Source organism: Perca fluviatilis, chromosome 18 (genome assembly GCF_010015445.1).
Source record: "Perca fluviatilis chromosome 18, GENO_Pfluv_1.0, whole genome shotgun sequence".
NCBI lineage: Eukaryota > Metazoa > Chordata > Actinopteri > Perciformes > Percidae > Perca > Perca fluviatilis.
In genome coordinates, this window is record NC_053129.1 from 5,915,152 (window position 1) to 5,976,099 (window position 60,948).

A 60,948-nucleotide genomic window follows, 5' to 3' on the forward strand; every position below is an offset into this window, starting at 1 on the left:
TAAGTTTCATATTACACAAATTTTCTAAAGATATTGTGTGTCATTTGACTGTCATATATATTACTTACAAGTTTCAGATAAAAGATACAAACATTTAGTAAAATTTATCTATGTCTTTTCCATATGGGCAATCTTCGCTTTCTCGTCTTTGCTCCACCGTTGGACACTTGTAAGGGGCATGATCCCACAGGCATTGCTCAGGAGGGTGACACATTTATTGTCATACCATTTGACTGCGAGTACTCCTTCAGCAGACTTATAATCAAGAGCTCCACGTCCTCTCTCCATCAGCTCTTTGTCTTCTATCAGGTGAGCTCCACCGATGCGGTTTGATCGGGCTGTGCCGATGCACTTGATGCCCAGATTTTGTGTGCAGGCTCAGGATCAGGTAAAAACTAGTGAAGTAATTGTCAAAGAAGACAACTGAAAGCCATGGCTGTGTTATGGTTTTGCATAATGTTACCACTTTGCTCCAGAGAAGTAGCTCCTGCTCTTCCTCACTTAGATCAACATTGAAGAATGTGGATAGAGCAGTAGGTCATGGATGATGCCAGATGAACTGGCACGACAGAACACTTTAAAGCCCCACTTGTCAGGTTTATTGGCAATGTATTGGCGGAGATTGCCAGCCCTTGTGCCTTTATAAGACACCACGACTTCATCAACACTGTGCTTGTAGGTGGATGGGATGAGGAGACGTTGCTTACGAAGCATCTCAAAAAGGGGTCGGATTTTGTAAAATCGGTCAGGGCTCCCATCACACTGTTGATTATCATTGAAGTGAATGTAGCGACGTAACTGCTTGAATCTCCTCTGCGGCATGATATCAGCAATCACGTTGAAGCGTGATGCAGGGTGCCAGTAGTCCTCCATGGCCGGGAAGTCGAAAACACCCATCAAAAGTAGCATAGCAAGGAAATCTTCAATCTCACCAGGGTTAGTCTTGATCGGATCCCCCAACTCCTGGGCAGAGTAGAGATTGGTTTGATGAGCAATATGTTGAATCATCTCATCAGTGAAGAGCCTTTTGAAGTACTGGAAGGGTGTCTTGACAGCATCAGGGGGTGCAAAACTTGAATCAGGAACTTGGTATTCCTCAATATCTACATGCTTCCAGATTCTCCTGGCTTCTTTATCTTTATTTTCAGCTATTTTCTTCTTCTTTGTGACTGGGGGTGACATAGGAGCCACATCCAGCTCTTCCATGGCTGTTTTTAGGGTGTTTTTCCCTTTTATCTTCCTCTTAGCAGATGTGCTTGTTGAGGGCATCTCCTCCTCATCCGATTCAGTGGAAAGATCCCTAATCATTTCTGCTTGTTTGGGCAGATAATCAGGATCCCCTATTATGTCATCATCATCATCACTCAGATCAGCCTCAGAGTCTTGAGGATCTTCTGGTACAAGGGCCAGAAAATTCCGTGGCCTTGAACCATAAAATTATTTAGCATCCATCTTTTGCTTCTAAAACACAGAAATACAAGGCGGGAATAAGGAAATAATGCACCATTACATATAAATGTCAGCATGTTACAAAAATCATACATATTAAACCATTTAAGTATAATAACACTATAACTGTAACATATTGATAACAATGCATGAACAGCAGTGTTTTTATTCCATGGAAAATAGTGTATTTTAATAAAATTAGCATAACTTCACCAAACTGTTACCATGCAGTTGAGCTGTCATTCCATGCCAAGGTTTACCATGGAGTGCTAACTCAACCGTATGGTCAAGCATGTTTTAAAAAAATGATTTGACCATTATAAGATGTTTCTGTTTTGCATCAATTTACATAATTCTGTTAAGTAACGTGATAGATGATATAAAATGTTGACAAAACTAACTCACCTTTGAAAGTACAGCCAAAAATAGTCCACATGTCAGAGGTGATTTTTCAAGTTTAAACTTGCTAGCAGCAGGATGAGTGAAAAGTGAAAAGTGACCTCTAGTGGATGTTTGAAGCATAGCATACCTCAACCAAGTTTTAGAGATGACCCAATCAGCTTGAGTTCAGTTCCACACATTTTTCATTAAGATATAGCAACTCAAAAAGTGATCTACCAAATGGCTGAACAGAACATTAAAGGGCCTCCTAACAAAATCCCCAAAACCATATAATTTTGTTTATGAAATAGTTTTTGTATCACATTTGATACATTGGGCGTTTTGGGCAACTTGCTGCTCACAACATTGTTAATTTTAGACACAAAAACTAATTTTGCCCATAACATTTTGAAAATATACAACATTTCAGGCAGTTTTTCTCTTTATTTTTTTCATATAAAACTTTTTACAGGCTTTTTATTTCACTTTGTGGTAGGCACAAAAACAAAGATGCACTTTACACTTCTCACAGTAGTGTAAAGTGAGAAGTGATTGCCGGTGCAGTGCTTGCATCTCTGTCGGGTTTCCCATATTGGAAAATTATCAGTGCCATTCCTTCTCACATCAAGAGGCACACTGCAGCTTGGCCTTTTTCAAGGTGATGTGGAGTCGCTTCTGGAGAGAATAGTCGTCTGCCACATTTTACTTTGGCCTTTCCTGCGCTTGTGAGAGAAGTGCCAACCAAAGCCTGAAACCTTCGCAGAGCCATTGGTTTTATAAGGGGCTCAAGCTTCTTCTGATTTCTTCTGTAGAGGTTCCACGCATTGATGAGTGCCACTGTAACAGTGTGCCACCAGATGACATGTATCATCTTCGGGATCTGACGCTGAACTTGTAAAGTGCAGACAGCATATCAAGGTTCTCTTAAGGTTACTTTTTTTTTTTACCTTCAGCTAACCTTCTCTGAACATTCCCTAAAGGTTCTGTAAAGGTTAGTTTTGTAGAACCGTGAAATAACCTCCAGGGAACGTTCCCTTAAGTTCTCTAAAGGTTTTTTTTTTTTTACCATCAGCTAACCTTCTCTGAACGTTCCCTTAAGTTCTCTAAAGGTTTTTTTTTTTTTTACCTTCAGCTAACCTTCTCTGAACATTCCCTAAAGGTTCTGTAAAGGTTAGTTTTGTAGAACCGTGAAATAACCTCCAGGGAACGTTCCCTTAAGTTCTCTAAAGGTTTTTTTTTTTTTACCTTCAACTAACCTTTAGCAAATGTTACCTTAAAGGAGAATTCCTTTAATCGCTATACATCTCTGAGTACTGTCGATAGAAAAAAAATAATAATAATCGGTGCTAGCAAACTGGAGTTGCTGCAGCTATGTCCAGAGCTCCCAGTTAGCTAAAATGCCAGTTGTCGGGGCAGTGTTTCCTCTATGTTGATTTTGTAGGGGCGGCCCACCATGGCAAAATTTCTGCCACCACAGTATCAGAAATAGGACTGTACAAAAAATGTTGGCGTGGTTGCCTTTCAAATTTTCCTGCCGACATAATGCAATTTAACAACAAGTAGAACTATTCATAGGTTATTGGGCCCGTCCAGTTTAACTCCACATACAGTTGTGTTGATGTTTATTGTCAAAAACGTTTGCTTTCTTCCGAGTCGACTATTAAAATAACAGCTCCACCAAAAACGTCACCACGGTGGGTCCATTCTAAGTGTAGACCTCTTGTAGATGTTCAGTGCCCTATAGTTCCTCAAAACATACAGTTCAATCACAACTGAAAATATGCCTCATTGTTGGACTTGCTGGGGTGGGTGGGGTTGTTCGGACAGACCTGCCCCCCACTGACAGACCTGCCCCCCACTGCTAAAAAATGGGCGGGCAAAGCAGAGAAAGGGGAGGTAACCTTGCTCATTATGACCTCATAAGGAGCAAGATTCCAGATCGGTCTATCTGAGCTTTCATTTTCTCAAAGGCAGAGCAAGATACCCAGGGCTCGGTTTACACCTATCACCATTTCTAGCTACTGGGGAACCATAGGCAGGCTGGGGGAATATTAATTAAAAAAAAACCTCATAAAGTGAAATTTTCATGCCATGGGACCTTTAAGAGTGTGATGTTTTAACCATCTAAACATGATAGATAGTTAAATATGGCATGTCTTTATACTCTGAAGAAGCAAAATCAACTGTGGGGAGGAAAGAGAAAAGCTGTAATACAGACTATCTGATGGTGACTGCTTCTCTGTGTGCTTCATTCTACTAAGACAACAAGAATAAAGAGACACTGACACAAGTGTTAGGTTTTTTTATTTCTTTTTTTTATTCATAAATGTCTGAAACAATGACAAGACAACATAACAAAGTAGGCCTACAACAAATTCTTAACATGGTTAACAAAACTTCAATTCATAGTAACTGTATATATATGAATTTCAACTGAACGGGCCATGCATGCTCAACAAAGCAATATAACATGCATGCTCAATAAAGCAATGTAACACTCACTACTTTACCATGCTTACCTTCCTTTCCTTTGTAGATATGGCTGATAAAAAATATACAGTTGTTGAATTCCTGGACAGCGCAAAGGCTGCTTTTCCCAGGGTTGAGAGGGAAAAAAAGGTACTTTTAATGTTAATGCCTGGATAAGAATTATGTGTTTTCTGTAATACATGTTTACTTTCGCAACTTTACAGGGAATATTTTCGTACTGGACCAACAAGGAGGTCACAAGAAAGGTGATAAAGGCTGTCCTGCCGGAAAAAGAGAGGTGGAGGAAATTCCCTCTTAAATAAATGTGGCTTAGGACAGGTAAAAAAAATATATTAAATATACATTAAAACAACTAATGGTAAACATCAGGCTGAAGAATTGCAAACCTGGTTATATGGAGGCAAAACATATTGTACTTAAAATATTACTAAACTGCATGAAAGATTTCCCCCATTTTGTCCCTTAAGATTCATACAGCAGGTGGCTGAGAAGGCGAAAGAGGCCACTTTCACCTCAAACATCGAAAGTGAGGCTGAAATAAGCAAAAAAAGAAACTCCAAAAGACCGACTCGCTACAATACAGAGTCCTGCGACAATAAGTCTCCATTGCTGCCCCTTCCCTCTAGAACTGTGACCAATCCGACCCAACCACCTCAAAATCACCCTTGAAGACCCACTTTATCAGATCTACTGTTGATAATGCTAACAAGCTAATTTTTCTTAACTTTGCAGATGAAATGTCCCAAAAAAAAGAACAGAGCCAGCCCCAACCACAGCCCTCCCAATTCCTCCAGAATGTAAGTACAATTCTAGGGAGGAAACTACCATTTATTTCTAAACGACTTCTATTAACTAAAAAAAAAATATTCTAACAACCGGAAGACAGTACAACTGTAGTCAACCATGAGAGTGACTCGGAGACTCCAATGTTCTGCTGTTTGGCTGTAGTCATACCTTTGCTGATGGAGTCTCCCTTTCTTTTAGATCACTAGATGAGCTCTTGCAAGACATGTTTTCAGGCTCAAAACAAGGTGGGCCAGGAAGTCCAGAGTCTCCAGGGTCTCCAGGGTCTCCAGGGTCTTTTGCATTCTTCACTAACACCCTTGTGCAAGTAAAATACACACATATTGAAATTACAAAAAAGAATATTAAGTGTTAAAACTGCATTTCACAAGCATGCATTTCTTGAAATTGCAGTGATCTCCTTTGGTGTGTCCTTCGAATGGTAAGCACAGTGTTGTGAAATAATTCTGGGGGAGAGCATGGAGAGCCCCACTTGGCGCCGTCTGTGTGTATGTGTGGTGTGTGTGCGCGCGCACACGTGTGTGTGTGTGTGTGTTAGTAAAGAGAGAGAATGGGTGAAAGAGATTTGTGTGAGGTGGACCTGGTCACCACAGACCCAAATCTTCGCAGCTGTTGCTACTGTCATATGCTGCACTCTTCATGTAGCACATTTTGTTTGGCACGTTGTACGGGTCACTTCTTATAACAAGGTAATACAATGTGTAATCAAGTGATGATTGATTAACAGTAATGTAAATGCTAAATGCCCTTATACCTACCTGTTGATACTACAACAATGCAAAGTATAGGCTCTTAACCTGGCAGTTTTGCACATATCATGTAAGACTCAATTTCTCCATTTCTTTGCACAAAACTCTCCAGAAAGTGCCATTTAGCGGTTTATTTTTCAATTAGTTTTTCCCAGGGGGGCATACCCCCGGATCCCCCTAGGGAGAGCCCCCCCCCACATAAAAAATCCCAATTTAACCCCTGCTGATAAAGCATTAAATAAAACTGTACTGTACTGTACGAAACGGGCCACATTGATTTTGAATAATGACGAGGTCCTAGACAGAGTTTACTATAACAGCTATTCTTTACTATTCTGTATAACAGAGAAGAAAAAGCCTTCAGATTGGGACAACTTAAGACACTTCAGTTTGTAATTCCAGAGTTATTAATAGGTGCAAAGAAAATAGTTTTTTAAACTTTTGACCTTTAAATGGTCTTTTCTATTCTGATTCTTTTTCAAAACTGCATAACAACATTTGCTGCCATAGAAATACAGAAGCATCCGTATCGATACACGTATCAGAAAGGAATTTGTCACAATATATTGATTTATTGATTGAAGTGAGGAGATGGGCATGCCTCATCAGTGTTTGACTTAGGCCTACCTGCCATTTGTTTAATTTAACTAACACTGATTTCAGTTGTGAGTTTTCACTGTTATTAAAGAGAAGTTTTAAGTTTTTAAGTTGTCTAAGTTTACCTATGTTTAGAAATTAGCCTAGTCACTTTATTCTTATATGTTACATAATTGACAGACAGCGTTCTATGTATGTCAACAGGCATCTATTGCCAAAGCCTTTTTGCCTGAAATGATTCACAAATATCATATATTGTGTATTTAAGTTGTACAAAATATGACTTATTCCAAGAGTTTAATAAGGTGACAATATCTAAATAAACCTTAAATGAGTAATTTTGTATTGAATTTGTCTTGCTTTCATATAGCATTACAGTTCATAACATTAAAACGTTCTGTTACTTCAGAAATCACTGGCACAATTTACCCCAATGTATTCCCCCAAAGGCACAACTTACCCCGCATCAGGGGCAAGTTGTGCCACGAGAACACTTTTTTTCCCAAAAGCTATATTTCTGAAAGAATTTATTTCAGATCCAAAGTTATTGTTCTCAGAGATGCGCCACACCCTGATATATATGTACATCCTTAAGTTGAAGGCATTACTGTCATGGCTTCACTTTAAAGTAACTTTGAGTAAAAACTGGCACAACTCACCCCACTTTCCCCTAATACTGAAATCATTAATATTTCTGTTTTACAGCAGGAAATTCACATACTACACCAGAGAGAATGGTGCTTAGTAAGTCCATTTTTAAAAAAATACATTAGAGGCTATAAATATATAAAAATCTAAGTATTACACAAAAACTGTTTTTAGGTTTTGATGATCATCCCCAGTTGTGGATGACTGTTCTATCACTGTTCCTTTTATCACCTTCCTGTCCCAACTATTGTATTAGTGTCACAAAACTGTGTATTATTATTGTCGTTATTATTACATTTTCATGTAATTTATGTCTCAACATTTGTAATATTAATTACAAATATGTCTTCTTTTCTCATTTGAAGCTGAGTGCAATACAACACAGGTGGCAAATGACAGTTAGTCTTAATACTGTGGTATACTCAGTCAGTTAGTCAATTACCCTTGCAGTGTGCCCCAGTGTTATTTAAATTCGTCTGGAATACCTTCTAGCCAATTTCCCAAAAAGGTGGTGTTCCTTTAATTGCATAGGCTTCATTAAGACAGCATTTACATAAGATGTACACAAGTTCTTTATTTCTTTATAAAATCGTGATGTTATTTTTTTAGACTTTCAGATGAAAGTTTTAATGAAATTGGACCAAATTGTTGAACAACAGCAACAAATTCTAAATTACCAAAAACAAATTATGCCACCTGTGCGTGAGTCAGAGGACATAATTGACCGTCCCTGCGAGACCCTGGAGGACCTGGAAACATTGAAATGGTGACCAATTCGATTTCATAAACACACACACACACACACACACACACACACACACACACACACACACACACACACACACACACACACACATACTGGACTATAGGGCTGGGAAATATAAAAGGTATATTGTATAAAAGGTATACATTTCTCCAAAGGTATGCAGTTTGACTATATACCCATAGCGCAATATACAGTAGTCATCTTCATCATTGTGCCCACAACTGGGCTGATGATGGTGTACAACACGGCGGTGGCAGCTAACAATGATCTCTCCATGTCTTTCAGACTATGTACCTGCGCTCACTTGGCGGAGCAAATCTAAATGCAGCCATCAGAAGAATGCTGCCTGGTGGGCAAAAATGACCTCTGGTCAAATTTTAGTTTTAAAGAGAGGCTGGGCAAGCGACCTTTCAGTAAGCTTTGGCTGTGTGAAGCAATGATTGGTAAGCTGTTATTGTAATAAATATTTTATTACCATGTACAATGTTAACACTTGGAGCTGTTTGACAACTCTAACCTCTATTATGTGTTTTAGGAGCATGCAGAATGAGGTGGAGGATGCCATTGGCCAGGCGCTGAAATTTGCGTCACACAGACAATTAAAGTGGTAAATGAGTCATTAATGATTTCACCATAACTGCTCTGTTAAAATTATTTTGATCAAGCACTAATAACAATCTTGCAATTTTTTTCTTTGTTTAAAATGGAAGAGGAAAGGAGGAGGTACAAAAACTGTAGTTTAAAATGAAATCTAATTTATGGATCTCATGTCCTGTCATTTACTTGATATAGTAGATAAGGTGTATGATAATTAGTACAAATTCCAGTGATATCTGTGTACAAATTCAAGTAATATTCACTGATTTCATGCAAATATCACCAGTTAACATGATCACCAGCTAAACTGGCACACTGTGGAAATTTCAAAAGGAGAAAATACTGGCATTAGCATTGTTGTCAGAAAAGATAAGCTAGGCATATTTCCTTAATATCTGATTACGCATTGGGGTCATTTTTTTATTTATTACAGTAAATATTAAATATCCATAATTACATTATGGACCTTTAAGAGAAATGTAAGTCATAGAGCTTTTATTGTGACGGGAAAAACGGATGTGGTGAAATGCTGTGAGGTGCCGATGACTGTGCTGTGGTTGAATAAAAAGATGACGTGCAGTGCCGTCTCGGTTCCGAAATCGAAGGCCGTTTTTATTTTATAGTCGATCCTGAGTCAAGGCAACATAGCCTACTAAACTATCTGTCATACTGTTTTGGATATGTTGATATTATTTAATACTGAATTGTTTTAAATAAAGTTTTGTTTTTTCTTTTTCTTTTTTGGGGGGGGTTGGGGTTCACTCGCGCAGAAGCTACCGTAATTGTAAGAATAGACGCCCTAAGAGAATCTGAAAGAGAGTTTTATAATACATCCATGTTTGCAATCCGTTCGTGGTCCGTTTGTGGTTCTTCTTGCGCGTGTGTAGTGCCGTTTCGTGCTCATAGATAAATGCGTGTGTGTCGTGCGGCAGTAGGTAGTACTGCGGCTGAGATGCGGAGGAGGAGTTTTGGATCACTTCCTTTCAGTTGACGTTCAGCTCTGGACCATCCATGCTTCCGACGTGCGGGCTCAATTTATAGGAAGAATACCGTTATCCGAAAGAATGTTTTTGAGACCGAAGACATATACCACATATGATCTTTCGATCGTTTATACTATATTGTAAGGAATGACAGAGTACCTGTGTTGTCATATTTTGGCCTTGTTTCTCTTCTTCTTTTGTCCTCCTCCGTTTCCAGCTGTTATATAAAGCCCACAGTCATACGGAATGTGGTACAGAAGTGATTTAGAAGATGGATACGAATCGAACAAAACGGGTGAGACGCTCATAAGATAACGGCTTGGGATGACAAGATGATGCTTAACGTGCGAACTATAGATCCGATGATTCTGTTTTTAAAGGCCAAGATAAGCAACGGTACAGCAGCTAGCAGAGACCTTTTTTCTATTATGCTGTGATACGTGCTACAAACTAGGCTACATTAACACATCGTATACATTGAGCAATGAGAAAGAAGTGTGTCATGGTTTATTGCTGTTTGATGCAGCCAGTTATGCCTAGCTGCAAGTAAACTGAACAAAGTAGCAGAGTAAGCAACAGCAACTGAGATTAGTGAAGGTATTAAACCTATTCGACCAAAACGAGTTAATGATCAGCCAGGTTGATGTGGTTGAAGTCAATACAAAATCATCAGTATTAATCATTATTTAAATAAGCTTGGCATATACAACAGTATAGAATATCTAGCCTATGTAAGATGAGAAAATCAAATTGATGACGTAAGTAAATCATTTCACTGGTAAATTTCACGTCATGTATCATACAAAACCCTCATCTGCAGCCTAAAGCTTAACTAATTTTTTAAGTTTTCACTACTGCCTTGAATCATTCATTTGGGGAAAATACATTTGTAAATCGATAAGTGATTGCAATAATGTAAGATTTCATACACCTAGTCTTCCTGGAGTTGGTCAGGGGGGATCCACCTGGGCCTGGCAATACTGTACATGATCCTGACAACAGGGGGAATACACAAGAAAATAATTACCTGCAGATAATGAAAAAGCAGTTTTATGCAGTCTTACATAGATCTGAAACGATTAGTGGATTAATTGATTAGTCAGTGGACAGAAAATGTATTTGTTTGAAAAAGTAGAAAGTTCACAGGTTCCATCTTCTCAAATGTATTTGCTAGGGATATTGGTCCTCTGTGGTATTCAACAACATATTTTTAGTTTTGAAAAACCAAAACAAGACTTTTGAATGTATCAACTTGGGCCATCAACTACTGTATGTCAGAAAATAAAATGTTTCTTGCCCTCTGTGAGTATAACTCAATCAAACATTGGCAAGTGGCCCACCTTATAACCCCAATCTTTTTATGGCAGTGTAAACTGTGTAACAGATAGCCCTTTAAAAAATGTTGTTTTAGGCTCCAGTGGCGGCGGTTCTCTAGGATGGGTCTCTGGCCACGAATCACCCTGGCACAGCAACCCCCCTGGCCCTGGGAACAGTATCTCTGGTGGGCGCCGACACAGCACAGTGTCTGACAGTGGTGACACTGGAATTGGCACTTACTGCTCTGACAGCGTGGAAGGTAGGATGTCCCGTCTATTTATTCTGCATTGTTTGTCTCTTTTTAAAAAGGTTTAACCAGCAGGGTTTTATTCACTTAAAGTGATGGTTCGGAGTAATTTCACCCTAGGGTCCTTTGCACCATGACCTCGAGCCAAACACCCCCCCAGAAGCTTTTTTCACCTGGGTCGAACATTGGGAGAGTTAACGTAGAGTAGCGTTATCAGCTGAATAGCTTAGCGCAGGGGCTAATGGATCCGAAGTGTCTCTTAACATTACCCCACTAATAATGCCCGAAATGATACCAAACGTCTACAGCAGTACAAATAGGTTATGCTCTCATAAAACGATGGATTGGAAAGTTTGTAAGTACACCAGAAGTTTATGTAAATAACACTTGCCTGCTGGCTTCTGCTCTCTGCTGCTGCTGCTGCTGCTGTGAGACGAGTGCTTAGGGACGTCTACAAATTACAACACCGAAAAGAGATGCAACAAAAATATTTATTAATTTAACTTATTTTTTAGAGTAAGTGCTGTAGAATAACTAGCAGGAGACAAGTTATAATTAAGGTAAGTTTGGAGACATTACCTTATTTAATCATTAAATTAATAAATATTTTTGTTGCATCTCTTTTCGGTGTTGTAATTTGTAGACGGCCCTAAGCACTCTTACTGCCCGGTAGTAACAGCAGCAGCAGCAGCAGCAGCAGTTACTGGCTCGAGGTCATGGTGCAAAGGACCCTAGGGTGAAATTACTACGAACCATCACTTTAAAGCGTAACTCTGACCATAATGCAACCTAGGGTCTTTCTGTGAATATACCCGAGTCAAACTTTCGCTTAAAAGCATAATTAGTACGGAAACGCCACTTTTAAGATTTACCGTATTCTCGTTTTTCAGTCAAGTGGCCTTTTGAATGGGAGTGCTAGGGGCACTACTATGATCACATCAAAATCACTATTTTTAAAACACTAAGAAGGCTCGACACCACATGAAACTTTGCTCGAAGTATCACCAGGGGCTCTACACATGAACTTGAGCATTGAGAACATTGTTTGTTACACAGAGTTTAACATTGCGTTTTTTTTAAACAGTATTTAAAACAAGGTCAAGGTCAAAACACTATATAGCAGCTGTGAATCAAATAAACGTATTATAAATAATGTTATGTCATTTTTTACTTTTACACTGAATGTTTGCTGCTTCAATCCAGATGGGTATTGGGTATGCGCGACTGAAAAAGGCACATGTTGAGGATGAGGACCAGCCTGAACCGGAGATATCCGTCTGAAACAGAGCTGAACAGTCCGACCAGTGTAATTAATTATGTTATTAATTTGTTTACAATATTTTCAGGCTTCAACCACTGAAAGACAGGGTCAGGGAGAGAAAGAGATTAGTTAGGCATTGAAGTAGGAGAGGAGGACAGCATCCAGACCCCAGTGACACGGGACTAATGAAATACAATATGTTCACGAATATGCTTGTGTTGATGATTCACATTGTTATTATGGTCTCTTTGGCATGTTATGTCTTACAGAAGACTCCAGTTCCAGTACCACGCCTTTGTCTTTCCAGCCACTGTACGAGCATCTCATGGGCCAGGATGATAGTGCCATCCCTGTTGTCCACGCCATGCTGTCCCCATCCTCCTCACCCTACACCAGTTTTAGAAAGCCAGCCACACCGAGCAGCACAGGTCGCTGGAGCAGGTCTTGCCAGCGGCTTACGTCAGACATGTCTCCCCTGGGTGCACCAAGCTGTCTGGATATGAAGGACCATCAGCCCATCCGGAGGTGGTCCTCTCTCACCAAGTTGTCATCTGGGGCTGATAAGAGCTCCACTCGGACATCAGTCGATCAGTACAACCCAGATTCACAAGGCTCCCTGGACAGAAGTCTGCTATATGGGTACAGAAAACAACCTCATGGTTCAAACTTGGACCTTTATCTGCCTATATCTTCCTCCTTGCTCTGCCATACCTTGCTGCAGCGCTCACCAGGTGCTGGCCCCTGCTACCGATACAACCACAGCAGTAGATCCAATGGTTTGGAAACAGACCTGTCCCTTTCCTCAGCTCTGTCATCATCCGTAAAACACAACAGTTTGGACATGAACTATAGTGCTTTACCAGAAGCAAAACTGGTTCGGGGAGGTGCACAGGTTTATGGCCTCAGCTTACCCAACCAAGCAAACTCACTGGGTCATCAGACTGATAGAGACTCCCCAATTCAGCCTGCAGTTCGCACCCAGATGTGGCTGACTGACCAGATGGAGTACAGGCCCAAAGTAGAGGGTGGAGGTCAACCTGGTCAAATCAGTGCTACTGGAACAGAGGGCTGTGGTGTAGATGGGCCGTTGTCATGTCAACAGGGACATCAGCAGGAACTAGGGCTTAACCAGGTAAGAGGAGTATAACAATAACGAAGTGAGAAAAGAAATGAGTAGGTAGAGGAAAAGAGAAAAAAGCGAGGGGATGAAGTAGTTATCCAAGGTTGGCAGAACGACGAAGAGGATTGATGGAGCAAGAAGGTACTGTATATCCTCAAAAAAAGGATATATGTTTAACATGCACAATTCACCTGACTTTTTAATAATTACTTAGTGCCATGTTAAGTTAAAGGTGCCCTGTGGAGTATTTTGTAAACAAACTGGAATATTGCAAAGACTGCGATCAGAATCAATTGATAGACTAATAAAGTAACTGGAATTTACTGATTCAAATGGATTTATATGGAGGACGTCTCAATAAATAAATAAATGAATAAATATACTGTATGCAGTAATATATGAATAAGTAAATTTAATTTGAAATAAATAAATAAATGCTTTACATTTATTTCTACATTTTTTTCCACCTACATTTATTTATTTCTGTCTCCATATGTTAATAAGGTACAGTGCCTTGCGAAAGTATTCGGCCCCCTTGAACTTTTCGACCTTTTGCCACATTTCAGGCCTCAAACATAAAGATATAAAACTGTAATTTTTTGTGAAGAATCAACAACAAGTGGGACACAATCATGAAGTGGAACGAAATTTATTGGATATTTCAAACCTTTTAAACAAATAAAAAACTGAAATATTGGGCGTGCAAAATTATTCAGCCCCCTTAAGTTAATACTTTGTAGCGCCACCTTTTTCTGCGATTACAGCTGTAAGTCGCTTGGGGTATGTCTCTATCAGTTTTGCACATCGAGAGACTGACATTTTTGCCCATTCCTCCTTGCAAAACAGCTCGAGCTCATTGAGGTTGGATGGAGAGCGTTTGTGAACAGCAGTTTTGGGTTCTTTCCACAGATTCTCGATTGGATTCAGGTCTGGACTTTGACTTGGCCATTCTAACACCTGGATATGTTTATTTGTGAACCATTCCATTGTAGATTTTGCTTTATGTTTTGGATCATTGTCTTGTTGGAAGACAAATCTCCGTCCCCCAGTCTCAGGTCTTTGCAGACTCCATCAGGTTTTCTTCAGAATGGTCCTTTATTTGGCTCCATCCATCTTCCCATCAATTTTAACCATCTTCCCCTGTCCCTGCTGAAGAAAAGCAGGCCCAAACCATGATGCTGCCACCACCATGTTTGACAGTGGGGATGGTGTGTTCAGGGTGATGAGCTGTGTTGCTTTTACGCCAAACATAACGTTTTGCATTGTTGCCAAAAAGTTCGATTTTGGTTTCATCTGACCACAGCACCTTCTTCCACATGTTTGGTGTGTCTCCCAGGTGGCTTTTGGCAAACTTTAAACGACACTTTTATGGATGGAATCTTTAAGAAATGGCTTTCTTCTTGCCACTCTTCCATAAAGGCCAGATTTGTGCAGTATACGACTGATTGTTGTCCTATGGACAGAGTCTCCCACCTCAGCTGTAGATCTCTGCAGTTCATCCAGAGTGATCATGGGCCTCTTGGCTGCATCTCTGATCAGTCTTCTCATTGTATGAGCTGAAAGTTTAGAGGGACGGCCGGGTCTTCGTAGATTTGTAGTGGTCTGATACTCCTTCCATTTCAATATTATCGCTTGCACAGTGCTCCTTGGGATGTTTAAAGCTTGGGAAATCTTTTTGTATCCAAATCCGGCTTTAAACTTCTCCACAACAGTATCTCGGACCTGCCTGGTGTGTTCCTTGTTCTTCATGATGCTCTCTGCGCTTTACACGGACCTCTGAGACTATCACAGAGCAGGTGCATTTATACGGAGACTTGATTACACACAGCTGGATTCTATTTATCATCATTAGTCATTTAGGTCAACATTGGATCATTCAGAGATCCTCACTGAACTTCTGGAGAGAGTTTGCTGCACTGAAAGTAAAGGGGCTGAATAATTTTGCACGCCCACTTTTTCAGTTTTTTATTTGTTAAAAAAGTTTGAAATAGCCAATGAATTTCGTTCCACTTCATAATTGGGACCCACTTGTTGTTGATTCTTCACAAAAAATTAGTTTTATATCTTTATGTTTGAGGCCTGAAATGTGGCAAAAGGTCGAAACGTTCAAGGGGGCCGAATACTTTCGCAAGGCACTGTAGAAGGTCCTAGCCTCTACCTTAGCTAGATTCGGGTCTACGACTTTTGCCTTACAGTGAGACATTGCACGGAGGAGCAGCAGGTGACAGCAGCTCTCCTCTGCTCCCTGCTATGTCCACAGTAATATTTTCCTCATTGATTATACATTATTTCACCCACAATCCATTCACTATTAATCAGAATTTTCATTTTCATGACTTTAATGCCACGGATAAACTGCTGGTGGTTGCTATTGCTGAACCCACTGAGCTAGCATGTTGGCTAGCATATGGACATGAATATTCCGGTTTGGAGGCTTATTCCGTGTTTGATCTAATTCGGGTCGGGAGATACTCTAGCCATAGATGTAAAACCTATAAGCAATATTACACAAGAGGGTGTGATTTCACGTTAGCACGGCAGTGATGCGGCTAGCACCGAGGTCCGTAACGTTAAGCACCACTAAAGTGCCAATCCCTCCCTGTTTAGTCAGTCAGCCAACTTAAGCTAACGTTAGCATTGTAGAGATCGTAGGATTTCACAAACTGAATAAATACCGCACATATAAAAACAGCACAGCTTTGCTAGCTCAATCTTTTTGTAACAAAGATATTTGCTGAAAATAATATTTTTTATATCGACAGATTTAGCTCCTGTGCGTCTGTGAACTACACATGTAGCACCTATTTTTAACATAGCGTTGTGTCACCCGCACCAGTGTCAAAGTCTGTTCTCCAATACGATATCTGTTTCCTTATTGTTAAAAGGCTACGAGGGTTAAGGTTTGGTTCAGGTTTAGGTAGGGGAGAACATATCTGGACAGGGAAACGGAGTTAAATACAACACCGGCACAGCTGATGTGATCCAACATTTCAATAACAGTTAACTTCAGAGTGTTGTAAAAAAACAACAACTGATGAATCACTTTATATGAATATCTCAGAAGAGCTTCTGTGTGTTCCACTTTGGTTCCCAACTTATTTTCATGAATACAATTTATGTTTTGATTCAACACCGTAATGTTGACATGGAAATGGCAGTAATACTTAAGTGATGGCTCTGGGTGTGCCGTCATGATGATTTGAGCACTTTATAGTTGAAAATTCCGATTGCCTGGTCGGATCTACTTGTTGTATTTAATGGCATTTTTAATCCCACAGCAGGTCTGCCAGCTGACTCCTGGTCGTAGCCATTATTCTAACTTGAGCTGGTTTGCAAACATCTGTATCACAGATTTGCTAGGGATCGGGATCATTTGCTTTTGTCTGGCTCTCTGATTTGACCAATCATGCTTGCTTTAAACTGAGGATAGGACCTCCTACCTCATTAAAGCGCCCATATTATGCTCATTTTCAGGTTCATAACTGTATTTTAAGGTTGTACCAAAATAGGTTTACATGGTTTAATTTTCAAAAAACACCATATTGTTGTTGTACTGCACAGCTCTCTCTCACTGCTGCAGATCCTCTTTTCACCTGGTTTCTGTTTTAGGTACAGAGTGAGACCTCTTTTCTTCTTCTTCTTCTGTACTATCTTTGATTGCACTCGCACATGCTCAGTAGTTCAGATGTAGAGCATGTCAGCTAGCTAACTCTAGAGACAGTAAAAGAAAGCCTGTTTCTCCAACTTTGGTCAGTTGCAAGGCAGGATTAGCTGGGAGACTTCTAAATGAGGGCGCACATGTAAGTAGTTCTTTTGTAGATTATGGTGAACTTGTGTGTGTTGTAGCAGTGCTTTGCTATTGAGAACGACGTAGCATGCTAGCGTTAGCATTAGCGTTAGCATGCTAATGCTAACGGTTAGCATGCTAACGAGCTAACGGTTGTGGTTAGCCAGCTCATTTCGGACTGTGACGTCACAGTCCGAGCCGATTTTGAACAGCTCACCAGGAGACTGAAGGCAGGACACATTCAGAAACCGTATCTCACTCAAAACAGCATGGATGGATTTTTTCCAAAGTTTGTATGTGTGTGGAAGCACCAGAGACACAAAAGAACACCCCAAATCCCAGAAAAAGTGTTTTTTTCATAATATGGGCACTTTAACATATGGACACAGAAATACAGAAATAAATAAATGTAGGTGAACAAAAATGTAGAAATTAATTTAAAGCATTTTTTAAATTATTTAATTTATTCTTTTATTTTGGCATTTATTTTCTCACTTATTTCTGCTGAATGTAGTGACATTGTCAACTCACCCCACACAAATGCAATGTGTGTGATTTGTAATATTCAAATACATAATTTGTTTGGGTTATGATATAAAATTCAAATCATAGATTTAGCATTTTATACAGTCATTTACTGATCATTAACATGACTACAATCAATTAAGAAATTTGCTTACCCTAACGGGATGTAAATTATAAGCATGAGACACTGATGTAATTACATTATGTCAGTATGTATTTGTACACTGTATGTGTTTAACTGCCTGTGTTTATGTATGTTTCCAGATGCTGATAGGGGCCTCCCTTCCTGTCAAAACTCTGGTGAAGGTTAAAGAGGGGCTGCTGAGACAGAGAGAACTGGAGATAGAAAGGTAGTGTACTATACTTGTGTGTGTGTGTGTGTGTGTGGATGTGTATTTAGCTGTATTATTACAGATAAGCCATCTATAATTCCCGTCCCTCCGTGCTGAGGCCCTGGCAGGTCTGTGACTGTTCCTTGGTGGGACTGGCCTTGGCTGGAATGAAACCTCCTGCGATGAGGTTAACGCTAGTGATGTCCAAATGAAGCTTCATGAAATTTTTTTTAAAATTTTCTGAACCCAATAGATGGCATTCTCTGTTCAATGAAGGATTAAAAACACATTGAATTGGCATTCCTTGAGCCTTTTTCCTAAAACCAAGAGCGCCTTTTAGTTGGGTCAACAAATACAGCTAATGGTTCATGAAGCTTCATTTGGAAATCACTAATGTGGGGCCGACCCTTGACAACCCTGACATGTGTGGAAAAACAGTTGGAATGGCTTATCTTTCCACAAGGGGGAGCTGTGATTATGAACACAAGTGTTTACTGGCCTGAAATCAGCTGTTCTTATTATATTTGATGTGTATGAGAGTGTGCTCCTACAGAGCATACTTTTATACTTTTAAAGCTGTGTTATTTACCAGAACTGCAAGAAAATAACCAATATAGAGCAGTGTTTCCCAAACTTTCAGTAATAACGGTGAGTGCGGCATTTCAGCAGCTGAGTGGCTGCAGCAGGACAGGCTGGGACAAACTGACACAATGATTTCCACACAAAGAAAGAAATAACAATGTAGGGCATATTAGGTTTGTTGAATTCACAACAAGACACAAATAATTATAATTTTGACGTAAACAGTGTTTTACGAAGTTTATAAGCTTTACCCCTAACTTAAAGGAATATTTCACCGTTGGAAAGATGAATATATCTTTAAATTGAGACACTTATGTAGTAGAAATGTGAATTTTTTTTTTTTTTAATTTGTGCCTTCTAGGCCAAGAAAAGACAGAAAATGTGTTTTTGGCTCATGTGGATGAAAGACACCAAATCCCAGAATGCACTTGCTTCGCTGATTTACGAGTCCATTCCCAAGCCACGCCTACCGTTTACAGACATAGACAGACAGTGAGGCATTCAACTCAAGTGTGTTTTATTGTCATTTCAACCATATACATGAAACAAAATTTCACCGTGGCTCAAGTGGTGTTATGTATTTAAAATATATAAAAACAGTATAGGCTCCATAAAGTTCAGCAAACGCATACTAGCATTAGCACTTGGTGGGCTGTAAACACTGAGTATAAACTAAATTTGCGTGGAATGTAGAATGGTCAGCATTTAACAGTCACAAACTCCACCAGCAGTTAGCAGTTAGTTGGATACAAGCACCCCATTTCTGCACCAGTCCGTGTTAACACAGCCCACCTCACGCATATTAATGTTAAAAAACCTCTTAAAGTGAAATTTTTATGCCATGGGACCTTTAAGGTGTTACATCAGTGTTATGTCAGCGGTGCCCTGCAATGTCATGCTGCGTCCTGCTGAACCCTGCAGCTTCCCGCTACATCCAGTCACTGTTCCATTATTAATGTGACTACTATCGCCACTGTTCATCACACCCCCAACCGGCTCGTCAGACACCCGCCTACCAAGAGCGTGGGTCTGTCCGAGGTTTCTTCCCAAGAGGGAGTTTTTCCTCGCCACTGTCGCACTGCTTGCTCTTGAGGGAATTACTGGAATTGTTGGAATTGTTGGGGCTTTGTAAATTATAGTGTGGTCTAGACCTACTCTATCTGTAAAGTGTCTCGAGATAACTTATGTTATGATTTGATACTATAAATAAAATTGAATTGAATTGAATTACATGGCGTTTGAGAAACTGGGGTACCCAACTAAAATGTAAACGCACTGACTGGAAGTCTATTCGCACGTTAGTGGCAAGCATGTGGCCGGTGTCAGAGAGGTGTCAGGCAGGTGTCAGGACATTGGCAAGCGAGCGGCACATGTTCGGCACCCATAGAGAAGCTGTCGAGCTGAGCTGCACCACAGTAGCAATATGTCGGCTGTTGAGAGACGCTGCCTTGATTCGCCGTCAATGGGAGGGGCAAGATTTGCAGGGAAAACCCACAGGAGAAGCGTGCATGTTTTGTTGTCACAACAGGTTAGCTTCTGTTTAAGGATTTTTGTTTAAACACTTTAGATTACAGCCCATAATGTACAGTGTAATGGATGGTGTGTTCTTTTGTACTGATGGTGTACCAGTATAGTACATACCAATACTTATATGTACTGGGGAACAAGATATGAAGTTAATATAATTAAGCCAAAATCTGGACTTTTCAGGAAAGGTGGAGTTCTGCATCACTTCAATCAATCAGACTTTATTTATATAGGACTTTTCATACAAAGTGCTTCATACAACCCCTTTTAATAAATTGGATGTGATTGTATTCTAAATTACCTTTTACCAACAAACAAACTGCATTGTTCCTTTATAATTTGGGGGCACTTCAAATAACTATGACATCTGTGCATTTTTGGAACAAAGAACCAGGGGACCAGTATATTGTTATGTATAGTGGCGGCTGGAGATTGGGAGTAACTAGGCTGGCAGCCAAAAGGCCTTCAGTTGGGAGGGGAAATTCTAGGTGGCTTCATCAGTACCAACGCAACATAAAATGCTCTCAAAAGGCCTGAAAAAATATGTATTTTGCTGTACACTTTATTTCACTGTTTGTAAGCAGAAAGAGATTCTGTGTTTCAGACAAAAGCAGCAGGTCTTGCAGCTCCATGCCCGGATCAGAGAGAATGAGCTCAGAGCGCAGCAGGTCCTGCAGAGCCAAAGGGGGTGGTATGACGACCCCCACATTCAAAATACTAAGGTAACACAAATTCATAATGTGACAATCAAATCAAACATTTTCATAATACAAGTTACAGCACAAGTTTTGATTTTCCAATAGGAATCAGCAATGAGAACTCCATCTGATAGGCTGTGCTGTGATGAAGAACTTGGTAGGAAGCTAGCAGTGGCTGAACTGGAAGTACTCCATTTGAATGAGTTCTTCAAGCAAGTCACACAAAAATATACAGAGGACATCAGAAAACTGGAGGAAAAGGTACAGCAGGCAGAGAATTCAAAATTATTAATACAAAGAAGTGAAAGAAAACTGATGAGCAGAGCAACTATTTCCTCTGATCCTACAAACAAAATATACGTAGGCTTCTTTTACTATTTGAAGGGAAAATAATAGTCTTTCATTGCTTTTGAAATAATTGTATTTACTGAACATAACTTATGTGAACTGATTCAATTAATTGTGTGTTTTTGTACGTTACGTTTGTACATTTTGTAATATCCCTTTATAAATATATAAAGGGATACTCGGCCGATTTTCAACCAGCTTTGTATCTACTAGGTAGTATGTGTAAATGAACTATGGCTAACTTCCCTTCATCTTGCCAGCGGCCAGATCTCCATGCTCATCTCCCAGCAAAATGCTGGTTGTTATTGGTGTAATTTAACTATATTGTAAGTTTCTCAAATGAAACATATTATTGCTCACTTTTACTGTAATACGAGATCCTTTGTTACCAGCTGGCCGCCATATTGCTTTCTGTGACATGCTCGCGTTACATCACCAGCGGGAGCGTTTGTTGGTCAGCTCCTTTTTTCAGTTTTCTCTGGCCATATAGCACCAATTTAAAAAATAATTAAAAGTTTGCACTTTTCTCCTGCATAGACAGCCAAGTTTTATGAAAAGACCCTCTTTCCAGCAGTAAGGTACTTTTTGAATTACATTCAACATTATCATTTTAAATCAGTTTTTTATTAACAGATAAAGACGAGGGATCGCTACATCAGTAGTCTGAAAAAGAAGTGTCAGCGAGAGAGCGAACAGAACCAAGAAAAACAACAACGCATAGAGACACTGGAGAAATATCTTTCCGACCTGCCAACGCTGGATGAGGTGCAGGCCCAGGCTCAAAAGGTACAAACGCATACGTAAACATACACACGCACACATAGGTTGTGGCTACATAGTGTCTGTCAATGTAACCTGAGGGGTGTTTTATACAGAAGGCTTATGAAAGCAGCGGGGTGAAAATTCTTACAGGTGCTCAAACAATTCAGTCTAAGTCAAAAGTCTGAGTATTCAAAAGAAAGAAAATAAATACTTCTTGTACTTAGCCGTGTCCAGCTGTGTTGGGATCCTACCGTCAAAGTAAAATGTAAAGATCAATATGTATATGTATTTTTGGAAAGCTTAATTGGTTAAAGAATAGCCTCGCACTCTAAAATGTAGTACACACCTGGTCTGTTTCATCAAAATTTTGCTCAATTCTGTTCGCCGACTGTTCAGTGACGACACTGGTTATATGTGTGTGTGCTTAGCAGGAGGAGGTACAGCAGAATGCCAAGGATCTGGAGAAAACAGCATCTCGGTTACAGAAGAGCCTCGACGAAGGATATGCTCTGATGAAGGAGAAAGACATCAGGAATGAGATGCAGGCCATGAGGGAAAAGGAGTTGATTGCATCTGTACAAAGGTACACAAAAATAACCAGTGGCGTTTTTAGGTGGATAGAAATGGTGGGGCAACAACTGCTTTGGACAGATACAAAACGATAAAATTACACAAAGTTTTACACAGGTGATAATTTGTCTGAGCACAGATGTGTTCTTCTCCACTTCACCGTTAGTATGCACTGTCAAATAAGCTAGCTGTGTTCGATCTGCCGAGCAAGTCCCATTTTATTCAGTTGTCCTGCTCCTTTTGGAAATTTGGAAATTGGAAAGATGCTTGAGACCCTGAAAGCTTGTTCTTGACCAGGTAACTTTCTCTCCAAATAACACATAGGAAGCAAAAAAGCATCTTCTGTGACAAGTTAAAAGTTAGCCATTGTTTCCTTTTTTTTCCTTCTGGTGGAGTTGCACTTTATTCTGGATGGTTGGAAACGACAATTGGCCCTGCATGTGTAGGCATTGACCTCCACAATCCAGCCCAAGAACATGGTCTTGGGCGCCCGGGTAGCTTAGTTGGTAGGAGGTTTATTCCTCGACGCAGAGGTCCGGGTTTCGATTCTGACCTGCAGTGGTTTCCTGCATGTCTTCCCCCTCTCTCTCCCCTTTCATGCTGTCCTGGCGATTAAAGGTGAAAATGGCACAAAAAAAATCTTAAAAAAACATGGTCCTTCTGAGGACCACAGTAACACCATTGTATGCACACAGTAGTTTCTACATATGGTCTAAGGGCCGATGGGCATAAAAATCTCGACTTCTCCTACCACTATCCTAATGGGGTGTCAAACTGTGACAGCTGGATAGGCTGATTAAGGTGTGAATGGCCAGCTCTTTAGGAAAGAACGCTGTATTCGGCCAAAGAGTGACCCCTTGAGCCATTTGTATTCCACCTCAAACATGAATTGCTCTAAGACATGCTAATGCATCATCAATTTGGTCGACTAAACTTTTTGCCACTGAAAGACTAAGAGTATTATTCTAAGTGTCTGACAACATTATGGAAAGGATCCCTACAGAGATAGGTGTTTTTAAAACCTCTTTAGGACCTTTCTGTTTAATCAGAAACCGCTCTAAAGTCGCTAGCGCTAAACCAACCTGACACCATTTAAAAAAAAACAATACTTTTAGTGTGTATAGAGCCAACATATTTTCACATGTAAATTGGTAAACTATGTGGTTTTTTTTTCAACCAAAACTGGAGTTGTGATTGTTGGAAAAGTGGAAAGACGACCCAAAACGGCTTTTCATAGTTTTACTTATAACTTTAAGTATTACTTAAAGTATAACTTTGAATGAAGTGTATTTTACAGGGCTAAAATCACTGTTTGTTTACATAGAGACTCTATAGCGAATACAATTTTGCGAATGTTTTTGTGTTTACAACATACCTGCAAACTTGTCGCTTTTCGGTGAAAATCGCCCGTTTTGAATGGGAAAATGTCATCCACGTGAACGTGCCTTAACGACCGTTATCTACCGGACCGAATAGCAACGCGGATTTCGGTGCCTTATTTAGATGCCTCCGCTTCTCTCTGATGCTCCGAAAACGGACGTTAGAGTCATCTGAAACATCGCCGCACGGGACGCTAGTTACGGTAACACTACACTCGACCGCAGGTAACGTTAGCCTACCGTTAGCTAGCACCTGGAGTAAACACGGTTAAAATGCTGACAGCTAAACGGTGTAAAAGTGTGTCTGTATTTCACTGGAGAGGATTCCAACAACAGTCTATTGCTGCCGTTGTCTGAAAAACAACACAGATGTTGTGTTGACTTTAAATTCGCCTCGACAGCCTTGTGCTGCATTCAAAGTTGTTGTAAAATACCCTTTTCACATCCAGTGGTTGTTTTTGTCGTTAAACAGGAATTTACTGGTGAAATAAGTTATTGTTATAAGTTATAGTTATAACATTTTTAATAAATCATTTAATTTTGAGCCGACTGTTGTTTTGGGCTCCTTTTTTTTATTCATTACATCAACTATCATGTATATATAAAAGTATTTTTTAGCACCGGGAAAATGTTGTATTTTCCTTTTTTTTTTTTTTTCGGGAAATGATGTGTCACCTTTTTCAGCCCTTCTGAGTTTGCAGGTATGTTACAAAAAGGATCTTACTCTTTAACAGAAACCTCCTTAGAAATCCTCCCCATAATGTTGTCAGACACTTAGAATATTAATCTGAGCCTGTCAGTGGCAAAACGAGCACTTTTGTGAACGTAAATAGAAGCTGCACAATTGCCCTATTAACTTACATTGTACCTTGTTTCACTGATTGCTGACTGCAGCGGTCTTGCTTAATACCGACCAATGTCAAAGATTGTTGTTCCCATCAGTCACTTAGACACAAAAACATGAAAATAGGGTCCAGGTTTAAAAAAAGGGAAGTTACCCTTTAACTCACAAGGTCACATCTTCATCACAATCTCATGGGAATTGCAGGTTTGGGCCCAAAAGCAGATAGACTGATGAGGGGGCAGCAAGAAAAGCCTAATGATTTATTGTAGAACTGACTTACAGATTGAGAGTCCAAAAACAGGCAGATAACCGCACCAAATCCAAAACAATAGAAACGCTAAACACTGGGAGAACTAAACACTAGGAGCCAGGGCTGGCGCGCTTGAACAAAGACGAACTGGCAAAAGACAATGGGAGCACAAAAACTAAATACACAAGGAAATGAGTTGGAAATAATCAGGGCAGGGTAGGCAATCAGACAGGCGGGAAACACGCAAGCAGAGAAAGTGAAGTTATCTGGAACGAGAGACAAGGTGAGTATTTCAACAGAAAATATTGAATAAATGACAAGAAAAGACCTCAGAGCAGGACCTGACAATCTTCACCTCAATTTTCAAATAATAATTTTCAAATAATGTGCGTCCACTGGTGTTTTTGCATTAACTTTAAATGCAGTTGGGCCTCTAAAATGACTTTGCATTCAGTCTTACAGTCTTTTTCAATTGCTTGAGACAGTCTTTTTCAAAACACTACACACAATTAGCAAAACCACACACCCAATTAGCAGAACACCTCAGACTCTTTGCAAAATGAAACACTCTTGCAAAAACGATACACTAATTTATAAAAAACTTATTTTGTTACCATATGAAACACACAAGTTCCATATGACTTAATCCTGTTTGAACCAGATACATACTGCTGTTGCTAACCTAAAACACTTTTAGCAATTCTACTTCTCAGTGATTAGAGTACTTTAAATGAAGTACACAGAGAAAGTGCAAATTTACAATAAGTTCACCACACACTACACTTGACCAATGCTGCAGACTGAGGAAAATATAATTTATTTCTCTCCATATACCCAAATCAGTCAACATGTCAACATGGAGAATCACAACAAAACCTGTCCCAGTTTTCATGCTACTACAGTGGTGTGCATAACACTGTTAGCTCAGCAAACAACAGACAAACATAAAATACGGTATCCAGTACAGGTTACAATCACAAAAATACACAGAAATACACAGAAAAATACTAGACATTATCTCTTCGCCTAGCTTGATCTGGCCAGAGAATTTTATCAACATCACAGGCAATATCCTCATTGGCAAGACAACCGTCTTGAATGTCGAATCCATCCTTGCGCAGCTGCGGCGTCGACTTGGTCACAGGCGTCCTCCATGGCCTCAATGAGGGGTACCTGAGCCTGGGGCCGGAGATCGTAAACCCTCGCGTGAATATGGGCCCCCTTCCTCCTTGTCGTTCTCGACCCTCAATCCTCAAATGTCACAGGGAGGGGTATCAAAAGTGCTGATATGGTGCATACAATGAGCAGCTGATTACTGTAACTGTAGACAGATTTCCTGTTTCCTTGTCGAAATATCCTCATGACAGATGCCACTGTATATCTACTAAGATTTGGCTGAACTCTTAGTCCAGCCTCCCTCAGCGTCAATCCGTGGTTCACAACATGATCCACTAGTGTTGCGCAACTTTCATTTGATAAATTTGGTCCTCTTCTTCTTTGAGCATATTCTCCGGCTTCAGGTCTTCCTCTCCCTCTCCCTCTCCCTCTCCCTCTTCCTCTACCTCCACCTCGGCCTCTACCTCTGGATGGGCCTCTTCCTCTTCCTCTACCTCCTTCTCATCCTCTGTGGATTCTCCCTGTCACTCTCAGTCTTTTTCTTCTGACTCCTTCCATTTTGGTTGAGGGCAGGTGAACTTACCTGCTGCATTTTGTATAGTGCTTAAACCTGATTGGTGTGTCTACAATTAAGCAATCATGTGTTTTCATACCTGGTGGCTGTGTTCAACCAATTGGTTCATGTTCATTTGAATGCCTTTGCTTTGAAATTGCAAGGAAATTACATCATGATACATTTCTGTGTCAAATGCATACAAGTGTGTTTAGTGTTTTGCAAATCACTGTGTGTGATGTTTTGCAAAAAGTGTGAAGCTGACAATGTGCTTACAGTTGTGCAGATCTAGGCTAGTGTTTTGCTTCTTTTAATTTTAGTGTGTAAGCAATTGTAAAAAACTGTAACAAACTCCTTCGTCATGCTGCAAACTGCTGCTATCATACTCTTACATGTACATGTCTCTGTCTCTTTCTCTTGGTCTCTCTCTTTGTGATTGTGTGTCTTGGTAAAGCCTGCAAGAGAAGGTGCAGCACTGTTTGGACGATGGGGTGAGGTTGCCCATGCAGGACCTGAAACGGCTTGAGGTGGAAAACACTCAACTTTTAGAGCAGCAAGACAACAGCAGCAGGGTAGCATTGTAAACACACACATGCACAAATGAATGCACACAAATAAACAGGCAACAATACATTAACATGTTTTCTTTGCTCCCCACCAGCTGATTGAGCATCAGAAAGAACGGATTGAGAGACTGACCTTGCAGCTAAAGGTAGGTTAATAAACAAATCCACACACTCAGAGAGTTTCTCAACCTTGGGGTCATGTTCTTGAAACATAATAAATAAGTGTGCTTAAATTTAAAAGCAACCTGTCACCACAACACTGGTCAACTACTATACAGTACATCTAGAGGTGGGTAGACTAGCCAAAACCTGTACTCAAGTAAAAGGACTGTTACTTTGTAATAGTAGTCCATCATAACAGCTACTCGAGTGAAAGAAAAAAAGTAGGCTACTACTAACCCTGAAATTCCACCAGGCACAGATGTGCAGCGTTTTTCTGTTCCGTCGTTCACCATGCGTCATACCACACCAGGAGGGTCCTTAGTAGTGGAGCGTCTTGCATGCCCAACTCACAGACTTGATTGTTTTGGATATTTGTGCTTCTACCATAAATGTAAGTAGTTTACATAGGTAAATGTTTTTTTTTTCCATTTAGTCCAGTTATTAACAATAACAATAGTGTAGTCATGTGATATACATTTGGAGGCTGCACAGGGTAGATAAGTGCACAGGTACATGTTCTAGCCCTTCCACTCCCTGCTCGGTCTGTTGAACACCCCACGGTTCTGTTAAAAACAGACCTGGCGTGTAGCTGCAAAGGGGCTTGGACTACAGTGACAGCAGAAAGAGACAAAATAGATAAGGTGGTTTAAATATTCTTTAGCTAAGATAGGAAAGACCATGTACAGAACCCAGTACAAACATTGGATAATAATTGAGAGTTGGAGCCTCACTGTGATGACAAAATAGGCTAAAAGCAGTTTATTTTTCCAGCAATACACATATTGTGTGCTTAAACTGTGTGTTGAGCTCTCTGTTTTAGTTACAGAATGAACTTCTATCCCGTCTTTGTTGGGAGTCGCACATGTGCGGTAGCTAGGTCAGCACTACAAGCTAGTCAGAAGCAGAGTATGAGGGTGTGCAACACTAGCAGCTAGCCTAGGTGAGCATTATAATGTGTGTTTATCACGGAAGTAAAGGCTGGACTACAATTGAGCTGTTTGGAGCAGTTTGTGAACAGTGTTTTCTGTTGGAGATGGTAAGTTCCTTTGGGGTGGACTTTGGGCTTTTTCACTTTGTAAAACTTTTACATGCACAAAAACGATATATAACACAACAAAGGAAAGGGAAAAAGCTAAAAAGCATAATACGAGCACTTTAAGTCAGGAGCGACCACAGCGGCCAGTGGGCCTCTGACTTTGCTTTACGTCCTGTACCCCAGGATTTTAAGGGTCGGTGGCTGGCTTTAATCCACGATGAAACAAAAGGCAGAGGATCAAATCGTTCCAGGGGGGGTCCATTCAAATCCACGAAGAGATCCATTCACTTAACTTTTTGCGATACTTGTCAGTAAAATTCACAGCAGAAAAAACCCTCTCATAGCTGAGGTGGGCAAGTAGGTGAGACTTGCTGTTTGGAGTTTTGCCAGAATTATTCCTGTTGGTGTGTTTTCTAGTTTGTAGTCCCGGAACTCCTCCACGGCCTCTTGGGCTAGTTCTCCCAGTGTTTTTGCCAGTGCCCACACCTCAGCTTCCCCATACAGGATGAGAGCACTGTGTTGCTGTGGCCAAAAACATTTATCCAGTGGCTTCAATATCTGGAAAAGGTCTGGTTCAGGTAGCCGATTCTTCAAACTGTCAATTATAGACTGATAGAACTGGGGATAATGTATCTCTCTGAAAGCTCAACATCTCAAGATTTTCCCTATTTTCAGTATTTACATGTTTGAATCTGCAGCAGCTTCTTGGAGCAGACGGGCATTCTTTGATGACTGGTTAAAGAGGGCATACAGCTTTGAGATGAAAAACTCAAATTGGTTACACCCAGCAACCTCCTTAAGTGAGTCGTTATAAGCTAACTCAAGTCTGTGTGCTAGACAGTGTATGGATTGTACTTTGGGGAAGTCTTCATTGAGTTAAGCGACGAGTCCGCCGACTCTGCCAGAGACTACCGCTGCTCCAACGTTGCTATGGAGATGAGATTTTTCCCCAGAAACTCGTCGTCCAGTCCTACTTGTCTCCAGCTGTTCCTCAAGCTTCTGTATATTGACCCAGCATTCGTGCCCTCTGACAGCTCAACAGTATCCAAGAAAGCATTGTCAACTCCCCCCTGTCCTGTCATGTCACACCTTACATACATAGATAGATAGATAGATAGATAGATAGATAGATAGATAGATAGATAGTATGGAATTTTGAGCAGTGTGGACAGCGTTGGATATTAAACTGTGAGTAAAACTAAAAGACCACGGGAAAAAAGTGCTGCCGTAACACTGGCTCTTCCGTGTCTACCCTTCATAATAAATTCACTCAGCATTTGGCTAAGAGGCAACTCAATAAAAAATGATTTCTTTCCTTCACAATAAAAGCCCAGCTTAAATTCACTCAGATCATTTTACTTAGAGGAAACTCAATCAAAAGACATTTTTGCTGACACTAATCGTATAGAGACTATCACGTTAAGTTGTTGAGTACTTTTACTTTAAATACTTTTAAGTGACTATATATAACTTTTAAATGTTTCTCAAATTGTGTAATGTTCCATGTGATGATCATAAATGACCTGTAACCGGTAAAAGAGTTATAGTGAAAAAAAAATGAATTATGCCTTTGCTCGGGTCGGATTTTTCCCACAAAGTCACAAAATGATTCACGGCAGGTAGACGGCGCTACAGAGCACACATTCTGACAGGTCACAGATTTCTTTGTAACACCGGAAAAACCAATGTTAGTGAGTATCCAGCCAGTTAAAAGGTAGCAGGAACTGTCTTTATATAACCTAATTGTATTTAAATTTTATTTTAGAAGTTATCTGCTGTTACTGATACTGGGGCAGGGCCATCACAGAAAAAAAGGAAATTAAACAAAGAACAACTAAAAGCTAAAAGGGAAAGACGATGGGCGAAACCGCGTCAATATCGGTCGGGCTTTTTACTGGAGCCAATTACGGGATTGTAAATGATTCAAAAACATCCCCGAATTGGGATGCAACAAAAATATTTATTAATTTAATGATTAAATAAGGTAGTGTCTCCAAACTTACCTCAATTATAACTTGTCTCCTGTTAGTTGTACTACAGCACTTTTTAAAAAATAAGTTAAATTAATAAATATGTTTGTTGTATCTCTTTTCGGTGTTGTAATTTGTAGACGTCCCTAAGCACTCGTCTTACTGCCGGTAGCAGCAGAGAGCAGAAGCCTGCAGGCAAGTGTTATTTAAATAAACTCCTGGTGTACTTACAAACTTTCCAATCCATCGTTTTATGAGTACATAACCTGTTTGTAATAGTTTAGAAGTTTGGTATCATTTCGGGCATTATTAGTGGGGTAATGTACAAGATACACTCTTGGATCCATTAGCGCCTGCACTAAGCTATTCAGCTGCTCGAGGTCGTGGTTCAAAGGACCCTAGGGTGAAATTACTCCAAACCATCACTTTAAATTGTGCAATGTGGTTGTACGTCAGTAGCCGACATTAAATTACACCCCCCCCCTTCCATTCAGCGCAGAAGTTGTATTGCTTTTAGTCCTTGTTTGTTTTGGTCTACTGTTTTTTTTTTTTCCTTGTCCCCCTATACTTGTGTAAAACGTCCTTGGGTTTCATGTAATGCGCAATATAAATCAAAATTATTGTGAACCATTCTTTGTTGAACTTTAATGCTTTACAAACACCAAAGCAAGTGTAAGGGCTGTGACTACTCTTCTGAAGTGATTTTGGAGAGAGAAATTAGGTAGTTAAATACACTGGGTGACTCACATGATACCATTGTACTCATATCAAACTATCAATCCAGGCTAAAGTCATTGATATTAATAATGCATGCATGTTGCCACAAATTTCAGGTTGTGGTCGACTAGCAGGGCTTGCTTTGTGTGTTTGATAAATTGATCAACATTGATTGTGATTGGTGGTTCGCTGTGCATTCAGAGCCTGCATGTCACGCACTAGCAACAAACTGTGTATCCAAGAACACTTAGATCAGTTTAAATTGCGCTATTTCAGATACATACAAAAATTCTGTTTTCTGTTTGTAGATTAGTGTTAGGTTTCCAGCTTTGTGGCTCCGAACCGTGACGTTAGTTGGGAGAGACTTTCTGGCAAATCTGCGGTGAAAAATGCCCGGGAGACGTCTTGATAACGTTGCATTATTGAAGTGATTTATTTTGTCTTTGCAGCTAACATAAAACACTGACTACTATAAGTTCAATATCTATGGTAAAGCATGTGCATCACTGTGTCCGCGGCAGCTGCCGCTTACGGTACTTTTCTATAAACGGGAGAGCCTCACTTCCCATAACAAACCCCGTCAGACTAATGATACGTCACATACACACGTTGCCCAAATGGCCACCTGTCTTAAAGGGAAAGGGTCGGCCGGTAACAATCATGTGAAAGGAGAACGGGGAAAGTTTAGTTTTCTGTCGAGCAGCAAGAAAGGTGTAGTGTTAACATTGTACATCCTGCAATGTGACTATTGCGCATGCGCACATCGCGATGTAGACAATGAAACAAAATATTGCACAGCCCTAGCTCTTGGCGTTATGGACTAGTGAGTAATGTTAGCTTTCCTGTATAACTGTTGTCAATAGGTCAGTTTAAATTCGTCCGTTTGCTATTGGTTGTGATGGCTGCTACCAAGTTGCCAATCTACAACTAGACTAACTAGTGAGCTAATATCGAATCCGCCATATTTTGTTTAGTCAGAAGACACTAGGAAAACGCGATGGCAAAGCGCGTTCATGAATCTGGGGGGCAGAGATTCTGAAGGGGGAGGTGTATTTGTTTGGCAGTTTAGTTCAAATATGGGCAATCTTCCCGCAGCATCGCTTACTGCACCTTTAATGTCTCTCTCTGCCTTTCTATCTGTCTTATTGAACATGGATGGATGTGGTTACTGATCAGTACAAGTGACTATGGTTAGGTTGTTCAGATGTCGTCTAAAACTTGAGTGCAATCTGATCTGAACTGAACTTTGTGTCTGTACAGACCTGCTCTGAAGACAAATGTCAACATACAAACACCTACTCAAGAGTTTTTATAGGCAGTCAAATCTCATACTCTAATGTAGTGAACCATAAGAGGGACCAAGTATATGCGCATCCAGGCAAAAATACTGCAGGAAATATAGGAGGTCTGCACAATCTTGGGGTCCAATTTACTACTGTTTTTCTCTTTTTAGTGCAATGTTTTGAAGATCTTCTTCAGACAAACAAAAGAGTGAAAAGAAGAAAATCTTGTAGATTGAAACTTTGCCCTTAAAAATATAAATAAATCGTTAAATTTGAGTCCAAACGTGCAAACCTCCTTTATGTCCTGCAGTTAAGAAGACTCAGAAAGGGATTTATTGATAAGTAAGTAACACAAGTACTTGCCTGTTGGTGGTGCATACATAAACATAAATAAATTAAAAGGAAATAAACAAAAAATGTAAAAATAAAAAATAAAACCTGATAACATATATAAACAAATATGTACAATATAACTGCTTAACAATAAGAAAAGAAAGCTGTATGCTTCAGTGCAGGATGAGCAAACATATAGAGGTATGTGTGCAAAAGTTGAGTGTATATAGGGCCCTATTTTAACGATCTGAAACGCAAGTATGAAACGCCAAACGCAAGTAGCTTTGTGGGCGGATCTCTGGCACTGTTGCTATTATACCGGCAGGATAAATGACTCTTGCGCCCGACGCAAATCTTAAATGGGTTGGTCTGAAGTAGCTAGGTGTGGTTTGGGCGTAACGTGAAAATAACCAATCAGAGCGTCATCTCACATTCCCTTTAAGAGCAGGCGTATTGTTCCGTGGCGGATTGCTATTATGACGGCGGATTTGCCTGGCGCACGCCAGCGGGAGCTGTCCGGGATGCGGCAAAGTAACAAATGCCCGTCTTGACCGGGTGGCAATGTTGCTACGGCCTCTCGGGCGCATCTAATCAAGTCTGGAGAGGATTGCTGCAGCCATGGAGCATGGGCCTCCAAACGCACCACCTGCACCTGTTGTGCCCCTTCCTCCTCCCCCAACTCCATCTCCGTCCACCCACTCCAACAGGAGCGCATCGCGCATTACTCCAGATTCACCAGATTCCGCCAGAGTGTCCAATCCCACGCGTTGTGCACACATTACATTATGGCCAAGCATTCGTCCCTAAAATAGCATCTGAATAACGCGCTACTGACTTCAGACCATGTTTTTCCTGGTCAGTGGCGGAATTGTTTTCTGAAACTGCAAAATAAGACTACGTAACGTTTGCGCCTGAACACGCCTCCTCTTTTCGCTGAACCGCCCCCGGGAGCGCAAATACATTCCCTAATTTACCGACGTGCGTCTGTGGAGGGAAAAGTCCACTGGCGTCGGGTGCAAAATAGGAATGATACTTGCGTCGGTGTACAAAGGCAATTGCGCTGAGTGCAAGATAGGGCCCATAGTGTGCAATGGACAGGGTAAATGTAACATGTAGCTACTGTAGTTTCTAGCGATGGGGATTAGGAGACTGTGTCAATGGGGATCCCGGACCTTGTTAATGAGGCCGATTGCAGTCAGTAGCGACCTGACCCATTGTTATAGGTAGACCAGTGTGGATGTTAAAGTCAAGTAAATTTTCTTTTCTATAGCGCCAAATCACAACATAAATTATCTCATGACCAAGGGCGCTGTAGGGTGAGAGCTGATAGTGCTGCAGCACCCCCTAGTGGCCAAGAGGGAGTGCTATTATTAAATTATTTTATTTATTTATTAAATTATTTTTTTTTTTTTCAGCAGATGAGAAAAAGTATATAAATTATGTTTTAAATATCCAAATTTTATTAATTTCTTCAATCTGAAATGACAGCGTCATCGCGTCATGTCAGACAGGAGTCAGTTGAGAGCTGCACCTGGAATGCGATCAATCATTATTTTACTAACGTGTTTATCAGGAAGAACATCGTATCGAAGAAGAGCGTATATACAAAAGCGACGTAATTTAGGCTAAACATGAATGCATTACGGTGTAACACCGGCTCAGTTCTGGGTAGCCTACTATATCGGGTCATTTAGGCAGTCCTTCCAGAAAAACGCAGAGTTTTTTTGTGATTGTTGCGGGCAAAAATCCTTGATTATGCGGCACGTTTTCTTAAAAAATGCGATGGAATATGTGGGATATTTATGCAATTTTATGCGATGAAATTGCGGGAACTTGCAAAAAATGCGGGAACTTGCAAAAATTGCGTGAACTTGCAAAAACTGCGGTTTGATGAAAAAGAGAAGAAAAAGTGATTCCCCCAACACCATGCTTTTTTTAAACTTAATTTCCAAAAATTGTTTACAGTCATTGCGATAAGTAAACAAATTAGATACAAAAATATATACAAATAATATAATATTAAAGTAAAAATAAAAGTAATAGTCTAAACAGAGGGAAATAAAAGATACAAAAGAGACAGACTTTCAAAAATCGTTAATATAGACAGCAGGAGCACTTAAACAGATAATATCAGGTATTAAGATAGGTTTCTTATTGGATACCAACTTAAGAGACTCAAAGTATCAACCTCCAACACCTGCTTTTTGATGATGTTCACGTCGTGTAATTACGTCACTTCATAACGTTCCCATGGCAACAGGGGAAAATGGCTGCTCTTGTGTGAAGTAAACGCAACATTTTTTCAACTTTCTGCTAAGATATATGTGATTTTTTTGCAACGAAAATGCGGGGATTATGAAATCATGCCAGCGCCGCATATTTCGCGCGGAAATCGGCAATTTGTGCGGCATATTTGAAAAAATGCGTGAATATGCGGACTTTGGCTTATTATGCATTGAATTATGCGATTGCATAATCGCGTTTTTCTGGAGGGACTGTTTAGGGTGCAGATATTATGTCTTTATATCTGAAATGGCTTTGATGTTATTGCAATGGATGAAAAGGAGGGTATGTGTAAGCGTGTGCATTGGGCACACCGCCCAGCGAATGACACTTTTCATATAGACTATACTCTTAAATTTACAGAGACCCAATAGTTCCCTGTGTGCTAGCACTGGCAATGGTAGCAAGGAAAAAACTGATCCCAATGAGCTGGCGCCCACAGATCCCACTATGAACTATGAACACTGTGAACAGGCAGTGTGTAGAGAATGATACTGCTGGCCTGAAAGATTGGAGCACGCCAACTTATTTATTTTTTATCCATTGCTTCATTGAGAAATGGCCAGTGCCTGTACAAGGAGTTGAGTGCCGTACTCAGTCAGATAAGACCTCATCTAACAGAGAGATCTCCACTCAGTTGTCAAGTGAAGTGTAGTCACACAAAGACTTGTGTTTCTCACAGGGGGATGATTTTATACCATCAGTTCAATAAAGAGATATGGAGATATTTTGAACTTAAAAAGAAAGCCAACACTGACACAGTGAAGTGTAAGCCAACACAATTATATCTGGAGAAATAAAGTTGGACCGGTGTATGCCTGGGGGTCAGGTTATGTAATGCATAAGAGAAATTGTTCCTGGAAACTAAATATATGCTCTTGTTTCCCACTAAAAAAGCAGCGGCAGGTGGATAAAGGGCTGTTGGTGCATCCCCTGTCTCATGTGGAGATGCCTGAGGTGGGCCGGCTTCTGAAAGAGATGTCCCTATGTTTACTGGACCTCCAAGCTCTCTGCAGCATCCTGGCTCAGAGAGCACAGGGGAAAGAGCCTAACCTGTCTCTGCTTCTGGGCATGAAATGTATGTGGGTTACACACACACACACACACACACACACACACACACACACACACACACACACACACACACACACACACACACACACGAACATGAGTAACAGTATTGTTTAAGTTATATCTAAACAGCACAAATAGCATACATCAGTAGTGGAAGAAAAAAAACATTACGGTTTTCATTTGGATTATCTGTTTTATACTCAATTTTAGCCCGTAAAGGTATTCTGAATTATGTTATGTCTGAGTGGATGACTACTATGGAGCATCAAATTCATCAAATTCTGAATCAAGTCCGCTTTCCAATTCAAATGTTGTCTCTGTGCCCAAAGAACTTAACTACCATGGACTTGAAAGAATTTGTAATTTTTCTGATTTTCACTAAGAAAATCACAGTCTTAACATGTTAATGTGAATTGAAACAAAACTACTTGGTAAGGTTCAGGAAAAGATCATGGTTTGGGTTAAAATAATTAGTTTGTTTAGTTCGTTACGTAGGCAAGTTGAAGGAGCAATATGTTATATTTACTGCTTTAAATCATAAAATGACCATGATGTGTCATCAGATATTTAGAAAACATTCTAAGTTGAAATACTTGCGTCTCTGATAACAATGCCAAAGCCAGTATGTTCTTCTTTTAAATTTTGATTCCGGTCCATAATGTCTATATTTGTTTTGTCCACTGCACAGTTTGACACCCCAGCCGGGTTGCCAGATATACCGTTAAAACGCAAAACACAGCACGCTACAGCCATGGAAGCAATAACCAAACAAACTGGGTCAATATACTATAGATACATTCTTTCTGCCCTATCTAAAAAAACTCAGCAGATGACATGGTAAAACACGTGTAAATATTGGATATGCATTTACAAGATGGAGACAGCTTGCAGCCCAACAGGTACAGAGGGCCATGAGGTCGCGTTTTTTTTAGCGGATGTTGCATTAATGTTTAACTGACCGTTTAAAAGGTGACTGTCAGCCGGGTAGGTTGCAGTCTTTTTAGCGGTTGTTGCAGTTAGGATTAGCTTAGCTTAGTTTAAGCATCTAGCTAATATTGACATTGTCAACGTTGACTTTTGGTTTCACAAAGGACACAAAAAACGTGTCCTGGGTGAAATTCTGTGTTTGTTTGACCCATCCACCCTGACCTCCTCCCTACACAGAGGTGTTGTCGTTCTTTATACTACGCCACCTGACTTCCCCCATTTGCTCCTCTTATAATTACTATGGCCACAGAAGCCCACCGCCTAATAATATATGTAAATATGGGTCATAATAAGGTGCTTGCAAAGACAACCTTCATGGTCATTTTCGGGGGAGGACGGTCTGGTTTGTGAACTTGACAGAGCCAGGCTAGCTGTTTACCCCTACTTCCAGTCTTTATGCTAAGCACATCCTGACTACAGCTCTACACTCAACACACAGAGAGCAGTGTTTCCCCTACCATTGTTTTGCGGGGGCAACAATAATGTATAAGCAATTGATTGTACTCTAGGCAAACATTTGGCTTAAGTCATAAATATCTTTAAACTAAATCTTAGTTCTAAGTTTATTTGTCTTCACCATTCCTTGTGTTGACTTCGGGTCACATTGACCTGTTTTAAATTTTTGTTTTATATCAGAAAATATGGGACATAGAAATAAGAGCTGAAAATGCGTAGAAGAAAAATGTAACAATTTAAAACGTTGGAAAAAGCAAAGACAAACTGTGAAAAAAGGTGTCAACAACGTCGAAAAAAAGGTTGACGGGAAGACAACACAAGGGTTAACTAAGTAACAAACTGGCACACAGTATATTATCCATTACCCAGTGATAACTTTGCTTTCTCTGTCCAGCATTGAGTGTTTCGGCAGAGGAGAGTGACTGCAGAGTAGCTGTGGAAGAAGAACTGAGGTTCAAGCTTCTGGAAGTCGGCCAGCTCAGGAGAGACATTGATGACCTAAGGAAAAGCATCTCAGACTGCTATGCTCAGTAGATGGGTGACAGTTGTGTCTCTCATTGACAGCAAGTATCCTCCAGCTCTGATGACACTGCTATAACCCAGTGTGTGTTTTAAGTTTTACTTTCATATACTTCATAGATAACTACATAAATAATTACATTAATTATAACTACAATTACAAGGTCCACAACAATGCAGACTTTCCCAAAACAATTATTTTGTGCCACCTTCACGGTGTGGTTTGCACATGACAGACAATGGTAATGTGTCATGCACACCAATCATGTTGTTCAGCCTACCCCCATATACAGTATATATATACATATGGTTTGCCTTCACACAACAGTTTTGTGTTGGACCCAAGACCAGTTTACAACAACTTTGACAATATACTAGAGGTGTGACGAGATCAAAATGTAACAAGACTTCTCGTCGAGGTAGAAATTGACTTGCGATATCGGTCACAAGCGCAGAGCAACCGGCAGACGCCAGTAGACGAGTCTAACCTGGTTAGTCTTATAATACATCTGGCTTTGACGATGAGTCTGGCTTGGACCTCTAAATCAGCATAGAAGATCTCCTGCCCGTTCTACAAAGTTGACTCTGAGTTCACTTTTGCAGAGCGGTAGCGGAGTTGCAGTTGTACAAAGCTGCCAGTAGAACACAATGTAATAATGATAGAGGGTACGGCTTCTTGCTCTCTCACTCCCGCCCGACAAACACACACGGACTGCAGCGTGCGGTGTGGCCCTGACTCGCACAGATCGCTCTCTTTCTCTGTCTTTTTTTAAATGAGTCGGAAGCAGACTTAATAAACTTTACTTTTAATGATATTGAACAAAGAGAAATGTTCTCCCCTCATCTTAAAATGGTCATAAATCACTACAAGAGCAGCCTACTTCCTTGTTTACTGCCGCAATGAAACGCTTGGCTAACCTTGGTTCTCTGAGTAAAGAATATTTTTTCAGTCATATTTCTTAATTTAAGTTTTCTTAGTGTTAAAAATAGTGTTAAAATCTCGCCTTGTCTCGTGAACCCCATCTGGTGATTCGTCTCGTGAGGTGAGTGTCTCGTCATACCCCTACAATATACCAAACTCTCTTGGCAAACGGCCTTGGATCTGGAAAAAATCTCTAAAATCAGCCCATGTGTGAAGACACCTTTCAACACTTTCATCTGCCAGAATCTACACAACTGAAAGAAAATGTGTATTTATTTGACAATAGATCAAATAATCTGTCGCTTGTAGTAATTAACTCACAGATTATCAACTTTAACTGTGCAGTTTCACTCAGCTTTATAGAGCATTTTAATCCGTATCTGCTGGATATGTACAATAAATAAGCAACTGTTTATATACAGTAAGGATATGTCACTGTTGTATTTACAGTTTGTTGCGCTGCCCACAAGTAGCCCAAAACGTGTTCATTTAATAGTTTAAGGCCTCTGAACACCCACGCAGGTGTTTCAGTTATTCTGGCCGGTAAGACCTCTGCTCAGGTTGAAGGTGCGCCAGAGTTTTGATAGAAATGTATTCGGTCACAAATCTTCATCTACCAATAAGAATTATAAAGCTGTCATTTGTCCTGACCTAACCGGTGCAAAAAAAGCTGACCGGAGACTCAGGAATTTATAAATTACAGTCTACACCCATACAGTGATGGGAAGAGGTTTAATGAGCTTGATCAACTGAAAATGTCTGTGTGAACGTTCAGAGCCTTTAAATAAATACTACAACTTCATTGCTGGTTTATAAGCCTGAATAAGCAAATACATCATTTGAAAAGAGCACATTCAGGCATATTCAGAGTGATTGTGGTAAGACTGACAACAATAAATGTGAAAAAGGCAAACTGTATTTGCACGTTCAAGGTGGATATTCACATTTAACTTTAAAAGTCCAGCCTCAGCTACTGTATGTGGATCTCATGCACCTCTCTTTGTGCTGGATACCGAAATGCATATTAGAATTTCATATGTTAGATAACTGTTAGAAACTCTTATCTCTGTGAATTTAAATGTCCTAACAAGCAATATGAATTGTGCAGATGTGCTGTTAACCACCTGATTAAAGTCAACCATAGGACTCTGAAAATCAATGAGCAGATGCTTAATTCACTAATGACTCATCAGGTGATACTCAGCTTTGTGACAGGTCTGTGACACCAAAAGTAAATGAAAGAACAATGCAGGAGGAGTTATTTGTACAGACATCACATTTATTTAGCATAATGTTGTACAATATATAAATTGTCACGTTAAATGCTTATTGTTTCCAATTAACCTTGGTAAATCTTGCAGCCAAAGAAGCTGAAACTTTGAGTAAACTGAAACAGCACATGCACTTTTTGGTAATTTTGTCTTCTGTGCAACCAAACAGGGCGGAGAATTAATTAATTCTAGTGGAATTAATTAATTCTCCGAGCAAGCTGGATTTATATCAAACAAACAAACAACCAAACAAACAATCGGACATGTTTTGTCTGTATGATTTAATAGGTTTGTAACATTTAAGTACTCTCACCAACAATGACAATCCAAACCAAAGGTCTGTTTTGATTGTCCTAATTGATGTGTTCAGGCCACCTGTAGATGTTGCAACAAGCCACCAGATGGCTTGTTTCTCTGTATAACAAACTACTCTTTCTTTAATATTGTTTTAGGTTTACTGCCAATATGTATGAATGCCAAAAGTATGTTTATATACAGTGATGTTTTTTTGCAATATGAAGGTTTGATCTTATTTGTTCACATGGCAAATAAAATTATTTTTATAAGGTTGTGTAATTGTTTGTCAGAATACTTTGCAGTATATTGTGTGCACAATAACAAATGATGTCAGTCAACAACAAAAATTGGGCCCCAGTAATATTGCATGCTCATAGGCAAAGATTACCTGCAGTAAATAATACACAATAGGTAATACTTGACATTTACTGAGGAAAATCAAATATACTGTACTAAGAAGCAGTGTTGCCACAGTTGCTTTGAAAAAGTAACTTAGTTACTTTACAGATTACTTGATTTTAAAAGTAATTTAGTTACTTTACAGATTACTTGATTTTAAAAGTAACGAAGTTAGATTACAAGTTACTTTATTAGTTACATTCAGCAACTGCCGACAACACCCCCACAGCCTCAACATAAAAATGACAACCAGTTTACTTGAGGGAGCTCGGCATTGCCAGTAGTAGGGATCTGGTTTATTATGGCACGAAAGAGAGCGAGTCAACCGTGTTTAAGGGCAGCGTTTCCTCTACAACATTCTGCCCGACCAACTTCTTCAACTCTCCCCCACTTACTGGTTTTGCACCGAAGTCCAGCTTTTGTTGTTTGGGTGGTGGGGGACCTCCTTCTCTTGCTTCGCACCACCTGGTGGGACTTGCTCTGTAAGTTTGACTGCAGTGCTGCGACTCCAAATGTTTCTTCAAATTTGACGTAGTGTTTTTGTAGCTAGATAGCACTTTGTCGCCACCAGCACAGAGTATACAACAAACCTTAATATTGCTGATACAAACTCTAGTGACTGTATTTCCAGCTAGAAAGCGCGCATCTCTCTCCTCCCTCCATTGTTGTTTATGTTTGTGTTGCTGCGTGGTACACGTGACCTGTCCTCATGCTGAAAACGTGACTTGTCGCATACGTGACTTCACTCCCCAAGACCAAGAAGAAAGCAAAAATATATATTTTTACTAAGGAAAAAGACAAAAATAGTAACGCACAGGATAAGTAACTTTAATCTGATTACTGGTTTGGAAATAGTAATGCGTTAGATTACTCGTTACTAAGTAACGCGTTACTGGCATCACTGCTAAGATGGTATTGAAATTAATTGGAAGATTTCCCTACATTGTGAACCATAAGCAAACAAAATCACTTAACCAGGGAACTTAAACTGCTTTCAGATATTAAAAGACAGACATGAGGAAAAGATGAGAAAAAAGGTGAAGACAAATCAAATCAAAAGAGAGGAGATGTAAGTTGAACCAGGGGATGTAGGACTATCGGTGGTGAACTATTTTATTAAAATATTTGAAAAATAACAAAAAATAAGACATACAAAACGTGCAATAATGCATAGAACAACATAATAAAGGGCAATTAATGGTCATAGTGCAACAACTTGTGTCCCCAGACACATTCCAGACTTCCAGGCATCTTTTCAAAAGGTACTGTGCAAAAACAACAACAGTGTTTCTAACAGTTGCGTGACCAGAGATGTTACAAACCCCTGGTAAATATTGGAGATGTATTTTATCACGGCTACAAGGGACGGGCCTTTTATGTAATTTCAACATTCGTGTACTTACATTGAATTATATAGCTAGAGTACCTGATTGGTTACTCGCAAAAACAATTGAGTAAAGTGATCCCGACGGGTCCTGGCTAACGCCGCCATGCTAACCCTGCTAACAGCTAACGGGCAAGCGGGCCACGGCTGTTTACAACGTGTAGCCTGTTCAGTGGCCGTAGCCGACAATGGTTAGTTATTTGAAGCCAAGAGAGGGGGGCTGTAAATCAGAAAGAGAGGACCGTGAGTTTGCAGTGAACATGCCGTTTTTTAGGTCGGGTAGAATCTATCTCTCCGTTGTCTCTCGTTCATATTTTTTCTACTGGAATTAGAAGGGCGTGACACATTGACATATATAAAATGGACCAACAGAGCCCGTTGCTCTGGACGGAGACCAGTGAAGGCTATTAGAAGCACTTTTCCGGTGATCACTAGCTTTACTGCGCAGCCTCCAACTGAGAGAGACAACGTAAATGTGACGTGACCAACGTGTCTGAAAGTTGTAAGTCTTCTGGTAGCTGTGCCAAGAGAAATATCAATCATTCCCAATCTTGCAGAGACGGAGAGCGTAGGTATATGTAAAGAGATAACATGGGCACAGGCTATTTATTGATCACTAACATACTAGTTAACATTAGTAATTAAACCTAAACAGCTAACGTAAGTCCAAACTGCCTGTGAGCTTCTCCTGCACTATACGGTAATTCCTCTACTGTGCGACAGTAAGTCACTTGGTTATGACACAATCGTTAGCCTATTTTTATAAAAACGTCTGCTACAGAGCCATGATGTGAGGTACAAGGTAATGGAGCCTTTTATACACTTGCGTATTGTTTCTTTAGAAATAAACAATGGACAAATAGAGTCTTACGCTGCTTCATATGTAAAGTTATTCGCGCTGTCAAAGTGGCACCAAAATGTATGCTAGTCAGTGGGGGGGGGGTTTTTTTTTTGAAAAAAGTGGGGGTTAGTTTTGTAAAAAATTAAAAGGAAAAGGAAAGGGGTGTTTTTTGTGAAAAAAAGTGGTTGGGGGGGGGGTTTTTGAGGGAAGGTTACCCCTTGCGTGACATCGGCTACTTCTTCTTCTTCTTCTTCTTCTTCTTCTTCTTATTTCCGGCAGGCTAGACGCATCTATGGCGTATTGCTGCCCTCCTCTGGTCTCTACTCGCTATCCACACCTCAAGTAGAAATAACATCGGCCACTTGTTCGTGACCTCCTACTTCTGAATGTATCGACTGGAACACTCTGAAGCATATACTGCCCCCATCAGTTCCGGAAGAGGCGCAGCACTGATGCTGCTAACACTGGCATCGTCGCTAACGGTGCCTACGGTGCTTAAAGATCCCATGACATGGTGCTCTTTGGATGCTTTTATATAGACCTTAGTGGTCCCCTAATACTGTATCTGAAGTGTCTTTCCCGAAATTCAGCCTTCGTGCAGAATTACAGCCACTAGAGCCAGTCCCACAATGAGCTTTCCTTAGTATGTGCCATTTCTGTGTCTGTAGCTATTGAGAAGAGGAGAGGGGGGGGGGGCAAGGTTGAGGGATCTGAGCTTTCTTTTTCTCAAAGGAAGAGCAGGATAACCAGGGCTTGGTTTACACCTATTTCAATTTCTAGCCACTGGGGGACCATAGACAGGCTGGGGGAACGCATATTAATGTTAAAAAACCTCATAAAGTGACATTTTCAGGCCATAGGACCTTTAAAAAAAAATGGGCATTGTCGGTGTTTTGTCCTTTTAGAACCGGAAGGTGTCGGTAGTATCGGTTCTCGTGACATCCCTAAGTCTGTACCCAGGGCACAGTCACTGTCTGTCAGCTACACCTGCTGAACACTGTCCAAATCCAACAATTTAGGCAATGGGGTGTTTTGCCAAAGTTAAATTGCATGTTTCCATTATTAGGAAGTCAAACTTGTGGTCTGGATGAGGAAGCACTCCACACAGTGCTCTGTGAAGTTGAATCAATCATTAATAGTAGACCTATCACCAAGGAATACACAGATCTAAACGACTTGGAAGCATTAACACCTAAGCACCTTCTGCTTCTCAAAACTAAACCATGCTTACCACCTGGACTGTTTTCAGAAAGAGGACATGTATGCACGGCGAAGATGGAAGCAAGTCCAATAGCTATTTTGGAAAAGGTGGACTAAGAAGTACTTACCACAACTGCAGGAATGGCAGAAATGGACGAAGATGAAGCGGAATTTAATTCCTGGAGACATTATACTTGTAGTGGATGATTCTGCACCCCGCAACTCCTGGATCATTGGAAGGATAACGGAGGTGGTTCCGGACAGAAGAGACCTCATGAGACAGGTCTGGATCAAGACCCAAACCAGCTGTATATGCAGGCCTGTAACTAAGATCTGCCTTCTTCAGGAGTCAGCTGATTCCTGATTGCTGTACTTTGATAACTTGACTTTTGACTGATTTGACTCGACTATTTTTTGACTTTTTCTTTTGAGAGAAGACAGAAAATTGGATAATTGTTTTTGTACGATGGACTATAAATAATTTTTTTTTGTGTATTCCCACTATTAAATGTAATAATTAGGGGCCGGAATGTAAGAGCCAGCTATAGTTCTATTATTTTAAAAACATTTCTTTTTTGTCATATTATATATAATTAGGGCACCTGGTGGGGGTGGAGGAAGCAATAGTAATATAAACCTGTTTGGTTTTGTGAATGGTGACGGGGGAAGTCTCATTTTTGCTGACCACTGTTTTCACGCTTTCTAATGCTGTTTAATGCCTTTTGGACCCCATTTCGTATGCCAGTAATACAACTATGGGATGTATTGGATGGATCTGGCAAGTTCCCTACTCAGCATCTTAGCGGCTACAAATTGAGTTTCAGATTGTTGCCTACAAAGCTGCTATCACATCTAGTAAATCATCAGAATGGCAAGCCTACCGCTCACTTAGGAATAAAATTACCAAAATGAATACTCAGAAGAAACAATAATACTATAAATTTCTTTTAATTTTAAACATATTTTTTATTGTTTTTTTGTTTTAGTACATCACGATCCAACACTTACAACATCATGAACATATGGCAGAAGTGAAAACAATAATTAAAACATTAATCATACTGAAAGGACCAAAATAAGTGAACAAATAAATAAATATAGATAGAAAAAATAAAAATAAAAATAAATAAATCTTGATGTAGATTACAGCGTACATTCCCAAACACAAATCAGATATTTTTCATTATCTTATTCTCCCACTGCCTCCCCCATATCTCCACTCCTTAACACTTCCAGAAATATCTTCCAAATGTTATAAAATTCAGAAGCCCTCTTTCTAACAATATAGGTCAATTTCTCAAGAGCCAAACTCAATGTTAAGTTATTTAACCAGTGGTTAAAAGACGGGCACCCAACATTCTTCCAACATAAGGCTATACAGCGTTTGGCCTGTAGTAAACAAAGGTCAAGCATTTTTCTTTCCTTACAAGATAAAGTACAGTCATCTGGATAAATGCCTAAAATACATAACTTAGGACAAAAAGGTACAGGGGAAGTTGTGATCTGAGATATATACTTTAACACTGAGCTCCAACATTTTTTAATCTCTTCACGTCCATAATCAGTGATATAATGTACCCTGGTGAGTATTACACTTACAACATAGATCAAATATATTAGGATCAAATTTATTTAATTGTACAGGGGAGATGTATGTCCGCATTGTCCAATTAAATTGTATCATTCTCAATCGAGTGTTGATGGTTTGAGTGTGTGTTTTTAAACATATTTTACTCCATTTAATAAGTGAAATATCTTCTTGTAGTCACATATCCACTCCTGTCTTTTGCTATCAGAGTTTTCTTTACGGTTTTCAACCAACATGTTATAAAACCGGGAGACCAGTCTTTTACAATAAACGTTTTTTGTAACATGCATTTCTAAGACGGAGAATGTTGTTGCACTGAATTGTTTAAGTGTGCCAGAGTTGTAAGTTGTAAATACTTAAAGAAGTGTTTCTGCGGTATATCAAACTTTGCCTTTAACTCATTGAATGACATTAGAGTATAATCCTCATATTTATCCTGTAGTTTCACTATGCCCTTGTTCCACCAGGCTTTTACAACCCAGCGAAGTGTTCATTATCCCAGATTGGGGAGAAACAGGACAACCCTGGAGAGTCATCCAACATTTTTTGTACTTCATGCCAAACAACAATAGTGATTTTTACAAAAGGATTAGTAGTACTTTTCTTTAATGTTTTAAAAGATGCTGAGTATAGATAGCTATTCAATGACAAACCTTTTGAGGACAGTTTTTCAATTTCTAACAAGGGCAAGAAAACATCTTTCAAAACATTGTGGTCCTCAACTGAGCAGCCCAGTAATACCATTCTAGATTTGGCAATTGTAGCCCTCCCCAGTCATAAGAGGGAGAGTCTGAGTCTTGGCTTCCTATTGTTCCAGATGAAATTAGAAAGAAGTTCTGGTCTTAGGAAAAAAAGAAGGAGGAGGGGCCAGCGGAATATCAATCCAAATTTGAAGAGTGTAAGGGCGATAGTAAAGAAACTATGGAGAACACTGAATGAAGTCATGCGTAAAATGAGCAAAAATACTTTGTTAATTAAATTTAATGGAACATTTACTAAACCATTTTACATTGCAAATTACTTAAACAATTATTTAATTAACAAAGTAAGCATAATAAGAGATCAGATGTTCGCAGTGAGTGGTAAGCTTTCTGATGACATAATTATAAAATAGATGTAGTTTTGAATTTAAGTTGACCAACGCAGAGAAAAAGCTTCTTTAGCACTCAAGAGTGATTAACCTTGTGGGGTGGATAATCTGGATAGCCAGATGCCTTAAATTAAGAGCATAGTAATAATACAACATCTTTGGTAGACCCAAACCTCCTCTATCAATCAGTCCTTTTATCTTATTAAAATATAGCAGGGGGTTTTCTACCATTCCATATAAATGTATTTATTATCCTCCCAAACCATTTAAAATATGACAGGGAAACCACCAAAGGAAGAGATTGGATAAGAAAATTCATTTTAGGAATACAAACCATTTTTATAATATTGACCACCCCAGCTATTGAAATGTTGAGAATCACCCATCTACTAACGTGACAAATTTAACTTTAACTAGGTCTTTTACCTGGGGAGGGAATAAGATACCCAGGTATACAATATCTTGCTTGGGCCACTTAAAGACACCTGATTGGAAGGCTGTAATGGGGCAATGAGCTGTTAAAGGTAATGCTACTGACTTGGACCAGTTTACCCTAGAACCTGACAATTTTGAAAAAAGTCAATGATGCCGAGGTTCAGACACAAAAAGTAAGATATCATCCGCATAAAGCATACGTTTATGCATTGCCCCTCCTACCATGACGCCTGGGAAATTAGTCTCCCCCCTTATGGCTGGTGCTAAGGACTCAAAGGAGAAAGGGGTGAGTCCTGCCTTGTTTCCCTTCCAAGAGCAAAATATTTAAAAACTATACCAGTTAGTCTGCACCGCAGCCTTTGGGTGCTTATACAGCACCTTAATCTACTTAATGAAAATGCCGCCAAACTTCTACATTTCCAAATTTTTTAACAAATAGCCCCACACAACGTTGATGCCTTTTCTGCATCAAGAAAACTGCATCAGATCATGGGGATCAGACCTCCGGTGCTGGGTCTGTTAGCTGCTGCCGTTTTCTTTAAGCAGCAGCTAGCCACCAGCCCGTTGCGGAGCTGGTGTGACCCACACTAGGTAGCTGGGAATTTCATAGCCATATTTATGTAAAGAGGTGTAAAAACGGAGGATCAGTCGCTCAGGAAGTTAGGCTACAAGTTTCCCTCAACTGCCTTTATCGGATGCGAAGCAGAAGCTTCAGCCTTAAATTTCCTCTTAACTGCAAAGCGGGCAGCCGCTGGGGCAAAAAAAATTTCATGACACATGGGGCGGCACGAGCACTTAAAACAAAAATAAATAAAAAACTTGCACTGGAAAGTGGTTTTTCTATTATCTATCATTTCACTGTGTGGGGAATGGGAAAGTGGACGGGGGGCTGAAACAGACTGTGTTGAGAACTAAAAGCAAATCTAACTTGGTAAAAAAAAAAGACAATGCTGTTCTGTCAAATGCCAAATGGCGTTCAAATGAATGAAACGTTGATAATAAAGAACAGTGATATAATAGTATTAAAGGGATGGTGCACTCCCAGGCCGGTGTGACCACGGCTCCTATAGTGGTCTTTGCTCCTGTCTGGAACTGGACACCCTGTGATGCCATCCAGCTCTGCAGCTTGGCACGCATGTGTATGTGTGTGTGTGTGTGGGTGTGTGCGGTGTGTGTGTGTGTGTGTGTGTGTGTGTGTGTGTCCTACCAAAGCAGAGAATTAGCTCCACACATAGTTCATTATAGGCTAAGTCTTAAATATATTTGGAATATCCATTGAAATATTCACATTTTACATGAAAAAAGTTACTCTCAGATGTGTCCAGTTTGGGACGTCGCATAGCATGTATGCATAGGATGTGCTGGGGGTCATTTTCATTTTCACATAAGTTATATACAAGTGGACAGCTATAGTGGTCTTTCCTCCTTTCTGGAACCGGACACCCTGCGATGCCATCCAGCTCTGCAGCTCGGCGCGCATGCATGGGATGTGTGTGTGTATGTGTGTGTCTGTGTGTGTGTCCTACCAAAGCAGAGAATAAGCTCCACACATAGTTCATTATGAATATTCATATTAAATATATTTGGAATATCCATTGAAATATTCACATTTTACATGAAAAAAGTTACTCTGAGATGTGTCCAGTTTGGGACGTCGCATAGCATTACTGTATGTGCTGGGGGTAATTTTCACATAATTTATATACAAGTGGACACCTGAGTACAAAACACCCAAAATACACCCAAAACATGCTTTTAGGGATATTGTAGTCAAATATAGTGATTGTGATGTCATAATGCAGCAACAAAGTAATCTGTATTTTCTGTCTTTAAAAAACTACTAATCGATTAAAGGTTAAGGCTGGTGATAGTCTGTATTTTTTAATCAATAAATCTTCCTCCAAAAACACGTCAATGAGCAATTCAATTCAATTCAATTTTATTTATAGTATCAAATCATAACAAGAGTTATCTCGAGACACTTTACAGATAGAGTAGGTCTAGACCACACTCTATAATTTACAAAGCCCCAACAATTCCAGCAATTACAGTAATTCCCTCAAGAGCAAGCAGTGCGACAGTGGCGAGGAAAAACTCCCTCTTGGGAAGAAACCTCGGACAGACCCAGGCTCTTGGTAGGCGGTGTCTGACGGGCCGTTTGGGGATATGATAAACAGTGGCGATAATAGTCACATTAATAATGGAACAGTGACTTCAAATGGTAGTCGTAGTAGTTCATGTCATATCAGGGCGCTGCAGGGCGTTACAGGATGTAGCGTGGCCCAGCAGAGCATGGATGGACGTAGCAGGAAGCAGCAGGGTTCAGCAGCACGCAGCATGACATTGCAGGGCACCGCTGAGCTCAGCAGGGAGTGCAGCAGGACCACGGCGACAGCTGCAACCAGGATCTTGGTGCCAACGTTCTCCAAGGAAATACGCTGGGGGGAAAAACATAAGGACTCCGGGGAGTAAACTCCCCAGAAGCTATGATTAGTAACAAGCATTTCTGGGACGGGATGCACACAAATGGTAATAGAAAGGGAGAGGAGAGAGCAACTCAGTGTGTCAAAGGAAAGGAAGTCCCCCGGCAGTCTAGAACTATAACAGAGAGACAGGTCATAAGGAGCAGTAGCCTGTTCGGGCTTTGAACTCTCCCCTGCCAGATCGGGCTTTGCTGGCCTGCCTCCCTCTACTTTTGTTATATATTATTAATCTAACAATTATGAAGAGAAGCAGGTGGGCCAGTTAGGTGGACACTGCAACTCCTCACTCCCTAACTATAAGCTTTATCAAATAGGAGAGTTTTAAGTTAATTCTTGAATGAGGTGACAGTTTATGCCCCCCGAACCCAGATTGGGAGCTGGTTCCATATGAGGGGAGCTTGATAACTGAAGGCTCTGGCTCCCATTCTACTTTTAGAGACTCTAGGTACCACAAGTAACTCTGCATTCTGGGAGCGCAGTGCTCTAGTGAGACAATAAGGTATTAGGAGCTCTTCTAAATATGATGGTGCTTGACCATTTAGAGCTTTGTAGGTCAGGAGAAGGATTTTAAATTCAATCCTGGATTTTACAGGAAGCCAATGCATAGAAGCTAATACAGGAGAAATATGATCTCTTTTCTTAGTTCTTGTGAGGACACGCGCTGCAGCATTCTGGATTAGCTGGAGAGTCTTAAGGGACTTATTTGAGCAACCTGACAGTAGGGAATTACAATAGTCCAGCCTGGAAGTAACGAATGTATGGACTAGCTTTTCAGCATTGTTTTGAGACAGGATATTCCTAATTTTGGCAATGTTACGAAGATGAAAAAAGGCTGTTCTTGAGATTTGTTTTAGATGGGCGTTAAAGGATATATCCTGATCAAAAATAACCCCTAGATTTCTGACAGTAGTGCTGGAGGCCAGGGCAATACCATCCAGAGTAGCTAAGTCTTTGGATAATGAGGTTCGGAGGTGTTTAGGGCCCAGCACAATAACTTCAGTTTTGTTAGAGTTTAACATCAGAAAATTATAGGTCATCCAGGATTTTATATCTTTAATGCACACTTGTAGTTTAGCTAACTGACTGGTTTCGTCTGGTTTTATTGAGAAGTATAATTGGGTGTCATCCACATAACAGTGAAAGTTAATTGAGTGTTTCCTAATAATATTACCAAGAGGAAGCATATATAAGGAGAATAGAATTGGTCCAAGCACTGAGCCTTGTGGAACGCCATGGCTAACTTTAGCGTACTTGGAGGATTTATCATTAACATTAACAAATTGAGATCGATCAGAGAAATAGGACTTAAACCAGCTTAGAGCGATTCCTTTAATGCCAACTAAATGTTCCAATCTCTGTAACAGGATTGTATGGTCAATAGTGTCGAATGCAGCACTAAGATCTAGTAAAACAAGAATGGAGACAAGTCCTTTGTCTGCAGCAGTTAGAAGGTCGTTAGTAATTTTCACCAGTGCTGTCTCTGTGCTATGATTCTGAGCAGCATGTTGTTAGGAAGTGATTAGCTAGTAGTACACAGGTCATACTGTACATACTACAGGTAGCTACAGTGCATGTAAATACTTAAGTCAAGATGCAACAAATGTTATAATAAAATATAACTGTTCAGAAATTTTGTGTTTTTATATATTTATTTTTCTTGTCTCAGAATATGACATCTGGTCTCAGAATATGAAAAAACAGGCATTTTTTCATTTTCTAGTGATTTTATTTTTTGTTATATGATATAGAAAATGAAAATCAAAGCATACTTTAAATTTCTCTCATTCCATTTTGACCATGAAAAGGAAAAAAAATGCCTTGTATTTATATTTTAAATTTTGCATTTTAAAACGAAAATTAAACAATCACTTGTTTTTGTTTTTGTTTTTTAATACCCATTTATGAAAGAAAAATCGAATTATCAAAACATACACTGACCGAGTATAATGGCAAATGTGCATAGTTTTGTGCTGAAACTTTGCCCAAGAGTAACTTAATACTCTAAAAAGCCACTGGGAAACTGCATGAAACATAGCATTGAACATTCATCGTCATCTAATCCAAATGTGTCCGTCTCCACGTACCAGCATCTACAAAGGGAAGAAAACAACTGACAGGATTAGAGGTGACACCCTCTAGAAAAATGTCACAAGTGAGAATCCATGTGGAAAGGGCCATAGGAAGACTGAAGTGTTACAGAATTTTGCGGAACACCCTGCCAGTCAGCATGATCAAATGGAGAAACGATAACAGTCTTTGCACAATAGACAAAATATTGACTGTTTGTGCAGCGCTTTCAAATCTGGGGAAAGCACTGGTACCTAAATAAAGCAGGACTGATTATTACGTTTGTTACTACAACAAACTCGTAATGTTTTTTATCTGGTTTAGCTCAGGAGACATCCAAAGTAAGCTAAGTTACCGTATGCAACACTTGAAATGCAACGATGCATCTGTAACTTATTGTACATGAATGATTTTCTGTCTGAGCAAAACATTCATCACTACTATATGACCTCCCGGTAACGCTAAGTCAGTAATACAGTATAGATTCAGTAATGAACACCAACAACTAGCAATAAATAATTTATTGATTGATTGATGAATTTCAGAAAAAACAGGCCCTGGCCCTTCTGCCCTGCCATGTTGGGCTGATTCTAGAGTTAGTTAGTTTAATTTTATTTCTGCGTCATGCCAAACATTTTGGCCCATCACACATGGGATTACAAGACACCACAAACTTATTTAGCAAACATCTTCCAATCGCATATACAAATCATTTGGAGAAATACAAATATACACACACACACACAGTATATACAAACAACAAATCCTCATCTACAGATAATCTCGATAAAGAGCTATTTTCCTCTTCTCCCAGGCTTTCTGAATGGAACTAATTTTCTATATCATTCAAACAACACATGAGATCTATATATCATAAACATTTGCACATCCTGCACTAATTCATAAAGCCTCTTTTTTCTCAATGTTAAACAGTTATCAAATTGTTGTACTTAAAATACATCTATCAGTTATATTGTACATATATTACATTTGTTTCTGTATTTACTGTTTATTTCATATCAATGTTAAATATGTTTATGTATGGACCAACCACCAAGGCAAATAAATTATAAGTGTGACTTGGCAATAAATCATTTTCTGATTCTGCACTAATGAGCGGCTTTTGAGATCATTTCCATGTAGTTGTTGCTCAACTGCAGTCTTCCCTCTACAAATTCATCCACAACTTTTGGCAGCATGTGTTTATGTGTTTAAAGTAGAAGCTACGTAGCCTTTGCATATGTGATGACAAAGTCATTGCCATAAGGCACATCAAGCTCCAGGTGTTGTAGTGGGGTCCAAATAACAAGACTGACTGTTTGTAGCCCGAGACAGTGCATCCCTAACTGTATCTGACTATAGTAGCCTTTGGTACAGCCTGTCTTCCACTCTGATGTCTTGGTTTTTAGCAGTGAATGCATCATTATGGAGGTGCGTGCACTGAGGGTGATGGGGCATTTTATTTCTAGTAGCTTATTATCAATGATACCATCAGGGCTAGCTGCCAGCCATGGGTCTCCTGCACACACCACCAACCCTTTGTCAATCACTCTGCAGCCCCTCTCTTTAATATGCTCCTTTGCAAGTCCCTCACTTTCCTTCCCATACCTTGTGGCCCGACTCCCCTGGAACCTTGGATACAGGTGTTCAGCAAGAAACTTATCTGGGTCAGTTGTCTCATGCTGAGGCACTTTGCTGTCTGTGCTTGCTGTTATGCGCAGCTTGCGCGCATCATGCCATAGTGGTTCTATACTTTGCTTTCTGGTGTTTCTCTCTAGTTCTATCACTTGATCAGGTCTCAGAGTAATGAAGGTATCATAAAATGCTGTGCACTTGAGACAGTTTAGAGTGCTACCATGCTCACTGTGGGGCTGAGCTAAACTGCTGAACACATTTGGTTCCTCTCCATGCGCATCCTGCTCTCCCTGACTGCTGGTGAAAATCTGACTGCCTGACTCCGAAGCTGTGTCTGTCTCACTCCTGTCACACATGGCAGAAAATCTGGCACAACTTCCTAAGAGATATGGAGAAAATACCTAATTTACCGTATTTATATAGTAGGCTTCTGAATCTTTAAAGGTCCCATGGCATGAAAATTTCACTTTATGAGGTTTTTTAACATTAATATGAGTTCCCCCAGCCTGCCTATGGTCCCCCAGTGGCTAGAAATGGCAGTAGGTCTAAACCGAGCTCTGGGTATCCTGCTCTGCCTTTGAGAAAATGAAAGCTCAGATGGGCCGATCTGGAATCTTGCTCCTTATGAGGTCATAAGGAGAAACAACAATGAGATGGCCTATAGGGAGGAGGTCCAGCACCTATTCTAGTGGTGCACTGACAACAACCTTACTCTCAACACCAAGCAGACTCATTGTGGACGTCAGGAAGTCTAAAGCTGGCACACACACCCCCATCCTCATCAACGGGACTGAGGTGGAGCAAGTCACCAGCTTCAAGTTTGTGGGTTTCAGCGTCTCTTCTTTCTGAGGAGACTCAAGAAGGTCCACCTGTCTCCTCAGATCCTGGTGAACTTCTACCGCTGCACCATCGAGAGCATCCTCACCAACTATGTCACAGTTTGGTATGGCAACTGCTCTGCCCATGACTGGAAAGCACTGCAGAGGGTGGTGAAAACTGCCCAACGCATCACCGGTTCCTCACTCCCCTCCATCGAAACCATCCAGGGCAAGCGATGCTTGCATCATCAAAGACTTTTCTCACCCCAACCACAGCCTGTTCACCCCACTTCCGTCCTGGAGGTGTCTCAGGTCTCTCTGCACCTGTACCAGCAGGTTCAGAGGAAGCTTCTTTCCTGCAGCTGTCACCCTATTGAACTCTTGCTCTGCATCCCGGTGACAATTTAATTTAACCTACTAAGCCCCCACCCCCCATGGACAATTTGCACTAGCCTACCACACCCATACTGTTCTATTTATTTATTTACAGATGTACATACTGTAATTACACCTATATATAGTCATATTCTACTGCTCTTCATACTATTCTTCCTGCACATACACTTATTATTACTACTCTTATAATGTTACCACACTGCACGTAGCTGTACATACTGTACATATCTGTCTATATGGTTCATTCAGTATATCCATATGTATTGTTTTTCTTATTATATATTCTGCTAATACACTACATATATCTATATCTATATTATTCTTACTACTAGTATAATGTCACTGCTACTACATTGCACATATCTGTACATGTTGTTCATACATTGTTCATATTACATAGCCATATTTCTTCTGCTCTTATAACACTGCAATATATTTCTTCTCCTGCCTATGCACCACCTTCATTCCAACGCATAACCACTAGTTTTACACTTATATTTGGAATTTATGGTGAATAAACTTTACTTACATGAAACAATACCTAATTCTTGGGGTAAAATAAGCATAAATTATGAATTATTTTCATTATAGTTAAGATCAGATGAACCTATGTTTCTGGATAATCACTGACTGGTATATGTTAGTGATTAGTCAGGATATGGTTTTGAAACCATTTTATTATTTTTAATGGCAGCCAATAATCACACCTGGTGTGTTCCTGGGCAAAAAGTGACCTGATCTGCTTTGCATGTTTATAAAGCATAGAAAATTATAATTAATCACTCAATTATGTGTTACTACTTTTATTCAACTTCATTCCAATTCATCTCAACTAGTTTTACACTTATACTTTTCTATTTATGATCAACAGACCTCATTTACATGAAATTATACCTACCTTCTGAGTAAAATGAGTTGAGATCATTAGTTGTGTTTGGATTAATGGCTGGTATGTGACAATTATTATATTCCCAGGTTAAAATTAACGGATGCAATTGTATTCACATACAAAGGAGAGCTAACAAAAAGGAAAAAAATAATTTACGGAAAATTGTCTTGTCCCCATTTAGGAAAAGACACATCAAAGGTGTTATAACAACAAGTTTACAAAGCTGTAGTTTGAAGTTGTGTCTGTATGTTTGTGTGTTTGTGTGTGTACGTGCGCGCACATTTGTGTGTGTCTGTGTAAATTTTTATGTCAGGACAGCTCAATAGTGTGATATATTGCAGGTCTCAGCTGTTTGTGTGTTTGTGTGTGTGTGTGTGTGTGTGTGTGTGTGTGTGCACGCATGTGCGTGCATGTGCACGTCAGCCTGTACATGTGTGTCCGTGTGTGTGTGTGTTCATCTGCTGAAAAGAACAGTAGTGTGATTCACTATGCAACTGGTGTGTGTGTGTGTGTGTGTGTGTGTGTGTGTGTGTGTGTGTGTGTGTGTGTGTGTGCGTGCGTGCATGTTCATGTGCTGAAAAGCACAATAGTATGATCTTTTGCAGGTCTCAGCTACTGTGTGTGTGTGTGTGTGTGTGTGTGAATGCATGTGTGTGCACACACGTCCATGTGTGTGTGTGTGTGTTTGGGTGCATTTCCATGTGCTGGAAAGCACAATAATGTGATCAATTACATGAGATAGTTCTCAGCTGCTGTTTGTATGAATGTGTGTGTTTGTGTTTGTGGGGGGTGTATGTTGTCATGTCATCAAGGTAAAGCTGAGTAAAAATAAACGTCCACAGAAATGTCATACTCATTCGGAAGGCTTTTGGGTGTGCAATTGGCTACCATGTTCTGTCAAATGTGTTGAAACATCATGCAGTCAAGTAGCTTCATAATAATAAAGCGCAGTAACGGTGATTTGCTATGAAACTCACCCCTGATTCTGTGGAGTTCATGTGAACAGTCCGACGTCTCACACAGCAAAATAATACAGTCAGAGGACTGAAAGGGACCAAGTTAACAGGCAATATGTGTGTCCAAAAGTAATATGACAGAATCTCCACTCCATTTTTACTCTCATCCACTCTCAAAGTTCTTTGGAAGAGATTGTGGATTTTGAACATGTACCTTGCCTAACAATGAAAGTACTGTATATCTAACTAGATATTAGTCACAATGGGTCTATAGACAACATAGGAAACCACTAATGTGTGTGATTTACTTTTTGAGTTTTCTCCACTCACGCAGGAGATTCTTGTCAAATTTCGGGTAAATTCACTGCCAGGTATTCCTGTAAACAGTTGACCCTCCATGAAAACATCTATCAGAGTCAAAACATCCTGTGTCTGCTGCTCGGCACGATGGGTGCCAGTTGGCCTGTTGACACCCAATTCACCATCCACCTTATCCATCATTTTCTTCAAAACACCAATTGACTGGCTGACCCGGCGTGCTGATTTTTCAGACAGGTTTGGACCCAGAGCCTTCAGGAAAGACTTTAGGAATGTTTCTCGCCCCACCATTGATGTTTCTCACCTCACCTTTCATGTTTCAAACACACAAACCTCACATTCTGGGAAAGTTAGCGAAAATATAATGGAAACCTTGTAAAGCCATACCATACTGGTATATTCACCGAACCAGAGAAAGGCATTTCATGATGGCCCATCCCATCCCATCCCACCACAAAGAACATAAATTCATGGTTTATCCGGAAATATGTACAGGATGACTGGAGTTTGTGTGTCAGCAAAACTGCAGAGAACATTGTCAACAATTTAGATAACATTAGGTAGCAAGCTCAAAATAATTTCTGCTGGCCAAAGCCCAATGGTTCAAAAAAGTCATGAATTCATACTGTCAATGCAGCAGCTGTACCTCAACTTTGTCATGTTGGCGAACAGTGTCCCATGGTCCTTTGCAGATTTGTCGCTGAAGAAAACTTTAAATTGGATCTAAGTTAAATAAATACGTATAGACAACAGTAAAACAAAATCAATGGATAAGGCAGCCTGCAAAGCAGAAAGGTACACTGCCTCATAACACTGTTCAACTACGACTACTAAAATGTCTAAAATTAAATAATGAACTGAATATAACAGTAAAAGCAAACATGTATCATGTTACATTGTGATAGATTACTTACTCCGAACAGCACCCTAATGGCATGCCAGTCCTCAAACATTAACTCCATGCCATCAAACCTCTCCTCTATGTTGATACCATCAGCATAGGCCCACTGTAGATTTCTGCTGTTGGCTTCAGAGAGCCTGTCTCCTCCGACCAAAATTGTTGACAGTCCATGAGGTCATTTTGGTACATACCTACAATGAAGACACTTGTTTTTATAACCCCTGCTCACAGTGATTAGACTGGAAGGAATTTTGTTGACCCTCTCCAGGGAGTGACAAATTCAGGTCATAGTGCAGAAGATTTCCAAGTGGTTTGTTAGCCAGGTGATATATTGGGATCCGGTATTGGACTGCAATGTGGTGTATCCAGTGTATTGACCGGTTGCTGTGTAGGGTGGACTGGTGGTGTGCATGCATGTAGAAATCCAAATTGTCAAAGATTATTGAATATGTATGTGGTGGAGTTGGCCATGTCTACATCAATGACTGGGATGTGATCCTCACATCATCATGTCCAGAAACCTGGTCCACGGCACTGCTTTCACTGCTTTCAAGTACCTCTGATGTGATCCTCAACTCTTCTTCTGGTGTAGCCTGGTCCACGGCACTGCTTTCAAGTACCTCTGATGTGATCCTCACCTCTTCATCTGGTGTAGCCTTGTCCACGGCACTGCTTTCAGCCACCTCCTCTGCTCTCATACATTAAAGACACATAAACATAAGACAACATAACCCCATACATGTCATGTAGATGAAATAATCTGTGTGTGTGTGTGTGTGTGTGTGTGTGTGTGTGTGTGTGTGTGTGTGTGTGTGTGTGTGAGTGCGTGCACGAGTGTTACCTCTCACCTGATAATTAAAGATCTTCCATGCTTCGGAAGACATCACTGAGTAACAGCTCAGACTCTGACTCAGACTTCTGGCTCAGACTTCTGGGGTCAATGGAGTTTTTTTCCTGTCCTTGATTGACAGACTGACACCCAGCTTCCAGAGTTATGAATTCTTCATTTTGCCTCTTTAATAACCAAAGACCAGATCCATACTTGTTCGACAACTGCTTCTGCTTTCCAATAGCATTTTTGTGCACCGTTGAAATGGCCAATTTGCTGAGCCTTTCAAACACTGCCTTCTTCGCACCCCCATATTGAAGAATGCAGTTTATATAGTGAGCGAAAGCTGACAGACAGGTTTCTCTACCTCTCAATGCAATTGCAGCAGCAGCACAGGTGACAGGACGGGAGTGGTTCGTGATGGTTGAAAAGACAGACAAGAGGAGTGGTGAGAGACAGAACTGGTGTGGTAAATGAGAAAGAACTCAAATCTTCTGGTGAAGACCTCCACAACATGAAATGATGGCTGGGGTCGCAGAGTGTTTTTTATTCACTTGCAATGACTGTAAGGATGATGACCTTCACTTCCTGTAGAAGCTCCTCATGCTTCATGATTAATTTGGCCGCCGCTTTTTATTTTTTGTTTTTTATGTGTTTCACCATCAAAGCATCCTCAGCCTCACACACCTTTTGTTTAGGACTTTGGTGATGACCTGAAAGAAGTCAAAGAAGTTCTAATGTTGAAATTATTTATTATGGTAAAAACCTACAATGTAGAGTAACGCTGTCGACGGCTACATTGACATCTGTGTTGACAAGTTTGTTAATAGGTCTATGGAGTGTGGAGTAGCTTTGCAGCATATCATTACTTATTACTTTTACAGTCAAAATCTAAATAAGCTATCAAGACCAAGCAACATCTGTAATTCGAATAGCCTACAACGTTCATAAGTTATCTCAGTCTGCAACACATGGCATGACAAAGAATTGTTAAAACCAAAGCCCTTGATAGAGACATATAATAGACACGAGGACATAAACAGCTTTGGTTAGAGCTTATGAAAACACAGCTAGTACAAGTAAACCATTATACCATTAAATGATGTTGCTCTCGGAGTAACTGGTGACCAACATGTCTGTAATGAAAATCAGGCTGTTCTGCACTGTTACTGGATGTTAAAACATATGTAACCATATAACTACCATACCTCGGTGATGCTGCGTCAAATATTAGCTCTTCCAGGAATTGCAGTGTTATGGCAGAACTTTTTCAAGACCCTGGGTGTCTTCGATGGAGTAGGCTCGCAGTCTCGTTTATCTGAACGACCTTTCATGGTTTCTACTGCGGAGGCTTCCTCGTTCTTTTCATCCTCCTCCCATCTCCAGTACACCAGCAGGTCACGTTCAAGGCTCGATAAAACGCTGAGACACCGCTGACAAATTCTGTTCGACTTTGCCGGTGTTTTAACTACCGCCACTCCAACATCCAGTAGTCTCTCAGCAGTACTTTGGTGTTTCTTCTGTTTTTCGAAGATGCTTAATGAATGTACAAGCACACTCGCAATTCTCATATTCTTTTCGCAGAAACGTCAAAAATCGTTGTGCTCCATTACCGTAACATTTGTTGGCTTAATCTCTCCATCAAACTTTTCCACACCATTCGCAACCATGGATGTATTAAGAGAACTGGATACAGTGTTCGGCGGGAAGCCCCGTACGTTCCAATGAGAGTGCTCAAAAGCGCATTAATCCAACATGAAGCGCGGCTCTTCCGCATTCTTGGCCCATGACGTCACGATGGACATGCGCACTAGCAACAATTTGTTTGCGTTGTCGTAGCAACCGGTAGCAACATGCGTGTTCATGAGCTTCTCTCTCGCGTCTCTACATCGGTAAACGTAGCGAACTCATGAACTTGCCGTTTTATTGTCTAAAATATTCACTAACGTTAAACATTGTGTTTTCGTTGTTCCCGATCGTTTACATGCTTAGCTAAATAAACGATGGATGTATTAGACAACCAAGGAGATGTAATTATTATGTCGTGCTACTAGCTAGCTAGCTAGTAGGTTAGCTTGCAGTTTTGTGAACAGAGTGTCTGTTGATGTTGTATCGTTTGTCTCATATTTCGATATGAAAGGAAATTAAATGCTTTTATTAT

At 40.2% G+C, this 60,948-nt stretch overlaps 1 protein-coding gene and 1 long non-coding RNA gene across 2 annotated transcripts; one reads left to right on the plus strand and one right to left on the minus strand.

Annotated features, from left to right (window-relative positions):
- Positions 1–9,278: 9,278 nt before the first annotated feature.
- On the plus strand, positions 9,279–40,832 carry cep85l (centrosomal protein 85, like). The gene is given in 12 exon segments (XM_039781977.1): positions 9,279–9,759; positions 10,876–11,040; positions 12,559–13,421; positions 17,986–18,071; positions 20,767–20,884; positions 20,966–21,121; positions 21,842–21,994; positions 22,399–22,553; positions 27,137–27,254; positions 27,344–27,394; positions 35,930–36,110; positions 37,944–40,832. Coding segments are annotated over 12 exon segments (2,262 nt in total). The 5' UTR covers positions 9,279–9,710; the 3' UTR covers positions 38,111–40,832.
- Positions 40,833–55,681: 14,849 nt separating this feature from the next.
- On the minus strand, positions 55,682–59,748 carry LOC120546803. Its single transcript, XR_005636948.1, has 2 exons — positions 58,807–59,748; positions 55,682–58,646 (listed from the first exon to the last, which is right to left on the minus strand). It is a non-coding gene; the product is annotated as an uncharacterized LOC120546803 (long non-coding RNA).
- Positions 59,749–60,948: the final 1,200 nt, after the last annotated feature.